The 57,895-nt window shown below is 42.3% G+C and overlaps 2 protein-coding genes across 4 annotated transcripts; both read left to right on the top strand.

The window, feature by feature from the left end:
• Positions 1–10,332: 10,332 nt before the first annotated feature.
• carmil1 (capping protein regulator and myosin 1 linker 1) lies at positions 10,333–46,255 on the top strand. 3 transcript variants are annotated; one of them, XM_029731818.1, is made up of 39 exons: positions 10,333–10,378; positions 10,538–10,760; positions 15,465–15,562; positions 18,832–18,882; positions 26,418–26,477; positions 26,573–26,694; positions 27,784–27,881; positions 27,991–28,061; positions 28,325–28,398; positions 28,511–28,586; positions 29,263–29,351; positions 30,194–30,288; positions 30,506–30,592; positions 30,677–30,780; positions 31,079–31,156; positions 31,579–31,655; positions 31,813–31,917; positions 33,678–33,747; positions 34,037–34,118; positions 34,210–34,309; positions 34,421–34,475; positions 34,579–34,751; positions 34,868–34,936; positions 35,047–35,140; positions 35,301–35,399; positions 37,024–37,152; positions 37,461–37,595; positions 37,966–38,141; positions 38,713–38,800; positions 39,002–39,154; positions 39,278–39,344; positions 39,492–39,682; positions 39,839–39,957; positions 43,529–43,919; positions 44,337–44,379; positions 44,682–44,849; positions 44,998–45,135; positions 45,468–45,620; positions 45,954–46,255. In XM_029731818.1, exons 2-39 carry the CDS (start codon positions 10,721–10,723, stop codon positions 46,142–46,144), a joined length of 4,209 nt encoding a protein of 1,402 aa, XP_029587678.1. In that variant the 5' UTR covers positions 10,333–10,378; positions 10,538–10,720; the 3' UTR covers positions 46,145–46,255. The 3 variants fall into 3 exon arrangements, with proteins under 3 accessions (XP_029587678.1, XP_029587679.1, XP_029587680.1); XM_029731819.1 differs by lacking the exon at positions 10,333–10,378 and having other exon boundaries at positions 10,425–10,760; positions 45,019–45,135; XM_029731820.1 differs by lacking the exons at positions 10,333–10,378; positions 10,538–10,760; positions 15,465–15,562; positions 18,832–18,882; positions 26,418–26,477 and having other exon boundaries at positions 26,601–26,694; positions 27,726–27,881.
• A 2,031-nt stretch (positions 46,256–48,286) lies between these two features.
• LOC115173587 (secretagogin-like) lies at positions 48,287–56,508 on the top strand. Its single transcript, XM_029731825.1, has 11 exons — positions 48,287–48,620; positions 48,824–48,894; positions 49,217–49,309; positions 49,881–49,970; positions 50,124–50,180; positions 51,910–51,987; positions 54,011–54,066; positions 54,168–54,213; positions 54,368–54,427; positions 55,479–55,547; positions 55,849–56,508. Exons 1-11 carry the CDS (start codon positions 48,551–48,553, stop codon positions 55,975–55,977), a joined length of 819 nt encoding a protein of 272 aa, XP_029587685.1. The 5' UTR covers positions 48,287–48,550; the 3' UTR covers positions 55,978–56,508.
• Positions 56,509–57,895: the final 1,387 nt, after the last annotated feature.

Genomic DNA, 57,895 nt, shown 5'->3' on the forward strand with positions numbered 1-57,895 from the left:
GCATTGAAGCTCGTCTGGAGGTTAGTTAACACAGTGTCCAAAGAAGGGCCAGAGGTATACAGAATGGTGTCGTCTGCGTAGCGGTGGATCAAAGAATCACCAGCAGCAAGAGCGACATCATTGATGTATACAGAGAAGAGAGTCGGCCCGAGAATTGAATCCTGTGGCACCCCCATAGAGACTGCCAGAGGTCCGGACAACAGGCCCTCCGATTTGACACACTGAACTCTATCAGAGAAGTAGTTGGTGAACCAGGCGAGGCAATCATTTGAGAAACCAAGGCTGTTGAGTCTGCCAATAACAATGTTGTGATTGACAGAGTCGAAAGCCTTAGCCAGGTCGATGAATACGGCTGCACAGTAATGTCTCTTATCGATGGCGGTTATGATATCGTTTAGGACCTTGAGAGTGGCTGAGGTGCACCCATGACCAGCTCTGAAGCCAGATTGCATAGCGGAGAAGGTACTGTGGGATTTGAAATAGTTGGTAATCTGTTTGTTAATTTGGCTTTCGAAGACCTTAGAAAGGCAGGGTAAGATAGATATAGGTCTGTAGCAGTTTGGGTCTAGAGTGTCTCCCCCTTTGAAGAGGGGGATGACCGCGGCAGGTTTCCAATCTATAGGAAGCTCAGATGATACGAAAGAGAGGTTGAATAGGCTAGTGATTGCAACAATTTTGGCAGATAATTTTATAAAGAGAGGGTCCAGATTGTCTAGCCCGGCTGATTTGTCGGGGTCCAGATTTTGCAGGTCTTTCAGAACATCAACTATCTGGATTTGGGTGAAGGAGAGATGGGGGAGGCTTGGGCGAGTTGCTGTGGGGGGTGGAGGGCTGTTGATCGGGGTAGGGGTATCCAGGTGGAAAGTATGGCCAGCCGTAGAAAAATGCTTATTGAAATTCTCAATTATAGTGGATTTATCGGTGGTGACAGTGTTTCCTAGCCTCAGTGCAGTGGGCAGCTGGGAGGAGGTGCTCTTATTCTCCATGGACTTTACAGTGTCCCAGAACTTTTTTGAGTTATGCCACATGGTCATCGCCCATCCATTTATGTATATGTACATATTCTTATACATCCCTTTATATTTGTGTGTATTAGGTAGTCATTGTGAATAGCTAGATTACTTGTTAGATATTACCGCACTGTCGGAACTAGATGCATTTCGCTAACCATGTGTATGTGACCAAAAAAATTGACTTGATGTATAATAGTAAAAATAAAGAAAAACTCTTGAATGAGTGGGTGTGTCCAAACTTTTGACTTGTATGTTGTCGTTCACTTCAGTAGTGACTATGTCAGTCATTTAAAGCCCTGGGTGCCATGTCTATGGCAATAACAGGTGCTGAACATTCATTTATTTCATAAAACGTTTTGTCTTAACAAAAAAACATGCTCTCTTCTAATCTTAGCAGAGTATTCAAATATTCGGCATGATAAAATGCTCAATAAAAATAATTATGATAATCAAAGAATGTCTGGCTATTTCATGTCTTTTACAATTATGCAAGTGTGTAATGATTGAGAGCATTCAGAAAGTATTCAGACCCCTTGACTTGTTCCACATTTTGTTACGTTACAGCCTTATTCTTAAATTGAAAACATTTTTCATCAATCTACGCACAATACCCCATAATGACAAAAAAAACAGGTTTTTATAAATTTTTGCAAATGTATTCAAAATAAAAAAATTAACTCTGCAGACCATTTACTCAGTACTTTTTTGAAGCACCTTCGGCAGCTTTTACAGCCTTGAGTCTTCTTGGGTATGACGCTGCAAGCTTGGCACACCTGTACTTGGGGAGTTTCTCCCATTCTTCTCTGCAGATCCTCTCAAGCAGTGGCGGTTCTAGCTTGTATGGCTCCTTGGGCGAACCCCCCCTTCAGCGACCCCCCCCCCCACCAAAAACTGTAATTTTTAAATTAACTGTAATTTTTATTCAGACATTTGGAACAACACAAATAAATAATCATAACATTTAAAACTATATAAATATATATATACAAAAATAAGACTTATATCAAAAAGAAGTTACAAAAGCAAATAGAAACAAATGTGTGTTGATTTGGCACTCAAACATCGAATCATTACCCATCCCCCAACACTGTCAACCAATTCACCTTGGTGGTGTGCAGACTGGTTTTATATTATTCTTAACAATTTCGCACAAACCAGAAAAAAATACAACAATATGTCTTTGAAACTATATATTCACAGTATTATGAATGAATTGTGGTTTATTTGGTAACATTTCATAATGTGACTGATTTTACATTTAAGTCATTTAGCAGACGCTCTTATCCAGAGCGACTTACAAAATGGTGCATTCACCTTATGATATCCAGTGGAACAACCACTTTACAATAGTGCATCTAAATCTTTTAGGGGGGGGGGGGGGGGTTAGAAGGATTACTTTATCCTATCCTAGGTACTCCTTAAAGAGGTGGGGTACTAATTGCATTAGTACAGTACAAAGTTAGAGGTGCGCTATTTGATAGATTCCCCCGTTCCCCCTACCTTGGGCTTCCAGGTGGGAGACCTGAGGTCAACCTACCCCCGCTCCCCTCCCCATCTCGTACTTCTGAGTGGGAGACCTTCCCATGCAGTAGCCTGCCTGGCTCACAAACTACAATCAGGGCGCCCACTCCGACAAGGTTAATTGACCTACAGTCCTACACGGTGACATGATATGATTGACGTGACGTGCAAAAGAGCGATAGAAAACCGACCGTGCAAATGCCACCATTCCCCCCAAAAATTGTGCAGGCACCCCGTGCTGCCCCCGGCAAGATGCCGCACTCGGCAGCTGCCCATGTCGCCTATACCTAAATCCGCCACTGCTCTCAAGCTCTGTCAGGTTGGATGGGGAACGTCGCCACTCAACCATAAAGGCCTGATTGGTGGAGTGCTGCAGAGATGGTTGTCCTTCTGGAAAGTTCTCCCATCTCCACAGAGGAGCTCTGTCAATCGGTTGTTGGTCACCTCCCTGACCAAGGCCCTTCTCCCCCGATTGCTCAGTTTGGCCGGGCGGCCAGCTCTAGGAAGAGTTATGGTGGTTCCAAACTTCTTCCATTTATGAATGATAGAGACCACTGTGTTCTTGGGGACCTTCAATGCTGCAGAATTTCTTTGGTACCCTTCCCCAGATCTGTGCCTCGAGACAATCGTGTCTCGGAGCTCTACGGACAATTCCTTCGACGTCATGGCTTGGTTTCTGCTCTAACATGCACTGTCAACTGTGGGACCTTATATAGACAGGTGTGTGCCTTTCCAAATCATATCCAATAAATTGAATTTAGCACAGGTGGACTCCAATCAAGTTGTAGAAATATCTCAAGGATGATCAATGGAAACAGGATGCACCGGAGCTGAATTTCGAGGCTCATAGCAGAGGGTCTGAATACTTATGTCAATAAGGTACTTCTGTTATTTATTATTAATACATTTGCAGACATCTCTAAAAATGTGCCTTCGCTTTGTCATTATGGGGTATAGTGTGTAGATTGACTAATCAATTTTAGAATAAGGCTGTAACGTAACAAAATGTGGAAAAGATCAAGGGGTCTGAATACTTCCCAAATGCACTCTCTCATCATGGTACTGAGCAATGTACTTGGGTCAAGGGCAAGGCCGACTTGGTCACTTTAGTTCAACACATAAACTTACCCATTGAAAAAGTTATAGAACATTGCATCTTAACCAGCAACTTATGCCAGATCAAATACCATTGCAATGACTGTTGATTTTGGTGGCCTACAAAGTACATTTTTGGGAAAAAAGCCCAGGGTACCTTCACTTCTACGCAGCTGAATCCAATCACTGTCTGCTCCAGAGTTTCTCATTAAATGCAAAGACCAGGAAAAGTAATGAGGCCAATGATCTTAATAACGAAGAGACTTCAAAGAATACTGCAAATTCACTGTAATTTGGAACCACATATGCCTTCTATCATCAATGTCATCACAACTGTAAATTATTGCACCAGAATTAGCCAGAATGTTGTAATGGGACCCACTGTGTCATATCCCTAAATGCCTTTTGGGAATGACCAGGATTGCCGTGCAATTTGATTCTCTTCAAACTTATAAGGATAAGTTGCTTTCTTGTGGCCACAAAATGAACAACAATCAAATGACCTGTTTGAGTGTGTTAATGTAAGACGGTCACAACAAGGGGTGAAAATAGTCAAAAGGGGTTCAAAGGCAGGAAGAGCTTGCGTGTCCCAACAAAGGTTGGGGTTTGTTCCAGAACAATTGCTTCCTCTCTCCCTCTGACCTTGTTCACTCCCCTTTAGTTGGTGGATGTCAAACTACAGTATGTTAAATTTCCAAGAAAGAAATGAATGGAATTATTTTTCTTTTATGAATAAAAGAACGAACGTGTACTAAACTATATATTGTTGGCATATCAGATTATTTTGGCAATTCTCACATAGTAACATCATTTGAAATGCCATTTACATTTGTATCACAAACCATTTAATATTAATTTATTTAACATTAAAAATATTCATATTAATATCTCAAAAGTACCCTTTTAGATTTGTGTTAATTTTAGACTTTCTGGTGCTTTTAACAATATAAGCCATTTTAGGTATAGGTAGGTTACTTTCTAAATGTAATCCATTACAGTTACTAGTTACCTGTTCAAAATTGTAATCAGTAACGTACCTTTTGGATTACCCAAACTCAGTAGCATAATCTGATTACATTCAGTTACTTTTAGATTACTTCCCCCTTAAGAGGCATTAGAAGAAGACAAAAATGTTACTAATTGAATTACATCTATTGCAAGATAAATCAATGTTAAAGTTTACATAGCTGGTCATATATTGATGTTAAATTTTACTTTATTAGTTGGTTATGTAGGCTTCTTCTAAGCCATCGGTTTCTACTACATATAATAATAATAATAATAATAATAATATGATTAAATTATATCTTTACATTAAAAACCAATGTCTATCAGAATTCCAGTCATTCCAGTAAATGTTATACCCCTTGATCTTCAAGAATAGGACTTGGAAATATGGAAGTATAGATTAGACAAATTGTTTTACCTGCTCATAACCCCAAAACGAAGGACTTTGTTAGCCAGCCCTACTCTGTTGTTTATGATTTTGTTGTCAAATGCTGCACTCATGGAATGTCATGCTTTGAGCACTACTGAAAAGTGCTATTTACATGTGAAACAAGAATGCCATATGCTGCATTCGCTTTAGGCCTATTGTTTACATTTTGTTGGTGACACTTTGATATCTTGATAACTGTTTAAAGAGCAAATCCACAGATGAAACAATAACAAAATGGTTGCCCCGCCGCTGTTTTGGTAAAAAGCTGAGGGATGGGCCTGGTCAGTCCTTGCATTGCTATGGATGCAAGGACTGGCCATCCAGAATTATTGTTTTAACCATGCTATGAGGCTATACCGAGTTCGTTTACATGTACAATGTTTACAAACACTGGACAAAAACAAGCTTATATTTTGGACTCTCATGTAGTGTGACAGTTGAACTAAAGCTCATCAGGCATATATATATACATATATATACACACACACACACACACACACACACACACACACACACACACACACACACACACACACACACACACACACATATATATACACACACTGCTCAAAAAAATAAAGGGAACACTTAAACAACACATCCTAGATCTGAATGAATGAAATAATCTTATTAAATACTTTTATCTTTACATAGTTGAATGTGCTGACAACAAAATCACACAAAAATAATCAATGGAAATCCAATTCATCAACCCATGGAGGTCTGGATTTGGAGTCACACTCAAAATTAAAGTGGAAAACCACATTACAGGCTGATCCAACTTTGATGTAATGTCCTTAAAACAAGTCAAAATGTGGCTCAGTAGTGTGTGTGGCCTCCACGTGCCTGTATGACCTCCCTACAATGCCTGGGCATGCTCCTGATGAGGTGGCGGATGGTCTCCTGAGGGATCTCCTCCCAGACCTGGACTAAAGCATCCGCCAACTCCTGGACAGTCTGTGGTGCAACGTGGCGTTGGTGGATGGAGCGAGACATGATGTCCCAGATGTGCTCAATTGGATTCAGGTCTGGGGAACGGGCGGGCCAGTCCATAGCATCAATGCCTTCCTCCTGCAGGAACTGCTGACACACTCCAGCCACATGAGGTCTAGCATTGTCTTGCATTAGGAGGAACCCAGGGCCAACCGCACCAGCATATGGTCTCACAAGGGGTCTGAGGAGCTCATCTTGGTACCTAATGGCAGTCAGGCTACCTCTGGCGAGCACATGGAGGGCTGTGCGGCCCCCCAAAGAAATGTCACCCCACACCATGACTGACCCAGCGCCAAACCGGTCATGCTGGAGGATGTTGCAGGCAGCAGAACGTTCTCCACGGCGTCTCCAGACTCTGTCACGTCTGTCGCGTGCTCAGTGTGAACCTGCTTTCATCTGTGAAGAGCACAGGGCACCAGTGGCGATTTTTCCAATCTTGTTGTTCTCTGGCAAATGCCAAACGTCCTGCACGGTGTTGGGCTGTAAGCACAACCCCCACCTGTGGACGTCGGGCCCTCATACCACCCTCATGGAGTCTGTTTCTGACCGTTTGAGCAGACACATGCACATTTGTGGCCTGCTGGAGGTCATTTTGCAGGGCTCTGGCAGTGCTTCTCCTGCTCCTCCTTACAAAGGCGGAGGTAGCGGTCCTGCTGCTGGGTTGTTGCCCTCCTACGACCTCCTCCACGTCTCCTGATGTACTGGCCTGTCTCCTGGTAGCGCCTCCATGCTCTGGACACTACGCTGACAGACACAGCAAACCTTCTTGCCACAGCTCGCATTGATGTGCCATCCTGGATGAGCTGCACTACCTGAGCCACTTGTGTGGGTTGTAGACTCCGTCTCATGCTACCACTAGAGTGAAAGCACCGCCAGCATTCAAAAGTGACCAAAACATCAGCCAGGAAGCATAGGAACTGAGAAGTGGTCTGTGGTCCCCACCTGCAGAACCACTCCTTTATTGGGGGTGTCTTGCTAATTGCCTATAATTTCCACCTGTTGTCTATTCCATTTGCACAACAGCATGTGAAATTTATTGTCAATCAGTGTTGCTTCCTAAGTGGGGTCTGCTAAATGACTTAAATGTAATGTAAATGTAAATGGACAGTTTGATTTCACAGAAGTGTGATTGACTTGGAGTTACATTGTGTTGTTTAAGTGTTCCCTTTATTTTTTTGAGCAGTGTATAATTTATAAGTACAAAAATGGATGTAGCAACTACAGATTGCCCCTTTAAGTCTATCAAAAGTGTGTGAGTTTGAACATGTGTCCATTAGGCCTATGGATTGATTTATTTTATCAGCATGAATTAGATTGAGCAATAAAAGCCCCACTTTTATTCCATAGGCTGGGATCCTCACTACGCAGCTGTTGCAAGAGCAATGATTGATAGGCGGTTTAAACTTCTTGAATTCAACCATTATTGGATTGAAATACACATTTAGATTTGTGAACTGCCATTCACAACAACCACAGTCTGTAAGGCGCAAATAGCAAAATGAGAGAGCAACAGTGTGATTCACATCAATGCGCTATACAGATATCAATAATAAATGATATCTGTATTGCTGTAGACTACACCACTGCTGTCATCCATACCTCCAAGAGTTTATTCAAGTTGGATAATATTTGGATGCCAACAGCAGTCGCCCCATTGGAAGACATAGCTTGGACTGTAACCTACAAAAGCCTATTCCTGCTCTTTTCCCGCGAATGATCAAACACATTTGGTGGGTCATTATAGTGGTCTCTGACTTGTGGTCAGACTCGCTCAGGTGGAACAAACTTAAACTTGCACCTTTTTTCAATGCTGATTTGAATGTCAATGATAAAACATAGACATGTCAGAGATTATTTTTCGCAAACCTACTGTCTGAATTTAAAAGTAATCAAGTTTTTCAAAAGTATCTGTAATCTGATTACAATATTTTTGCTGGTAACGTAACGGATTACAGTTACTGGTTTTTGTAATCCCTTACATGTAACGTATTACATGTAATCCATTACTTCTCAACCCTTGCCATTGTATTTACAGCCCTCCTTTAGGATTGCACATTCAGCAAATGACCAGCAGAGGTAGTTCCCTTTGAATCCATTTTCAGATTTACAGTGTTTGGTGGTGCTCATAAAACAAATCATACCTTCAGAATTAGCAGAGCGCCCAGTCTGGAAATGTGATGTACTTGTAGACTATATTGGTCCAAACAATATGTCTTAAAATTAACAATCAAAAAGGGTACTTTTGAGATATTCATATTTTTTGGTGAATGTGACATTTTTTATTTCAGAATCAAGACATACTCCATATTTTAGAGCACACTGTGACTATAAGGAGTAAAATGACATCAATATGTATTTATCACGTATGGTTCACAGATTATAGGGTTTTACAGGAAGCATGTATATGTCTAAAAAGGGTTTAAAATGGCCAATCCCCCAAAAAGTATGTTATTTGTCGCACGCTTCGTAAACAACAGTTGTAGACTAATAGTGACATTTTTACTTATGGGCCCTTCCCAACAATGCAGAGAGAAAAATAATATAAAAAAATAAAATAAAAAAAATAACATAAAGAATAAATACAGAATGAGTAATGGTAACTTGGTTATATACACAGGGTACCAGTACCGAGTCGATGTGTAGGGGTACGAGGTAATTGAGGTAGATGCTGTATGTACATATACTGTAGGTAGGGGTAAAGTGACTAGGCAACAGGATAGACAATAAACAGAAACAGCAGTGTATGTGATGAGTCAAAAGAGTTGTGCAAAAAGGGTCATTGCAGATAGTCTGGGAAGCTAGTTGGTTAACTGTTTAGCAGTATTATAGCTTGGGGGTAGAAGTTCTTCAGGGTCCTGTTGGTTCCAGACTTGGTGCATAGGTATCGCTTGCCGTGCAGTAGCAAAGAGAACAGTCTATGACTTGGGTGGCTGGAGCCTTCCTTTGACACTGCCTGGTGTAGAGGTCCTGGATAGCAGGGAGCTTGGCCCCAGTCATGCACTAGGCCGTTCGCACTACCCTCTGTAGGGCCTTGCGGTCGGATGCCAAGCAGTTACCATACCAAGCGCTGATGCAGCCAGTCAAGATGTTCTCAATGGTGCAATTCTAGAACTTTGAGGATCTGAGGGCCCATGACAAATCATTTCAGCCTCCTGAGGAGAAAGACGCATTGTCGTGCCTTCTTCATGACTGTGTTGGTGTGTGTGGAGTGGACCATGTTATTTCCTTAGTGATGTGGACACCGAGGAACTTGAATCTCTCGACCCGCTCCCCCTACAGCCCCGTCGATGTGGTTTGGGGCCTCCTCAGCCCTCGGTTTTCTTGCAGTCCACGATCAACTCCTTTGTCTTGCTGACGCTGAGGGAGAGGTTGTTGGCCTGGCACCACACTGCCAGGTCTCTGACCTCCTCCCTATGGGCTGTATCATCGCCGTCTGTGATCAGGCCTACCACTGTTGTGTCATCAGCAAACTTAATGATGGTGTTGGAGTCGTGCGCAGCCACACAGTCGTGAGTGAACAGGGAGTAAAGGAGGGGACTAAGCATGAAGCCCTGAGAGGCCCCTGTGTTGAGGGTCAGCGTTCATCATGATTTTCATTTAAAACATTGTGATACAAATGTAAAAAGCATGTCAAACTTCCTTCCTACCAATTAAGTTTCTATGTGAGAATTGTCAGAACAATCTGAGATATCAAACATATTTTCGGGCTACGGTGGCATGGAATCCCCCAAGAACTATGGAAGTGTAGTTACTAATTGTTTATGTAAAAATGTCACTTGAATGTCTGTTGTATGGTTCTATATAATATTCATATATTTTTTTATCTAATAAAAACACATAAATCCATAGGTAATAATATGCTTTTGCTCATGGGTGTGGGAAGGTGGGTCACTTTCTATTCAATGTCATTTCTGGACAATATTTCTGTCCATTTTGAACCCGTTTTGGCTCAAAAGCACTCCAAGAGGCAAACGTTGTGTATAGCCTGCAACTGTAGCCTACAACTTCGAAGTTGTATTTAAATGTCTGCTGCATATGACAGTGTGTCCTATATTGTGTTTTGAGCATTATTACCGACGCAATAACTAAACGTAATAAACCATTAATGGAAGTTGTTGAAGTAGTAATCCGCTGTTGTAATAACCTACTGTAACAATTTAACTGTACCTGTGGTTGCCTACTCTTTAGTGGTCCTTCACCTGCACAGTAACACAGATGTTGTATTAATGCCACCAGGTGTCACATTTTTCTTACTTGACTTCGTTGAGTAGCCTACCTTTTTTGAGGGAGAGAGGGATCATTCACGAGTTGGCTGAAGGTATGTGCTTCTTTCTGCAACAGACTCGCAGAGCAGGCTAGTCCTTTGCATTTTAAAAACTGTGTCTTTTTTCTGCAACAGCCTCGCATAGTAGGCTAGTTTTAGCATTTAAAAATGGTGTCTTCAATTTCCTCGTGTCGTTTTATTCGTTCATTTCAGAGCTTGAGCTCCAAGACTGTTGAGATGTGTCGATAAAGGTGCATTGCTCTGACGCACTCGAGGATGCATGGAGAAAGTAGAAACTGGACTAGGCTACTCGTCGCTGGATTACATTTAAATCCGTGTCTTTAGTCTTTGTTGTTGTGCCTTTTTAACTCTACACAACACTCCTAATTCTTAAACATGACTGAAGAAAATACGGATTTTCCTAACGAGTTGCTGGGTAAGAAACGTTTTAACAGTAATGTTATTAATTTTGGCTAAAATGACTACTCTTGCATTGAAAAACGTGTGTCAGCTGTTTCTCAAATTTGAGGTGCACCTGATAGAGCCCCACAGTCATAATACCCATAAAACCTAGCGGGCAAACAGGGAAATGGTTCCAATCGTTTTTCCACTATGAATTTTTCCCACAGGGGATTTTGAAGCACTTAAAATAAGGGCTGTGTAGGCTTACCCTGGTGTGACATTTTCATAACCATGTAAATCTCTCTCAGGCAAGGTGACTTTTATCAATATGTTCAGCTCGATTTACTCTGATTCGAAAATGCTATTAGCATCAAAGTAGACATCATGCAAAACTACAAATCTCTGCAAGCTCCCGCACATCATCTCTAACGGACACCTTTGATAACAGGTATTGTGTTAATTTAAAACTTGCACAAGACAGTTCATAGAATTATCAATTCAAATAAATGTAACCAATTTATATATTACTACACTGAACAAAAATATAAACGCAACATGTAAAGTGTTGGTTCCATGTTTCATGAGCTGAAAATAAAAGTTCCCAGAAATATTCCATATTCACAAAGCTTATTTCTCTCAAATATTGTGCACACATTTGTTTACGTCCCTGTTAGTGAGCATTTCTCCTTTGCCAGGATAATCTATCCACCTCAAAAATGTGATATATCAAGAAGCTTATTAAACAGCATGATCATTACACAGGTGCACCTCGTGCTGGGGACAATAAAAGGCCACTCTAAAATGTTCAGTTTTGTCACACAACACAGATGTCAAGTTTTGAGGGAGTGTGCAATTGGCATATTGACTGCAGGAATGTCCACCAGAGCTCTTATTGTTCAATTCTCTACCATAAGCTGCCTCCAACATCGTTTTAGAGAATTTGGCGGTACATCCAACCGGCCTCACAACCGCAGACCACATGTGTGGCGTCATGTGGGCAGGCAGTTTGCCGATGTCAACGTTTTGAACAGAGTGGGGTTATGGTATGGGCAGGAATAAGCTACGGACAACGAACACAATTGCATTTTATGTAGAGCAATTGGAATGCACAGAGTTACCATGACAAAATCCTGAGGCCTATTGTCACCAGACATTTTGGGATTTTGGGATGCTCTGCATCGACGTGTACGACAGCGTGTTCCAGTTCCCAGCAACTTTGCACAGCCATTGAAGAGGAGTGGGACAACATGTGTAACCTTTATTTACCTAGGCAAGTCAGTGAAGAACAAATTGTTATTTACAATGACGGCCTACCTCGGCCAAACCTGGACGACGCTGGGCCAATTGTGTGCCGTCCTATGGGACCCCCAATCACAGCCAGATGTGATGCAGCCTGGATTCGAACCAGGGACTACAGTGACACCTCTTGCACTGAGATGCAGCGCCTTATACTGCTGCGCCACTCGGGAACATTCCACAGGCCACAATCAACATCCTGATCTTCTCTACGCGAAGGAGGTATGTCGCGCTGCATGAGGCAAATGGTGGTCACACCAGATACTGACAGGTTTCCTGATCCACGCCCCTACCTTTTTTTCTTAAGGTATCGGTGACCAACTATGCATATCTGTAGTCCCTGTCATGTGAAATCCATTGATTAGGGTCTAAGGAATTTATTTAAATTGACTGATGTCCTTATATGAACTGTAACTCAGTAAAATCTTTGAAATTGTTGCATGTTGTGTTTATTTTTGTTCAGTATGCATTTAGCTGACATTAGATAGTTAATCCAGATATTCTTACCTTTGCCTCAATTCAGCAATCTCGTCCAGATCATCAGGGCATTTGTATTTCTTTCTGATAGCCACATTAGCAGCTAATTAGCATTTTTTTTAATGTGTGTGGGGGGGGGTAAATATAGGCGAATACAGTGCATTCGGAAAGTATTAAGACCCTTTGACTTTTTCCACATTTTGTTACGTTACAGCCTTATTCTAAAATTGATGAGGATTTCTTTTTTTAAATCCATCTACACGCAATGACAAAGCAAAAACGGGTGTTTTAGTATTTAAAAAAACTATTTATCACATCATATTTACACAAGTATTCAGACCAGAAGTATTTTGTTGAAGCATCTTTGGCAGCGATTACAGCCTTGAGTCTTCTTGGGTATGACACTACAAGCTTGACACACCTGTATTTGGAGAGTTTCTCCCATTCTTCTCTGCAAATCTTTTCAAGAACTGTCAGGTTGGATTGGAAGCTTCGCTGCACAGCTATTTTCAGGTCTCTCTAGAGATGTTAGATCGGGTTCAAGTCCGGGCTCTGGCTGGGCCACTCAAGGACATTCAGAGACTTGTCCCAAAGCCACTCCTGCGTTGTACTGCATTGTCTTTGCTATGTGCCTAGGGTCCTTGTCTTGTTGGAAGGTGAACCTTTGCCCCAGTCTGAGGTCCTGAGCACTCTGGAGCAGGTTTTCATCATATGTACTTTGCTCCGTTCATCTTTCCCTCAATCCTGACTAGTGTCCCAGTCCCTGCCGCTGAAAAACATCCCCACAGCATGATGCTGCCACCACCGTGCTTCACCGTAGGGATGGTGCCTGGTTTCCTCCAGACATGACGCTTGGCATTCAGGCCAAAGAGTTCAATCATGGTTTCATCAGACCAGAGAATCTTGTTTCTCATGTTCTGAGAGTCTTTAGTTGCCTTTTGGCAAACTCCAAGCTGGGCTGTCCTGCCTTTTACTGAAGAGTGGCTTCCGTCTGGCCACTCTACCATAAACACCTGATTGACAGAGCTCCAGCACTCCACCAGAGTGACCATTGGGTTCTTGGTCACCTCCCTGACCAAGGCCCTTCTCCCATGATTGCTCAGTTTGGCCGGGCGGCCAGCTCCAGGAAGAGTTTTGGTGGTTCCAAACTTCTTCCATTTAAGCATGATGGAGGCCACTGTGTTCTTGGGGACCTTCAATGCTGCAGAAATGTTTGGGTACCTTTTCCCCAGATGTGTTCCTCAACACAATCCTGTCTCTGAGCTCTATAGACAGTCCCTTCGACCTCATGGCTTGGCTTTTGCTCTGACATGCGCTGTCAACTGTGGGACCTCACAGTATATACTGTTACAGGTGTGTGCCTTTTCAAATGAAGTCCAATCTGTTGAATTTACCACAGGTGGACAATTTGCCAAAATGTATTTAAAAAACGGTTTTTACTTTGTCATTAGGGGGTATTGTGTGTTGATTGATGAGGACTTTTTTTAAAATTTAATCCATTTTAGAATAAGGCTGTAATGTAACAAAATGTGGGGAAAAGGAAGGCGTCTGAATACTTTCCAAATGATAAAAGTCACCTTGTCCTAGAGAAATTTAGACGGTTATCAAAACATCACACCAGGGTAAGCCTACACAAAACAAAATCCCCTATAGGAAAAACGAATGGTGGAATCACCGTTGAAACCATTTCTGTGTTTGACCGCTAGGGTTTATGGGTATAATGACTCGTACTCTATACCCACATACTTCTGTACACAAAGTTTGGGAGAAGAACTGGAAGCGTGTCTTGCTGAATTCCCTCAGAGTGGGATGACAACCAATGGGATTACCAATGCTGTGTTCAAACCAACTCGGAACTTTAGAAATTTCCAACTTCAGTGTGTTAATGACAACTGGGAAAAAACGAGCTCCGACTGGGGAAAAATTGTTTTGAACGGTCACCCAATTCGGAATTCTAACTTGAGCCTCTTTCTTGAGCCCTGACTTTCCGAGCTGAAGATCACTGACGTCATGATTTGAGAGTTCCCAGTTGTCTTGAATGCACCAACTCAATGGGCCTCCTCTAGGATAAACCAGTGTGTGGATGGACCATTGTCATATTATGTAATACCCAGGACATGCAGTACAACGAGCTTAAACAGACATGTTCATTTTTTTAATCGCAGTTCTTTTTAAAATGAGGCATTTTTGTTTTGAGAATGTACACTGATAAAGTTATGGAACCACCCCAAAAACGCTAACTGCAACAAACTGTTTTCAGAAATAATTATTTCAGAGAACTGTGGATACATAAATACATGTTGTTCAAAGCAGTCTGGGCCACATTTGGAAATCTCCCTCTGTAAATGTTTTGATCTCAGTTGTCAAGAGAGTGGAGAGTTGCAGATTGATCTCAAGAGTTTCCCCCACTCTTGCCAGGATTCCATGAAAAACAAGACTACACAAATTAGAAGTGACCCACCAAAACAGACCGGCCTCCCTCTTAATACTGTCATGAAAGCTGTAAGAGGCCCGAAGCTGACAAAAGCTGTGTTTGGCATGAAATGAAGCAATAATATTACACTGACTGCTACTAGATGGGAGAAAAAGTGCACCAATGTTGAATTACTAACCACCCTGACACTGCCATATGGCCAGGGGGAAACCCACTGCCTATGGAATGTGTGGTATTTTGACTACTTATGAGGATTCTGAGTGTGGTGGTTACAAAGCTGACATTAGTTCCACACTTGATGCAACAACTGTTTGAAGAACACCCCAAAGCAGGCAAAATGTATCCCAAGTTGGGTTGTTTTCCTATCAAAAAGAATTTCAGCAAATGTTCTTATTCTGTTATTCATGATGTCCCAGGCCAGGCATACATGGGTTATGTTTTGAATTGTAAAGGCTTCCAATAATCCAAGCACTGCACATGCACTAGATAGCATACTCGTATCAGTGCTAATCTTCTAAATGTTCCTCCTAGAGAGTGTAAGAGATGCCGTGGGAGGGAAGATCAAGCTCACCCTGAAGAAGAGGGTGAAACTGGAGGTCAAAGGTGACAAACTGGAGAACCGAGTCCTGGTAAGACATCGTGCTTGCTTTCTTGGCACTCATATAATTGGTTTGTCATTGTGCAGTTCCCTAAATGTAGCCTTAAATGTGCAGACACAACACAACCTTTTTATTTAGGAGAAAATCAACTTGTCATTCCGAGCACCCCAGTGTTTGTCATTTTCCTCATTCTCTCAAGGTTCACATGCTTCTCAGCAAAACCTTGTTCCTGTGCCTCATTCGCATAACAGGAAGCCCGCAGTCGACTGGTTCACAATAGAACGTTTGAAACACAGCCTCACCACTTTCTGTGTACTTGACAGACTGAAATGTATTGACTTCCTGAAACCATTTGTTGTCTGCTGAGTAATATAGTTGTTGCTTTGTATGCAGAGTAATAGATTTTGATAGTTGAATGTTATATTGTAACATTTAAAATGTGACCCTCCGCAACTGTCTTAATTTTGTTAGCGGCCTCAGATCCCCTTCAAAAGGTAGCCGAAATGTATTGGGTTTCAATTGGAATATCAGTTGCCTCCATCAAACCTTATTTTGGAGGATCAAGGAAGACCAGAGACATTTTCCAAACAAACGTCTTTATACGCTGTTGCTTCTTCTTTAGCCCTGAGCTGTGTTTATTAGGCATTGAATGGAAAAAAAACAGACTGAAACGAGGTGGGACTAACTGGACTTGTCCAATAATAATAATAATAAAACATTTTGGTGTGTGCCTTTCAAGATACCCAAGGACACTTACATAATAAGAAACACTCTTTTTCATTTTCCATTGTAAAACATTGTCCATTGCATGGCCTAATGACCACAGCCCTGTTTACAGAGGATATTCAGTCTTACCTTATACTCAACAACGTCATCATCCGCTACACTTTCCTCTAAGCCTTGGGCCAGCAAAGACATGAAAAGCCTCAGACCCAACTTTCAAAAGACATTTGAGCCCTCAGTCTCAGTGTATTATTGTGTAAGAGGAAGAACAATGGATAAGGTGGTGTAGGAGTAGGCCTACTATTGGATATGGGCCGATCTTGTTTCATGTAACTGCATGTCTCTAAACCCCCTGTGTGTGTGTGTGTGTGTGTGGAGCTGACTAGCTTAGGAAGATACTCTGAATTACCTACAGTATGTATTTCCTAGTTCATAAAAAGATAAAGGTTGACACATAATTTAATGAAGATCTAATTGACCCGTTACTTTAAATACCCGTCCTTAACTCATGAAATTGTACACATTTTTCCACATCACATTTGAAAGCATGTTATTTTCAGGAAAGTTGTCCTTCCTTAGAGTTCAGCGTGAAATGGACACGCTAGGTTCTGGGGCCCTATTGGACACACTGTAGATTCTGGGCCCCTGTTGGACACACTGTAGGTTCTGGGGCCCTATTGGACACACTGTAGGTTCTGGGGCCCTATTGGACACACTGTAGATTCTGGGGCCCTTTTGGACACACTGTAGATTCTGGGCCCCTATTTTCTTTGTAAAGTTCCACAATTGTCTCCTTTCTTGACTTGACAGAACACTTCCCCACAGAGCACTGACTGAGAGCATCAGACACTGATAAATATAGCCCACCACATTGGCACATTCCTAGGCCTTGCTAGAGTAGAGATGTAATCCGTCTATATCATCGACCAAACTCAGTAGTCAAAATTTGGTTAAGCAGTCTTTATCCGTAAGACACAATGTATAAGTGGGCTTTACCTGTAGGAATTATTATGGGATTGTGAAATGTCTGTCTGTTTCTGTGTGTGTACGCGTGTGTGAACATACAATACCCGTTCCCCTCTTTTTACACCGGAGATACTATAAAATAAAATGCAGGAACAGATTGTCCAGAGCAGAGAGGGGCGGGGTCTCCTGTCTCACCCAGCCATTGGTTGACTTAGCCATTGGTTGATGCTCATATTTGGCCTTGAAGAGTGACCTCACTCCAAAAAACCCACATACCACAGCTATCTGATCCACAGTCAGTTTTCTCTCTTTGTCCTTCCAGCTATAACTGTATTCATCTGTACTCACCATGGTATTATTACGTCTCTTTTTAAATAGAAATGAGTTAGCTACTACTGTGCGATTACAATTGAGTTTTCACCTGTGTCTTTGAGAATAGAAAGGTTTAAAACACATAAATGAAAGCAAAGACGTTAAACAATGTTCATAACACAATTTCACTGCAAACCTCTAAACATTTGCCCCACACGTTGTATATTTTTTATTTAACTAGGCAAGTCAGTTAAGAACAAATACCTATTTATAATGACGGCCTACCCCGGCCAATTGTGCGCCGCCCTATGGGACTCCCAATCATGGCCAGATGTGATACAGCCTGGATTCAAACCAGGGACTGTAGTGACGTGTCTTGCACTGAGATGCAGTGCCTTGCCTTAGACCGCTGCGCCACTCGGGAGCATATTCATGTTCCTTCCATACCAATAACAGCTGCAAACCGCTGGTGGAACGGATTAGTAACTTTGTCATGTTTGATTTGGGCCCAAATCAACCTACACTGAACAAAAATATAAACGCAACATGTAAAGTTTTGGTCCCATATTTCATGAGCTGAAAAAGAAGATCCCAGAAATGTTCCATATGCACAAATTTCTCAAGTGTTCTGCACAAATTTGTTTACATCCCTGTTAGTGAGCATTTCTCCTTTGCCAAGATAATCCATCAACCTGACAGGTGTGGCATATCAAGAAGTTGATTAAACAGCATGATCATTACACAGGTGCACCTTGTGCTGAGGACAATAAAAGGCCACTCTAAATTGTGCCATATTTTATCTCACAACACAATGCCACAATTTACTCAAGTTTGAAGGGAGCGGGCAATTGGCATGATGACTTCAGGAATGTCCAACAGAGCTGTTGCCACAAGCTGCCTCCAACGTTGTTTTAGAGAATTTGGCAGTACATGCAAACGGCCTAACAACCGCACACCACGTGTATCCACGCCAGCCCAGGACTTCCACTTCACCTGCGGGATCGTCTGAGGGGTGCAGAGGACTATTTCTGTCTGTAATAAAGCCCTTTTGTGGGGAAAAGCAAATTCTGATTGGCTGGGCCTGGCTCCCCTACGCATGGCTGCGCCCTGGCCCAGTCGTGAAATTCATAGATTAGACCCTAATTAATTTTATTTAAATTGACTGCTTTCCTTCTATGAACTGTAACTCAGTAAAATCTTTGAAATTGTTGCATGTTGGGTTTATATTTTTGTTCAGTATACATAGTACAGTTGTTGACTTCCGTTATGTCTCTCTGATCTGTCTCTCTCCTCTACAGGCTTTGGCATCCCATCGGGGCTTTCTGCTTACTGCGAGGGTCCCCACCAAGGTAAGAAGTGTGAGTGAGAGCGAGTACATGCACATGAGACACTGTCTGCGTTTGATTGTGTGTACATGTTTGTGTGTGCTATTGTATATCTTGATCTTCCTATGAATCAAATGCACTATATATACAAAAGTATGTGGAAAACCTTTCAAATTAGTGGATTCGGCTATTTCAACCACACCCGTTGCTGACGGGTGTATAAAATCGAGCACACAGCCATGCAATCTCCATAGACAAACATTGGCAGTAGAATGGCCTCACTGAAGAGCTCAGTGACTTTCAACGTGGCACCGTCATAGGATGTCACCTTTCCAACAAGTCAGTTTGTCAAATGTCTGCCCTGCTAAAGCTGCCCCGGTCAACTGTAAGTGCTGTTATTGTGAGGTGGAAACGTCTAGGAGCAACAACGGCTAAGCCGTGAAGTGGTAGGCCACACAAGCTCACAGAATGTGACCACCGAGTGCTGAAGCGAGTAGTCCTTAAAAATCGTCTGTCCTTAGTTGCAACACTCGCTACCAAGCTCCAAACTGCTTCTGGAAGCAATGTCAGCACAATAACTGTTCGTCGGGAGCTTCATGAAATGGGTTTCCATGGCTGAGCAGCCGCAAACAAGCCTAAGATCACAATGCGCAATGCCAAGCGTCGGCTGAATCTGGGTTTAGCGGATGCAAGGAGAACGCTACGTGCCTCTGCATAGTGCCAACTGTACTTGGTGGAGAAGGAATAGTTGTCTGGGGCTGTTTTTTATGGTTCGGGCTAGGCCCCTTAGTTCAAGTGAAGGGAAATCTTAACTCTACACAGTGGGGCCTCCCGAGTGGCGCAGTGGACTAAGGCAGTGCTAGCTGTGCCGCTAGAGATTCTGAGTTCGAGTCCAGGCTCTGTCGCAGCTGGCTGTAACTGGAGACCCATGGGGCGGCGCACAATTGGCCCAGCGTCGTCCGGGTTAGCGGAGGGTTTGGCCGGCAGGGATGTCCTTGTCCCATCGCGCACTAGCAACTCCTGTGACGGGCAGGGCGCAGTGCACGCTGGCACGGTCACCAGGTGCACGGTGTTTCCTCCGACACATTGGTGCGGCTGGCTTCCGGGTTAAGTGGGTATTGTGTCAAGAAGCAGCGTGGCTTGGTTGGGTTGTGTTTCGGAGGACGCACTGCTATCGACCTTCGCCTCTCCTGAGTCCGTACCGGAGTTGCAGCGATGAGACAAGACTGTAACTACCAATTGGATACCACGAAATTGGGGAGAAAAGTAACAAAAATGTATAATAAACTCTACAGTGTACAATGACATTCTAGATGATTCAGTGCTTCCAACTTTGTGGCAACAGTTTGGGGAAGGGCCTTTCCTGTTTCAGCATGACAATGCCCCTGTGCACAAAGCAAGGTCCATACAGAAATGGTTTGTCAAGATCGGTGTGGAAGAACCCTAACCTCAACCCCATCAAACACCTTTGGGATAAATTGGAAAGTCAACTGCGAGCCAGGCCTAATTGCCCAACATCAATACCCGACCTCACTAATGCTCTTGTGGCTGAATGGAAGCAAGTCCCCGCAGAAGATTGGAGGCTGTTATAGAAGCAAAGGGGGACCAACTCCATATTAATGGCCAATATTTTGGAATGGGATGTTTGACTTTTGGTCATGTAGTGTATCTTCGTACTACAGTAGCTTGAAGATTAGTTTACTAGTGTTCTGCATGGTGCTACATTTGTTAATACAGTGGGGGAAAAAAGTATTTGATCCCCTGCTGATTTTGTACGTTTGCCCACTTACAAAGAAATTATCAGTCTATAATTTTAATAGTAGGTTTATTTGAACAGTGAGAGACAGAATAACAACAAAAATATCCAGAAAAACGCATGTCAAAAATGTTATAAAATGATTTGCATTTTAATGAGGGAAATAAGTATTTGACCCCTCTGCAAAACATGACTTAGTACTTGGTGGCAAAACCCTTGTTGGCAATCACAGAGGTCAGACGTTTCTTGTAGTTGGCCACCAGGTTTGCACACATCTCAGGAGGGATTTTGTCCCACTCCTCTTTGCAGATCTTCTCCAAGTCATTAAGGTTTCGAGGCTGACCTTTAGCAACTCGAACCTTCAGCTCCCTCCACAGATTTTCTATGGGATTAAGGTCTGGAGACTGGCTAGGCCACTCCAGGACCTTAATGTGGTTCTTCTTGAGCCACTCCTTTGTTGCCTTGGCCGTGTGTTTTGGGTCATTGTCATGCTGGAATACCCATCCACGACCCATTTTCAATGCCCTGGCTGAGGGAAGGAGGTTCTCACCCAAGATTTGACAGTACATGGCCCCGTCCATCGTCCCTTTGATGCGGTGAAGTTGTCCTGTCCCCTTAGCAGAAAACACCCCCAAAGCATAATGTTTCCACCTCCATGTTTGACGGTGGAGATGGTGTTCTTGGGGTCATAGGCAGCATTCCTCCTCCTCCAAACACGGCGAGTTGAGTTGATGTCAAAGAGCTCCATTTTGGTCTCATCTGACCACAACACTTTCACCAGTTGTCCTCTGAGTCATTCAGATGTTCATTGGCAAACTTCAGACGGACATGTATATGTATTCTTGAGCAGGGTGACTATGGTCCCAACTGCCTTGAGATCATTGACAAGATCCTCCCGTGTAGTTCTGGACTGATTCCTCACCATTCTCATGATCATTGCAACTCCACGAGGTGAAATCTTGCATGGAGCCCCAGGCCGAGGGAGATTGACAGTTCTTTTGTGTTTCTTCCATTTGCGAATAATCGCACCAAATGTTGTCACCTTCTCACCAAGCTGCTTGGCGATGGTCTTGTAGCCCATTCCAGCCTTGTGTAGGTCTACAATCTTGTCCCTGACATCCTTGGAGAGCTCTTTGGTCTTGGCCATGGTGGAGAGTTTGGAATCTGATTGATTGATTGCTTCTGTGGACAGGTCTTTTATACAGGTAACAAGGTGAGATTAGGAGCACTCCCTTTAAGAGTGTGCTCCTAATCTCAGCTCGTTACCTGTATAAAAGACACCTGGGAGCCAGAAATCTTTCTGATTGAGAGGGGGTCAAATACTTATTTCCCTCATTAAAATGCAAATCAATTTATAACATTTTTGACATGCGTTTTTCTGGATATTTTTGTTGTTATTCTGTCTCTCACTGTTCAAATAAACCTACCATTAAAATTATAGACTGATCCTTTCTTTGTCAGTGGGCAAACGTACAAAATCAGCAGGGGATCAAATACTTTTTCCCCCCACTGTATCAGTATTACCAAAGGACAATTAAGTTATTGTGAAGTTGAAATCACTGCATACACTGTTACTCCCTTTTATGGGCGGTCTAATAATGTAATGATGACGGACAGGGAATTCACTCTATTACAACACATAGTAAGAGGTTTGAGTGAGTGGGATGACTCTGTCTGGATCTATTGAGAAAACTTAATTAGACTGTCTGTCTTCCTACTGCCCCCAGTCATCCCAGATGGTCCTCCTTGGAAATGTTTGGTTAGTCAATCTCCGGGTGTGCCCCAGCTTGTTTTTGAGGACCGCTTCTGGAATTCTTTCTGGTTGAGTGGCTGGCCAAAGGAGCAAGTCCCTGCAGATCTTTCTCTCTCCTATTTCTGTTTTACTTTTTTGACTCTCCCACTCTCTCCCTTAAGGTTTAGATTTTTCAGAAAGTATTGACGGTTTTTCTTTCCTTCAGGCTGTGTGTTCACAGCTGCATTGTGGGTTGAAATATCAAACGTCATGGCATATGGTGGGACCTGCTCACTTGTTCCGGGCGATAATGTACTGGTTAATGAATACCAGTAACTGCAACTATTTCACTGCAGTCTTTGGACTGTGCATTTTATGAATGGGGTGATTTACAAATATAGTGACTTCAGAAAGTATTCACACCCCTTGACTTTTTCCCACATTTTGTGGGATTAAAATGGATAGAATTGTCATTGTTTTGTCAACGATCTACACAAAATGCTCAGTAATGTCAAAGTGGAAGAAAAATTTGAACATTTGTAAAACATTTAGGAAAAATAAAACACTAATAGGGCTCCCAAGTGGCGCAGCAGTATAAGGCACTGCATCTCAGTGCAAGAGGTGTCACTACAGTCCCTGGTTCGAATCCAGGCTGTATCACATCCGGCCGTCCCATAAGGTGGCGGACAATTGGCCCAGCGTCGTCCAGGTTTGGCCGGGGTAGGCTGTCATTGTAAATAAGAATTTGTTCTTAACTGACTTGCCAAGTTAAAAAAATAAAAATATATATGTATATACACTATTGTTCAAATGTTTGGGGTCACTTAGAAATGTCCTTCTTTTTGAAAGAAAAGCACATTTTTTTTGCCCATTTTAAAATAACAATATCCAATTGATCAGAAAAACAGTTTGATGTTTTGATATTATTTTAATGGACAAAAATGTGCTTTCTTTCAAAAACAAGGACATTTTAAGTGACCCCAAACTTTTGAATGGTTGTGTGTGTGTGTGTGTATGAAAGTATGTATATATATGTGTGTGTGTGTGTGTGTGTGTGTGTGTGTGTGTAAAATGTATGCACTCTACTGTAAGTCGCTCTGGATAAGAGCGTCTGCTAAATGACTAAAATGTAAAAATGTGTATTTTATATATATATATGTGTGTGTGTGTGTGTGTGTGTGTGTGTGTGTGTGTGTGTGTGTGTGTGTGTACAGTTGAAGTCGTAAGTTTACATACACCTTAGCCAAATACATTTAAACTCAGTTTTTCACAATTCCTGACATTTAATCCGAGTAAAAATTCCTTGTCTTAGGTTAGTTAGGATCACCACTTGATTTTAAGAATGTGAAATGTCAGAATAATAGTTGAGAGAATGATTTATGTCAGCTTTCATTTCTTTCATCACATTCCCAGTGGGTCAGAAGTTTACATACACTCAATTAGTATTTGGTCAAACGTTTCAGGTAGCCTTCCACAAGCTTCTCACAATAAGTTGGGTGAATTTTGGCCCATTCCTCCTGCCAGAGCTGGTGTAACCAAGTCAGGTTTGTAGGCCTCCTTGCTGCCACACACTTTTTCAGTTATGCCTACAAATGTTCTGTAGGGTTGTCCTTAAGCTATAGTGCCACAACTTTGGAAGTATGCTTGGGGTCATTGTCCATTTGGAAGAACCATTTGCGACCAAGCTTTAACTTCCTGACTGATGTCTTGAGATGTTGCTTCAATATATCCACATAATTTTCCTGCCTCATGATGCCATCTATTTTGTGAAGTGCACCAGTCCCTCCTGCAGCATAGCACCCCCACAACATGATGCTGCCACCCCAGTGCTTCACGGTTGGGATGGTGTTCTTCGGCTTGCAAGCGTCCCCCTTTTTCCTCCAAACATAACAATGGTCATTATGGCCAAAGAGTTCTATTTTTGTTATGTCTATATAGGACTCGTTTTACTGTGGATATAGATACTTTTGTACCTGTTTCCTCCAGCATCTTCACAAGGTCCTTTGCTGTTGTTCTGGGATTGATTTGCACTTTTCGCACCAATGTACGTTAATCTCTAGGAGACAGAACGCGTCTCCTTCCTGAGCGGTATGACGGCTGCGTGGTCCCATGGTGTTTATACTTGCATACTATTGTTTGTACAGATGAACATGGTACCTTCAGGCGTTTTGGAAATTGCTCCCAAGGATGAACCAGACTTGTGGAGGTCTACAATTTTTTTTTCTGAGGTCTTGGCTGATTTCTATTGATTTTCCCATGATGTGTGTGTGTGTGTGTGTGTACAGAGGGGGAAAAAAGTATTTGATCCCCAATTTTTTGGGGGGGATGCCTCTCGGTCTCCTCTAGCTCCCTTAGTTTGTCCTCCCAGAATCGTCGTTCATCCTCCCACGTCCATCCTTTTTTTCGGTGCTCCAATCCCCGCTGCTTGGTCCTGGTTTGGTGGATAGTTCTGTCAGGTGCGTCGTAGAAAGTGGACCAAGGCGCAGCGGGTATCGTGTTCATCTTTTATTTATATAGTGAACACTTAAACAAAATAAATCGACGTCAACTAACAGTTCCGTAAGGACACAAGGACTATACGAAAAATACAACTACCCACAAACACAAGAGAAAATAAACCCACTTAAATATGGCCTCCAATTAGAAGCAACGACAACCTGCTGCTTATAATTGGAGGTCGTTCCCAAAACTAACATAAGAATAGAAAAACTAGAAAACCCACATAGAAATAGAGAACATACACCAAAAACCCCGAAACACACAAAGCAAACACCCCCTGCCACACCCTGACCAAACTACAATAACAAATAACCCTTTTTACTCGTCAGGACGTGACAGGACGCCTGTATCTTTTTAGTACCTGGGTGTATGAATGCACCATCCAAATTGTAATTAATAACTTCACCATGCTCAAAGGGATATTCAATGCCTGCTTTTTAAAATGTTTACCCATCTACCAATAGGTGCCCTTCTTTGCGAGGCTTTGGAAAATCTCCCAGGTCTTTGTGGTTGAATCTGTGTTTTGAAATTCACTGCTCGACTAATGGACCTTACAGATAATTATACGTGTGGGGTACAGAGATGAGGCAGTCATACAAAAATCATGTTAAACACGCAGTCCATGCAACTTATGTGACTTCTTATGCAAATGTTTACTCCTGAACGTATTTAGGCTTGCCATAACAATTCCACTTTGACATTATGAGGTATTGTGTGTAGGCCAGAGACAAAACATCGAAATGTAATATATTTTAAATTCAGGCTGTAACACAACAAAATGTGGATAATTGAAGGGGTGTGAATACTTTCTGAAGGCACTGTACTTCTTCAATTGCTAGTCATTAAAACCGATACACTTAAAGAGAAGTTACAGTATTTTCAGAGCCCTAAAACTATTTATGTTATTTCCTCTTTCTGCTGGATTTTAGTGTTACACTTGTAACCTCTGGAAAGGTAAAACGCTGAGGTGATTACACTAAGCTACATGCTTATTTCAAGTTATACACTTAATCACAAAGCATTCCTTCAGGCTAAAGTGTTACCATTATTGTTCCTGTATCCTGTAGTCAATGCAAGATAAAGTGTTTTTAGATTATTATACGCTCCGGTCTGTGTAAGACAGAGGCTCAGTCTTTCCTGGGAGTAAATTTTGCCCGTGGAGTTCTGGGTGCCGAGTGAAGACAATGGAGGGATTCAACAGCTGGAGGGGGAGGTTTTCTCTTTAACCCTGGGCCTTTGGCGTCGGGAAGGTAGCAGCTCTGGATTAGTTTTACCTCCTTACCCTCTCTCCCCTGTCATCCTGCCAGCTGTGTATGTGCTTTTGTGTGGGGTTATTTTGGGGGTTTGTCCATCTATTGCAGGGCTTGTTTGTGATGTTGTGTTTGTCTGTGTTCATGTTATAGCTGTGAAAGACAAAGTGTCCTTGTGTGTCTCACATTTTTTTGTTTTTATCAGTATGTTTTCCAACATGTTCAAATTTGGATTAGAAAATGTCCACCGTTTTATGATTCAATACCTTTTCTATTTCTGATGGAGTATAGTGCAGATATTTTTTTGTGTGTGTGGTTTCAGATTGAACAGACCTTCAATTACCTGGATATACAAGGGATCACTAGTAACAAGCCCACTCAGGTAAGATAGTCCTGGCTTTAAACATGAAACAACCTCTGTTCAAGCCAAACATGTTACAGACCGTGTCAGTTGACACTGTGTTGCGCCCCCTACAGTTGTTATTGGAGTATGACCGAGGCCAGCTGTCCCTGAAGCTTGGCTCTGTGGAGGATGTGGATGAGGTGGTGGCCCACATTGGGACCTGTCTACACAGGATCTGTCCAGGCCTGTCCCCAGTGTAGGTCCCCTCTGTCCTTCTCTCTTTGTTAATGGTAGCTAGCGAACTTCCGTACACCGCAGTGTTCTGTACACTTGACCTTATTTTAGCGCCCATAAAATGTAATATACCAGGTATTTTAAAAATGGCGGAGGGGGAAGCGAAAGCTACTGAGTGATAGTGAAAGGGGGAGATATGTTGTGTGGGGAAAAGGATTTTTCACACGATTTGTCCAACTTATCACCTCTAAAATGTAAATAAAACACTTTAAAGAGGTTATATAATGTCTCATTACATCCCTCTTTGAAGGTTTGTGTCAAATTTGAATAGGGGTTTTAGGGGGGCGCTAAAGTTGTCTTCACAAGTAAACTGCTGCTGTCACGGCTTTGGAGAGTCCTGACGGCTCGCAATGATGACGCGAAAAATGGAACCATTGATTGAATGAACTATCGATGAACTCCCGAGTAATTAACTTTACTCTCACCGTTACACTCACCGCTGACCATTTCTTGTTTTTAATCTGCGGGAGAAACACTGCCCCAGGTGGAAAGAGGCTGTACGGGCACACGATGAGTTGCATAATGCTTGTGTACGTTACGTTGTGATGCGTCACGATGTAGCGTACTGCATCAGAGGGGTCAAGTTTTTTTTCATGTTTTCTCAAATACTATTAGTCCATTACCATGTCAATCAACGCTTGAATAGAAACGTAGTTCACACACCGGATTTTGATGCCAACGCGGTCGCTGCAGTCCCATTTTAGTTTTCGTTGCAGCCTCATTTGAACGCCGCGGTTACGTAAAATGTGTACGGAACAGTATTAGTTACCAGTGCTTCCTTTATTGTCAGTTCTTTATTCTTTCACTCATCCACGCACATGTATTAGCGACTGACTCGTTCCCTCACTTGTGTACTCGTTCACTCACTTGTATACTCATTCACTTACTTGTGTAGCCATTCACTTGTTCTTGTCGGTCCCTCCCTCTCACTTTACTCATGTCCGACATGATAAAGTGACAGTGTGTGCTTTGTGCTCTGGGCTGACACGATAGTGACCGACGATGACCTGGTAAAGTGACAGTTTGTGGTGTGTCCCCTGCACTGTGAAAGGAAGGCGATGAAGAAGTTGACCCTGATGCCTCCTGAGAGGACGGCCGTCCTACAGTCTCTCTGGGAGGACCAGGCCACCACAGACCTAGGGCCATGTGGTAACGTTATAATAAAGAACATATTACACACAACAACAAAAAAACACAACAGAAATCCCATCTATAACATAGTAGACTTTCTGTCTTCATCTCCCTCGTTCTCTCGTAGGTGGTTTCTCCCACATGTACTGGTGTCTCTGCGACCAGCTGGGTCTGCCGTTCAGAGAGGAGGTGCAGTGGGTTAGTATATACAAGTGTAGTCTCCTTCCATTTCAGTTAATATTGCTAATTTGATTATAGTGTAGCAGGGGTAGTTCATAGAGCTACAGTAGCTTGAATTTCCTTTCGTGTAGACCGGAAACTTTAGCTCAGATGCCTAACATGGTCTTTCTTGAAATATGTTGACCCGGATTTACATCGTGTCGGTTACTTTAGCTATATCAGCTCTACTTTTGCCATTGTTTGAATCATTCCAACCTTGGGTTCTCCATCTTGCCCAACAGGATGTGGACACAATCTATCAAACCCAGGACACCAGAGAACTGAACCTGCAGGATTTCGTACATCTTGAGAACAGGTACCTTCACTTTTCCTTTTTTCACAGCTGCCATATTTCCAAATTGTGTGAACAATAGCGTCTTTATACCATTGTATTTTTGATAATCCAATGCTATTTCCTTCTTCTCCAGAGATTTGGTGGCCATCATTCTGGTCTTGGAGTATAACCAATGGTTTACCAAGCTCTCCACAAAGGACTACAAACTGGTACATTTCATTCTGAACAATACTGGTCACAAAATGTTCCATTTTATGTTACACTTGTGAAGGGAAGAAATATTTGTAATCTTACAGTTCAACTGAGATGAATGAATTGGAGAAGCGTGCATGTCACTCGTGGAGAAAGGTGGATGAGTTAGATGAAAAGTGTAGGAACTTAAAACCTGTACTGTGGGTATAATGCATTGAAACAATTCTTTATTAAATAACTTCCACTGTGCTCCAGGAGTGACCGAACACTCTTTGTAAAGGGCACCCTGGCCGCAGCAGGAAGAGGACAGCTGTGTGTGTGTATAAAGGAGTGTGTGTTCTGGTGGTGGCGGGAAGAGGGGAGGATGAGATGTCAACAAGCGCTTTATTAGTCAGGGGTGATGTATTATAATAACAGGGAGGGGGTGACTGCTGCTGATACTTAGTCATAGGAGGTGTGTGTGTGTTTGCTCACGCACTGTGCGTGTGTTTGTGTTTGGACGTATTGTGTGTGTGTGTGTGTGTGTGTGTGTGTATATTTTTGAGTGAATGTGTACATGTGGTTTGTGTGTGTGTGTGTGTGTGTGTGTGTTTATGCATTTACAGGTTAGACTTTTTTTGCACAGTAAGTTATGCATCTGTGTTTACACAAGCCTGAGCTTGCTGCTTTTCACACTAAAGTGTTTGCTTGCAGTCCACAGATGTGTGTGAACAAATCCTGCGAGTTGTGGCCCGCTCTAGTCGCTTAGAGGAGATGGTTTTAGAGAATGCAGGTCTCAGAAGGTGAGCACTAAGCACTGGTAATAGGTTAGACTGGCTTTCTTATCCACCACACACACCCAGATGAGGGTGCAAACACACACACACACACACACAGTTTCATAATGAATTATGCTCTCGATCGCAGCTACATTCCATACATGCTGTCCAGTGTGAAATTAAGGGAGCAAGCTCGCGTGGTAGTTAAACACATGACTCTGACTATTATCAGAAATGCACTTCCTGTTGAAAATTCTGAGGTAACTTGAGTAGAGCTGTGGAAAAAATGTATACCAAAACACGCTTCAGCCCAGCCCAATTGAAAAAGGGTGTATCAGGTGCTCAACTGAGGGACCCCAAAACATTCCTTACCCCAGGATACTACTGGTGACTATCTGGCAGAATAAAGAAAAAGGAGTACTCTGTTGCTGCGTAAATCTGATCGATTTATTGACGGGACAAACAAGGCTTTCAATAGGCTCTGAGGTAGGGGATTCATGCCGAAATGTAAACCTATTTGTTTGTCCTGTCAATAAATCAATCACATTTATTTAGAAAGCCCTTCTTACATCAGCCGATGTCACAAAGTGCTGTACAGAAACCCAGCCTGAAACCCCAAACAGCAAGCAATGCAGGTGTAGAAGCACGGTGGCTAGGAAAAACTCCCTAGAAAGGCCAGAGCCTAGGAAGAAACCTAGAGAGGAACCAGGCTATACTGGCCACCCCAAATCGATCAGATTTACGCAGCAACAAAGTGCTCCTTTTTCTTTATTCTGCCGAATAGTTACCAGTTGAAGTATCCTGCGGTAAGGAAGGAATGTTTTTGGGATTATTGAGAGCTGTGTCTTTTCTTGATATTTTCACAGTGATTTCGCACAGAAGTTAGCCAACGCTCTGACCTGCAACCCTGCCTCTGTACTTCACACCCTCAACCTCACAAACAATTCCCTGGAGGACAAGGGTACAACAAACTCCCTGCTTTGAAAAAAAAATATTTCAAGATTTTCAGTGATATTCAATGATACAGGATATTGCACTAATCTAGAATTCTAGCTTCTAGTATTCTGTCCTACATTGGCATGGATCGTATCAATGGCAAAATGTGTGTCTCAAAGCTTCAAGTTCATGAGAGGTTATGCGTTTGTTCATAAGTTTGTGATGCATTTTTTTTCTTCTAGGTGTATATGCTCTCAGTGCACAGCTGGCCAAACTCCCAATGGGTCTCAAGCATTTGAACCTCTCAAAGACCTCCATATCACAAAAGGGTATTGTAAATTCATGACCAACTTACGTGCCAACTGTCATGTGTGATGTCACTTCCTCTGAACTTCCTGTGTTTGTGTGGTTAGGGGTTAACAGTCTTGCCCAGGCGCTGAGTGCCAACCCTGCTGTCCCCACTACCCTCACACACCTGGACCTCTGTGGGAACTCACTCCGAGGAGACGACCTCCCAGTATGTACCTCTCCTGGTAGAAGTTGCTAGGCACAGATCTAGGATCAGCTAACCCTCCACAAAGCCTAACCTTAATCAAGGGAGGGAGTGCAAAACTGATCTTAGATTGGTGTTGTATTGGCAGCAACATCAAACTCTTAAACGTTCTGTCCTGGCTTTCATATATGTTTCACACAGGCCACAGAAATAGTGTGAAATAAGATTTGAAATATTAACTGAAATCCATAGACCTAATTCCCCCTTCATTGTACTCCGTGTTTTCTGTTGTTCTCCATAATTTTTCTGACTCTTTTCACAGAATCTGTACAATTTCCTGGGTCAACCTAACAGTCTAGCAACTCTGGACCTGTCCAACAGCGACTGCTGTCTGGACCAAGTGAGTGAACCCTCATCCAATGCTAAGACAAATTCACACTGCTATCGCTAGGCAATGATTGGACTTTAACCCTCTTTATGGGCACATTATACAGCTATTCTTAACCTAACCAATCATCTACATTAACTAGATTAGTATAATTGTAATAATATGCAATGAAAGTGAACATATCATGTCTGGACATCAATGTGAGCACTGTTTTATAAGTAGCATACCGTCTTCTTTTGATATCACTATTATTAAATCGGGAAATAACATAATTTGAATTAGCTTTTTATACAGTTATATTTGTGGAGCTTGTCGTTATAGTTGTTGCTACGCAAATGGCCAGTCCCTTTCATAAGATATTGTCTGTAGCTCTCTAGACTGAGATGTCACTTTGCTGACCTATGTTATTCAAATGCTCAACTCCTGTCTTCAAGGTCTGCACTTCACTTCTACGAGGCTCTCTCAAGCACCTCTCAGTGCTCAACATGTCTAAGAGCGTTTTCTCTAGCAGGTGATCCATACAACAACAAAATCACTTGCTTATGCTCAATAGTCGCTGTTGATTCCTATGTCTATGTGTCCAAGTACTGCTCAAAGTATCCGAGCGAGAACTCCTGATAACTCCAGAAGGCATAACCAAAGTGCTGGTATTCTTTGAAAACCCACAGGAGAAGTAAAGATGTGCCGCATTCCTTCAAGCAGTTCTTTGGCACTGCCCTGGCTCTGAGCAGTGTCAACCTGTCTGGAACCAAACTCCCCCTGGAGGCGCTCAAGTGAGCTTGCCGTCTACTCCATTCATGGCATTTCCTCCAATTAACTGTATTAAACCTAGAATGAAAATATGATATAGAAGACTGGAGAATATTCCTGTCAAATGTACAGTACCAGTCAAAAGTTTGCACACACCTACTAGTTCTTTATTTGTACTATGTTCTACATTGTAGAATAAGAGTAAAGACATCAAAACTATTAAATAAAACATATGGAATCATGTAGCAACCAAAGAAATGTTAAACAAATCAAAATATATTTCATATGAGATTCTTCAAAGTAGCCACCCTTTGCCTTGACGACAGCTTTGCACACTCTTGGCATTCTCTTAACCAGCTTTATGAGGTAGTCACCTGGAATGCATTTCAATTAACAGGTGTGCCTTGTTAGGGGTGGTATACAGAAGATAGCCCTATTTGGTAAATGTCCATATTCTGGCAAGAACAGCTCAAATAAGAAAGGAAAAACGACAGTCCATCATTACTTTAAGACATGAAGGTCAGTCAATACGGAACATTTCAAGAACTTTGAAAGTTTCTTCAAGTGCAGCCGCAAAAACCATCAAGCGCTATGATGAAACTGGCTTTCATGAGGACCGCTACAGGATAGGAAGACCCAGAGTTACCTCTGCTGCAGAGGATAGGTTTATTAGAGTTACCAGCCTCAGAAATTGTAGCCCAAATTAATGCTTCACAGAGATCAAGTAACAGACAAATCTCAACATCAACTGTTCAGAGGAGACTGCAGAAATTCGACCATAAAGGCCTGATTCACACAAAGAAACCACAAATAAAGGACACCAATAAGAAGAAGAGGGTCAAGAAACTGGACGTTAAGCTGGTGGAAATCTGTCCTTTGGTTTGATGGGTCCAAATTTGAGATTTTTGGTTACAACCGCCGTGTCTTTGTGAGACTCAGAGTAGGTGAACGGATGATCTCCGCATGTGTGGTTCCCACCGTGAAGCATGGAGGAGGCGTGGGGGTGCTTTGCTGGTGACACTGTCTGTAATTTATTTAGAATTCAAGGCACACTTAACCAGCATGGCTACCACAGCATTCTGAAGAGATACGCCATCCCATCTGGTTTGCGCTTAGTGGGACTATTATTTGTTTTCAACAGGACAATGACCCAACACACCTCCAGGCTGTGTAAGGGCTATTTGACCAAGAAGGAGAGTGACGGAGTGCCGTATCAGATGACCTGGCCTCCACAATCACCCAATCTCAACCCAATTGAGATAGTTTGGGATGAGTTGGACCGCAGAGTTAAGGAAAAGCAGCCAACAAGTGCTCAGCAACTTCTTCAAGACCGTTGGAAAGGCATTCCAGGTGAAGCTGGTTGAGAGAATGCCAGGAGTGTGCAAAGCTGTCATCAAGGCAAAGGGTGCCTTATATTTTGATTTGTTAAACACTTTTTTTGGTTATTTCATTGTTTTGATGTCTTCACTATTCTACAATGTAGAAAATAGTACAAATAAAGAAAACCCTTGAATGAGTAAGTGTGTCTAAACTTCAGACTGGTACTGTACATATCTATAAATGGTGATGTATATTTTAGACAGGATGTCATAGTTGTTCAGTAATTTTTTTGTTTGTTGCTTAATAAAAACAAAAATTAAGTAGTTATAGAAACATTACTTAAAGATGCTGTGAACAAGAAAGCAATATAACCACACCAACTCTGTACTTCCTGCATACTTCAGTCTGCTTTGTTCATTTAACTGAATAGAAAATAATCTTTAATGACTGTCTTTCGCCTCAGGGCACTTTTACTAGGTCTTGGCTGCAACCCTAATCTATGTGAAGTGTCACTGGATCTCAGCAGCTGTGAGGTAAGAGGCTGAACTACTGCCTAGATCCTGGCACACTTACCTGAATCTCTGAGGGAGAAATTAAAAGGGAAGTCTACTCTGAAATAAAATTATAAAATATGTCTTGACACCCCTTTATTATTTAGGCTGATGTTCTGAATATACTGATTTTAATTACTTAGCTTGACTTATGTACCCTGAATGGCAATCAAGTAAATCACCAAAATACATAGGATATTATCCTGGATTGCAATTGCTATCCTTTCTCTAAATGTTTTGTTTTTGGTTTTATTTCTCTCTTTTACTTCAGCTAAGATCTGGAGGTGCTCAGATTCTGGAGGGCTGCATAGCTGAGATTCCCAACATCTCCAGCCTGGACATCTCAGACAACGGTGAGGCCCGAGTAGACACTGTTTTTACAGTGATTTTGAACATTGTATACCTTGATTTTGACTTGATGTTGTGTTTATATTTGATGCTCAGGTTTGGATTCAGACCTGACCACTCTCTTGGTGTGGCTGGCCAAAAATCGCTCCATCCGCCACCTCTCACTGGGCAAGAACTTCAATAACATCAAGTCCAAGTACGGAACTTACTTACCTTGGAATTAGAAAAAATGTAAATGAACCATATCCTCCTGTTTGTATCCTCCTCTCTGTCTGGAATGTAATGAAGTGTGCATGTCTTTCCACAGAAATGTGTCTCAAGTCTTGGACAACCTGGTGCACATGATACAGGAGGAGGAATCGGTGAGTCAGCTGTTATGGTGACACTTAGCCATAACAGCTTAGCATAAACACAATGTGTTTAACCATTCATTACCATTGTTCAACTAACCTGTTTGTCACGTAGCCCCTGACGTCCCTCTCCCTGGCCGACTCCAAGCTCAAGGGGGATCTGTCCATCGTACTGAATGCGCTGGGCAGCAACACCAGCCTGACCCGGGTGGACATCAGCGGCAATGGCATGGGAGACATGGGGGCCAAGATGCTGGCCAAGGCCCTGCAGATCAACACCAAGCTCAGGTAAGAGGTCAAGGCTCAAGAAGAGGCCCACTAAGGTCAACTGTTCATGTTTCAATATTGTTCTAATATTGATTCTACTGTGTTCTATTGCTCTTTATTGTCATGCGGTTGTACAGGACGGTTATGTGGGACAAAAACAATGTCAGCCTACAAGGCCTCCAGGATGTGGCATCTGCTTTAGAGAAGTATGTATCTGTGTGTGTCACAATGCATTCTATTCATACTCTTCTTCACATGGATGTTTTGGTTAGGATATGCGAGTAGGCATACACTTAGCTTCATGTGTCTCTTTCAGGAACCAGACCATCCGCTTCATGCCTATCCCCATCATCGATGCTGCCCAGGCCCTCAAGGCCAGCCCTGAGAAAACAGAGGAGGCCCTACTAAAGGTCAAAGTTCACATTTGGCTGCATGGTAGATATTACCTGGTGACAGAATTTGAGATCAATTCTCACTGATAACAATGCATCGATAGCAGGGTTGAATGCAAAAAACGTCACATTTCCTGTATAAACTTCAAAAACAGTTTTTTTTTATCAATCTCTACAGATGGAGCGGTATCTACTAAGGAACCACGAGACTCGAAAATACCTCCAAGAGCAAGCTTACCGTCTCCAGCAAGGCATTGTCACGACCACCACACAACAGGTGACCCGTCTGTTTAAATGTTTGACCTGTAACTTTAATTTTCATGTATCGGCACTTGTTTGGATAAATGTTTCCACTGGAGAAATGAAAGTTACATACAGTGTCTTCGGAAAGTATTCAGACCCCTTGACTTTTTACACATTGTGTTACGTGACAGCCTTATTCTAAAATTTATGAAATTGTTTTTTTCCTCTCGTCAATCTACACACAATACCCCATAATGACAAAGCAAAAACAGAAATATAACATTTGCATAAGTATTCTGACCCTTTACTCAGTACCTTGTTGAAGCAGCTTTGGCAGTGATTACAGCATTGAGTCTTCTTGGGTATGATGCTACAAGCTTGGCACACCTGTATTTGGGGAGTTTCTCCCATTCTTCTCTGCAGATCCTCTCAAGCTCTGTCACGTTGGATGGGGAGCTTTGCTGCACAGCTATTTTCAGGTCTCTCTAGATATGTTCGATCGGGTTCAAGTCCGGGCTCTGGCTGGGTCGCTCAAGGACATTCAGAGACTTGTCCCAAAGCCACTCCTGTGTTGTCTTGGCTGTGTGCTTAGGGTCGTTGTCCTGTTGGAAGGTGAACCTTCGCCTCAGTCTGAGGTCTTGAGTGCTCTGGAGCAGGTTTTCATCAAGGATCTCTCTGTTCATCTTTGCCGTGGTCCTGACTAGTGTCCCAGTCCCTGCCGCTGATAAACATCCCCACAGCATGATGCTGCCACCACCATGCTTCACAATAGGGATGGTGCCAGGTTTCCTCCAGACATGACGCTTGGCATTCAGGCCAAATAGTTCAATCTTAGTTTCATCAGACCAAAGAATCTTGTTTCTCATGATTTGAGAGTCTTAAGGTGCCTTTTGGCAAACTCCAGGCGGGCTGTCATCTGCCTTTTTTCTGAGGATTGGCTTCCGTCTGGCAATCTACCATAAAGGCCTGATTGGTGGAGTGTGCAGAGATGGTTGTCCATGTGGAAGGTTCTCCCATCTCCATAGAGGAATTCTAGAGCTCTGTCAGAGTGACCATCACGTTCTTGATCACCTCCCCGACCAAAGTAACCTTCCTCAGATCTGCGCTTCGATGCAATCCTGTCTCGGAACACTACGGACAATTCCTTCGATATCATGGCTTGGTTTTTGTTCAGACATGCAATGTCAGCTGTTGGACCTTATATAGACGTGTGTGCCTTTCCAAATTATGTTCAATCAATTGAATTTACCACAGGTGGACTCATCCTTGATCATCTCAAGGATGATCAATGGAAGCAGGATGCACATGAGCTCAATTTCGAGTCTCTCAGCAAAGGGGCTGAATACTTATGTAAAGAAGGTATTTCAGTATTTTAAATAAATGTGAAAAAATTCTAAACCTGTTTCTGAGTTGTCATTAATGGGTATTATGTGTAGATTTCGGATCTTTTTTATTTAATTGAATCCATTTTAGAATAAGGCTGTAATGTAACAAAATGTCAAAAAAGTCAAGGGCTCTGAATACTTTCCAGAGGCACTGTACCACATCTTTTATGTGTTGAATGACCATATCCATTACATGACCTCTCCCATTGAATGGTGAATGACCTCTCAATGTCTTCTGATGACCTCTGACCCCTCCTGCCTTCTGCTTCTCAGATGATGGACAGGATCTGTGTAAAGGTGCAGGACCACCTAAACTCCCTGAGGTATACTGAGACCGATGTCGTCCAGGAGGACATGAAGGTGGCCAAGAACCTCATGAAGGACGCCAGGAACTCCAAAAGAGTGAGCTGAGAACCAGACATATTGTTCTCATAGAACCGCTGGAACAAATGAACTTAGAAAAGATAGACTGTGGATGTCAAACTCTGCGCTAGTGAGACAAAAAGTGATCAACATTAACCTCAAATTGTACATGGGACTTCCTGGTTAAACAACATTTCAAAAAACATGAATACAGAAAGGGAGAAACTCCAACTCAAATGGTTAGATGAGAAAAGAGCACAGTCTAATTTTTTCTCCAATTTTTTTCCTCTTCCCTTTTTTCTCTTTCTCTGTCTGTCCCTCCTTCCATACCCTGCTCATCTATCTAGCTACTGCCCAACCTGTACCACCTGAGGGGATTTCTTGGTGGAATGGGCGGCCCCCCTGACATGGGCGGCCCCATTCAGGACAAGCTGGAGTCCATGGCTGGAGAGATAGCCAGGGTCATGGAGGAACAGCTACAGGTACACAACAATCAACACAGCAGTAAATGCATGATGTATTTACTGTATTTTAACAGTATTTTTCTAACCAGATATGTTTAATGTTGATTTATCTCTGTGAATAACATAGTCTAGTGTTTCTCAACTCCAGTCCTCGAAGTTGGATGTTTTTGTTTTCGTCCCGCACAAGCACACCTGATTAAACTGATCATGTGCTTGATGATTATTCATTGAGTAGTTGAATCCGGTGTGCTTGAACAAAACTATGCAAGTTGAAAAAACTGCCCTAGTCCTTTCTGCAACTGTGAATTTGAATAACAACAAGACAACATAAGAAGCTAGTGCAATGCTCTTGCCTACCCCTCTTTCTCTCTCTCTCTCTTTGGTCCAGACGTTGTTACAATCTATGGTTGACACCGCTGAGGGCCTCTGTCCCCACGTGATGAAGAGGAGCAACCTGCACCAGGAGCTGATGAAGGCCAGCGCAGGCAGGATGACCATCCCCCATAGCTTCATCATCACCACGCTACTGGAGCAGTCAGGAGTTGACATCATCAACAAGATCAGGTAATCACCGCATGGGCCTGGTCAAGACGGGCCTGGTCAAGATAGCTAGCTGACGTTCTCATCCAGAGTGACTTACAACAAGTGCATTCAACTAAGGAAAGGAAAACAACGACAAAACAAAAGTATCTCCAAAAACAAAGTTCAAAGATTCATGCTGGGGTCTGGTCCAATGGGAGTCCTGCTGATCCCGGACTACGCAATGCCTGCTTTGTGCCTGTCACAAGTGACCTTCAACAGTCGGGCTGGGGGGGGCTGGATTGGAGGAGCACTTTTGAGACCTAATCAGTAAATTCTTTCAAATGTAGATGTTATGAGTTGATCATGTGAATTCAAACTGAATCGTTCATTGGGATCTGCTCTGTGTATGATGTCCTAGACCTAGTGAAATAATTGATTATGATTAGGTCACATAGCCTCAGCTGCTAACCGTGCAGTGTACGTAAACTTCACTTTCAGAAAACTACTGTAACATATATATATATATATATATATATATATGCAGCCCGGTCTTGATACAGTTCAGATAGTAGAGAGGTAGTCTCTGGCTCATGTTCTCCTCTCTGTCACACAGTGAAGTGAAGCTCAGTGTGGCGTCCTTCCTCTCAGACCGTATCGTGGATGAGATCTTGGAATCTCTGTCCCGTTGCCAAAACACTCTGGTCAGTACTGTATACTACAACAGACTCTTTCACTCTATATTTCTCTTTCTCACACACACACACACACACACACACACACAATAATGCATTTCTGCTTCAATTGCTTGTAATGCTGATTTAGAGCACTTCTGCACCACATAAAAACAAATACTGGTGAAGGAACACTGCCACTATATGCCTTTTCCTCCCTTCCCACACCAGGCAGAACACCTGACCAGGAAAGCGCAGCCTCTTCTCCACCAGGAGCCCAAAGAGACGGAGGTGCTGGATGAGACGGTCCTCCAGCCTGAGGCCCAGACCCAGGAGCAGAGGCAGCAGCCTGCTGAGAGTCTGGAGGAGATGGACACCTGTGTGGTAACTAAGACTAGTCCCTTCTGCTATGAGGGTTAGGGTTTGGGTTTGTGGTCCCGATCTGCTGTACTGAAGCATAACTCACTGGCTGACTGTTTTTTTCTTGACTGTGTTTGTGACCTCCAGATGACACCCAAGTCCAAGAGGAAGAGCATTCTCTGCAGGATGCTGCGGCCTGTATCTGTGGCCTTTGGTGAGTTGATGTTCTACATCCCGGGTACAGTAGATCTGGTCAAATAGATTTCAACTACAATGCAGTAGTAATGTAGTATTTCAGCCTCATGGAATGAGAGCGGTTTTGGTTTTACCTCGTCTATTGATGGTTGTTCTTGTCCATCAGAAATGGAGTTTGACTTGGACAAGGCCCTGGAAGAAGTGCCTATACACGAGGAAGACTCGCCCCCTCCTCCCCTATCGGACAAGATGCCGACATACTTTGGCGAGCTGCCCACTATGGAGGTCCGGAAGCTAGAGCACCACACCAAGCTCCGTCCCAAACCAAAAAAGAGGACCAAACCTAGCCGCGCACCAGTAAGGCCTTCCACCTGCCCCCTCTCTCTTATTCCCCATTTCTTTCTCCCTCTTCCACTCTTTCTGCCCTCTTTCTCTATTTCTACGTCTAGCTACTATACTCTATGATATTGAGTATGTCTTGACGTAGGCCTACATATTTTTTGGTGTTTTCAGCGGGATTCAATCTGCACCTCTCCACCACCAGAAGAAGTGGAGCAGAACGGCCTCCTGGGAAAAGTGGATGAGGGTGTTGATGAATTCTTTTACAAGAAAATCACCCAACTTAGTTTTAAGTGAGTCCTAATTCCTTTTATGGTGAACTCTTTCCAAAAAGTAAATGGAATTATTTGACGTTTAGAATATATTACTCTAGTTTCCAGAAGATTTAAATCCCAAGCATGCAGCAGTAAGCAATATCTAACTACCTACAATGTCTAAATACCTACAGGTAAATGCCAAGATAAAGGAAACACCAACATAAAGTGTCTTAATAGGGCGTTGGGCCACCACGAACCACCAGAAGAGCTTCAGTGCGCGTTGGCATAGATTCTACAAGTATTTCAAATCAAATAAAATTGTATTTGTCACATGTGCAGAATACAACAAATGTAGACTGTGAAATGCTTACTACAAGCCCTTAATCAACAGTGCAGTTCAAGAAGAAGAAAATATTTACCAAGTAGACTAAAATAAAAAGTAATAATAAAAGTAACACAATAACGAGGCTATATACAGGGGGTACCGGTACCGAGTCAGTGTGCGGGGGTACAGGCTAGTTGAGGTAATCTGTACATGTAGGTGGGGGTGAAGTGACAATGCATAGATAATAAACAGCGAGTGTACAAAATTGTCCGGTGGCGATTTTATAAATTGTTAAGCAGTCTTATGGCTTAGGGGTAGAAGCTGTTGAGGAGCCTTTTGGTCCTAGACTTGGCGCTCCGGTACCGCTTGCCGTGCGGTAGCAGAGAAAACAGTCTATAACTTGGGTGACTGGAGTCTCTGACAATTTTATGGGCTTTTCTCTGTCACCGCCTATTATATAGGTCCTGGATGGCAGGAAGCTTGGCCCCAGTGATGTATTGGGCCGTACGCACTACCCTCTGTAGCGCCTTATGGTCAGATGCCGAGCAGTTGCCATACCAGGCGGTGATGCAACCGGTCAGGATACTCTCGATGGTGCAGCTGTAGAACCTTTTGAGGATTTGGGGACCCATGCCAAATCTTTTACAATCTCCTGAGGGGGAAAAGGTTTTGTCATGCCCTCTTCACGACTGTCTTGGTATGTTTGGACCATGATAGTTCGTTAGTGATGTGGACACCAAGAAACTTAACTCTGGACCCGCTCCACTACAGCCCCATCGATGTTAATGGGGGGCCTGTTCAGCCCGCCATTTCCTGTAGTCCACAATCAGCTCCTTAGTCTTGCTCACATTCAGAGAGAGGTTGTTGTCCTGGCACCACACTGCCAGTTCTCTGACCTCCTCCCTATAGGCCGTCTCATCGTTGTCGGTGATCAGGCCTACCACTGTTGTGTGGTTTCAGCAAACTTAATGATGGCGTTGGAGTCGTGTTTGGCCACGCAGTCGTGAGTGAACAGGGAATACAGAAGGGGACAAAGTACAAACCCCTGAGGGGCCCCAGTGTTAAGGATCAGCGTGGCAGACATGTTGTTGCCTACACTTACCACCTGGGGGCGGCCCGTCAGGAAGTCCAGGATCCAGTTGCAGAGGGAGGTGTTTAGTCCCAGAGCCCTTAGCTTAGTGATGAGCTTCATGGGCACTATGGTGTTGAACACTGAGCTGTAGTCAATGAACAGCATTCTCACATAGGTGTTCCTTTTGTTCAGGTGAGAAAGGGCAGTGTGGAGTGCGATTGAGATTGCGTCATCTGTGGATCTGTTGGGGCGGTATGCGAATTGGAGTGGGTCTAGGGTGTCCAGAAGGATGCTGTTGAAATGAGCCATGACCAGCCTTTCAAAGCACTTCATGGCTACCGACGTGAGTGCCTCGGGTGGTAATCATTTAGGCAGGTTCCCTTCGCTTCCTTGGGTACAGAGACTATGCTGGTCTGCTTGAAATATGTAGGTATTACAGACTCATTCAGGGAGCGGTTGAAAATGTCAGTGAAGACACTTGACAGTTGGTCTGCGTATGCTTTGAGTACGCTTCCTGGTAATCAGTCTGGCCCAGCGGCTTTGTGAATGTTGACCTGTTTTAAAGGTTTTGTTCACATCAGCTACCGAGAGCGTTATCACACAGTCATCCAGAACAGCTGGTGCTCTCGTGCATGCTTCAGTGTTGCTTGCCTCGAAGCAAGCATAAAAGGCATTAAGTTCGTCTGGTAGGCTCACGTCACTGGGCAGCTCCCATCTGGGTTTCCCTTTGTAGTCCGTAATAGTTTTCAAGCCCTGCCACATCTGACGAGCGTCAGAGCCGGTGTAGTAGGATTCAATCTTAATCCTGTATTGATGCTTTGTTTGTTTGATGGTTCATGTGAGGGCATAGCGGGATTTCTTATAAGCATCTGGATTAGTCTCCCACTCCTTGAAAGCGGCAGCTCCAGCCTTTAGCTCAATGCGGATGTTGCCTGTAATCCATGGCTTCTGGTTGGGATATGTACGTACAGTCACTCTGGGGACGACGTCATTAATGCACTTATTGATGAAGCCGATGACTGAGGTGGTGTATTCATCAATGCCATTGGATGAATCCCAGAACATATTCCAGTCTGTGCTAGCAAAACAGTCCTGTAGTGTAGCATCCGCATCATCTGACCACTTCCGTATTGAGCGAGTCACTGGTACTTCCTGCTTTAGTTTTTGCTTGTAAGCAGGAATCAGGAGGATATAATTATGGTCAGATTCGCCAAATGGAGGGCGGGGGAGAGCTTTGTATGCATCTCTGTGTGTGGAGTAAAGGTGGTCTAGGATTTGTTTTGACATGCTGGTAAAAATTTGGTAAAACTGATTTAAGTTTGCCTGCATTAAAGTCCCCGGCCACTAGGAGCGCCGCTTCTGGGTGAGCATTTTCTTCTTTGCTTATGGCCTTATAGAGTTGCTTGAGAGCGGTCTTAGTGCCAGCTTCGTTTTGTGGTGGTAAATAGACGGCTATGAATAATACAGATGAGAACTCTCTTGGTAGATAGTGTGGTCTACAGCTTATCATAAGGTACTCTACCTCAGGCGAGCAATACCTCGAGACTTCTTTAATATTAGACATCGCACACCAGCTGTTATTGACAAAAAGACACACACCCCCACCCCTCGTCTTACCAGAGGTAGCGTCTCTGTTCTGCCGTGGCATGGAAAATCCCACTAGCTCTATGTTGTCCAACCACGTCTCGGTGAAACACAAGATGTGACAGTTTTGATTAGAATAATCTTGATCATAGGTTTGTAACTCTATTGGAGGGAGGCGACACCATTCTTACGAGAAATTCCCTAAGTTGGTGTTTTGTTGATGGTGGTGCAAAACCCGGTCTCAGGCACCGCTCCAGAATCTCCCATAAGTGTTTAATTGGGTTGAAATCTGGTGACTCAGACACACACACATACAGACACCCTTTAAATTCCCTATGCTCCTTTGAGACCCCTCTTTCAAAGTCACTGGGAGCTCTTCTAGCCATGGTAGCCAAAATAATGGGCAATTGGGCCCTAAGCATGATGGGATAATAATTGCTTAATTAACTCAGGGACCACACCTGTATGGAAGCATCTGCTTTTAATATACTTTGTATCCCTAATTTACTCAAGTGTTCCCTTTATTTTGGCAGTTACGTGTACCTTTATTTACGTATTTAGAAGTTGTTAATTATAGAAGTTGTGAGTCTGTACTGTACCTCAAAATCATTCTCTAACATTTCCAGACGACCCACCCTGAGGGGCTCCTCCAACATCCAGGAGGGTTCGGAGAAGAAACGGGAATCCCGGAAAAGCGGCTTCTTTAACCTCATCAAGTCTCGCACCTCCAAGTCTGAGAAGAGCCATGGAACAGCCGCCATCACCACCCCGGCTTCTGCGACCGTCAGCACTGTGACAGAGGAGCCCTTGTCCCCCAAGGCTCCGTTGCGGGACCATTCAGAAATCTCCCCTGACCGCTCAGAAAAGCCACCAACCCATGAACCCACTGCTGAACAGCACTCGGAGAGTGACAGTAAGGGGGGTCCTCACGGTGGCTGGCACTTTGGGGTCCCCGTAATGGGCATGGACTTCCTGGCGGAGATGAGAAAAATGCATGAGAAAATGGCCGCCCATAAGGTGGGTAAACTGACCAGTTTTTGCTGCTTTTGACTGCTAAATCTATGAGCCAGTAGAACACCTTAGCATCACTGAACTACTGAATAATTACTTTCTTACAGAGTAACACACAACCTCCTCTGAAAAAGTTTATTTTAAAGATGCATGTGCACTTTATTTGCTGTCTTAAACCTTCGATCTTCCAATCATTTGGAAGGCTATAGATCATTGTGAGTGGATAACTGTGTGAAGGTGTTGCCCTATAGTGGCTCTGTAAAGAAAATCCATGTCTCTGCATGGTTCAGACTGTTGAATACGGTCATGCACGAGTGCTCTCGTAGAGCCATGCAGCGGAAAACACAATGGTGCCTATAAAAGCAGGTTTAGGACAAACTGAAGACATTGTCCATACTGAAAAGATGTTTGTTCTTTTTACAGTCTGACTCATCTTCCTCTTCAGACAAGGCAGATGGTAAACAAGGTGAGTTGGTCTCTATATCCCAATCAGATAATTAATGTTTTATTCCATTTTGTGATATTTAATCTTTATGTACACAAAGATGGCTCAACTCAATTATGCCACAACATCTGTCTCGCCATTCATCTTGCCAGCTGCCATGTACAATAAAATTAACAAAATGTTGAATTACATTAGTGCTAGGTAACACTTTGTTTAGACAGTCCCTTGTAAAAGCTCAATGAACCATCCACACGTTTGCTGTGCATTCTGTTTCTAAGAAGTGTCCGACATGGGTCTTCTTTGTTATGTCTCTCTTTCTGTAGGAAAGCCAGAGAGTCAAACATCGTCGATAGACTTGTCGTCGATATCGCCCAGGTCTAAGCCCACCAGTGTTACACCCAGACCCCCAGCACCCCCGGGCACCAAGCCCCACCTGGGACCACACACCTTGGGACCTCTGAGCCCTCGCACCAGCAGCAGCCACAGCCCAGGTAGGCATATGAATAAGTATACTTTACTGATAGTGATATGGATATGGGAACTAAAGCCATCAGATGCAAAAATAGATCAAGAAGAAGATTACTTTGTTTATTGTGATTTTTGTCTTAATTTGTCCTGTTGTCTGTAACCACTCCTTAGTTGTGGATTTTTCACCCTCAGATGACACCCCTGACTCCCCCCTTGGAAACGTATTCCCAAAAGGACCACTGGCCGCCCCTCGCCTGAAGAGGGCGCCGTCAGACTGTGAGAGGGAGGGGGAGACTAGCCCCATTAATGGTAGGTTTATGTATCTATTACCCATGTATCCTCCACCCAGAAGAACTGTCTTAGGTACAGCTCACGACAATCCAAAATGTTGATATTGAGAGTAGAGGAATAATCAAAGCTATTTTGCTTCACGTAAAGACAAAGGCATTCATTTCAATTAACTGAGAACATAGTATGCTATACAAATTGTCACTGTGTGAGTTTGGTAAAATTGAAGCATAAAAGCATCTTTCACTCTCAGTTCGAAAATGTATCTGCTGACTACTGTAAGTCCCTCTGATAAAAGTGTCTGCTAAATTACTAAAATGTGAAATGTAATGTAATCTCTCTCTCTCCGTCAGTTGAACTTACAGGAGACTCTAGCCCATTTGACTTAGACCATGAGATGGACAGGTCTGTTATTGGCGGGAGACAGTGGTCCTCCCTGAAGAGTTCCACTTCTGGGGTACAGGAAGTAGAGGGTCGAGAGCGCACCAAGTCCCTCCCTGCATCTGGTTAGACCAATTACCTTCTCTCCTTCAGATCTTTTTTTTTACTTAAGACATGTACGGTGTTGTAGTGTAGTTTTGCATCTAGCAACAACTAATGGCAGTAATGTAAGTTTTGGCAGATCCAAAGTACCTTTTGAATAACATGCAATGCTATTGGGCATTCTCAGTAATAGTAGTTGTAGGGGTTTCTCCAGGAGCTCTTGTTGTTGGCTTATTAGTACTCACACAACTGTGTGAGTACTAGTGGTTATGGTTGTAGGCTACCAGTTGTAGCTTCCTCATTGTTTAGTACCATATCAGCTCACACGCCGCTGTCTTGCGTCACTGTCCTTGCAGAGAGACCTTCGTCCATGGTGGACGCTGCCCACTGCCAAAGCCCTGGGGTGTTTGATAAAGACAACAACACGGAGGAAGACTTCCCTCCTCCCCCTGACACGGACCAAAGACAGGACCTTATGCCTGACAACATGGAGGAGGAAGAGGAGGAGGAGGAAGAGGACACCATCAATGACATCGTCCCAGTGTAGAGAGAAAAGATACATCTAGTTTCTCCATACTTTCCTCAAAGTGTTCCATGGAGTGTCCAAGTGCACACTTCGTGAGAATTGTGGAGAATCGTAATGCAGACAAATAGCAAAGAACAAAAAAAGCTTATGGACAAAACCTTGCCAATATCTTATTCTTAACAAAGACCGTTGATTGGCTTATTCAATCAACCAATAAGCAGTGTTGTGTTCCTATGTCTAATATGCATGTGTAACCGATGTGAAATGGCTAGTTAGTTAGCAGTGGTGCGCGCTAATAGCATTTCAATCAGTGACGTCACTCGCTCTGAGACTTGAAGTAGGGTTTCCCCTTGCGTTGCAAGGGCCACGGCTTTTGTGGCGCGATGGTTCGAGCCCAGGGTTGGGGCGAAGAGAGGGACGGAACCTACACTGTTACACATGTAATGTATATTTGTCAATATCTATTAACACACTGAAAGAGATATATGGATGTGTTGAAAAATATGTATGGGATTTACATTGTACCATGGGCAAATTGATCAAGTAAACCTTATTAATGACAGGCATAATAACTTTGCTATATCATGATTTATATGAAATACATTTATTGACGGGCTTGGTGATGGTTTCCAGTATTTAGGTTTATTGGCTAAATTGATTTATGCTGAAAATACACAAACTCATTTTTCTTTTTTTTTTTACAATGCATTGTAACAAAATCCTTTACGTGTAACATCAATTGTCAATAATCCTGTATTTGTATATTTGTAACAATAAAAAATATTTCTACTGGTATACTGCCATGTATGATCTATTTTGCCTTCATATGGACCTACTTCATAAAAGGTCTGTGTTTTGCGTAGGCTTACCCTTGCGTGACGTTTTGTTAACCGTGCAAATCTCTCTCGGTCAAGATAACATTTTATCAATATATTCGCCTGTAATTACCCCCCCCAAAAACGAAATGCTACCTAGCTAGCTACCTTAGCATTTTACATTATTATATTACTTTTTTTTATACCCTCCCCCTGGCCTTTGTACTAGCAAACTAGCTAACCTTAAGTCTCTGTCGATCTGAAGCAAGGATGGTTTTGTGCTATGTACCGGATTGTAACTACTACTCCGATAAACATTTATAGATTTGGGCTACTACATGATTCTCAAATTTTCCCTATAATGAGTTTGCTACAACCTAGCCTATGGATGAAAGTTTACAATGTAGGTGCACACAGGTCGATAGAAATATTTGAGGTGACAGACCGTGACACATGGATAGACAGTGACACATTCAATACCGCCTTGCACACTCTTGCCTGATCTAGGGTGTAATCATTAGTCCAACAGTTGCAAACCAGAGTTTCTATTGGGCAAATCCAGGTATGTTATCCCCGTTTTGTTCCATTTACTTCCGCTTAAGAAACTTTTTCAACAGAATTGGCGGAATGAATACACCCGTGATCACACACAAACAGTTCACTTTCCAAGCCACATACAAACAGCTTGTTGTATTCCTTCTCATATCTACGCGCTCTCCTCCTCTCACCTTTTCCCTTCGATTGTGGACTTCAATGCAAAACCCATCAGCTGTATGTGACCAGGTGAAAAAACCTTTCCAATCCAAACCATATCATAACCGCTACACACAGCCTACACCATTGTCACCATATTAACTAAAGTAACATCATAGCTAATAGAACTAGTTAGTTTAGTTAGTAAACCATCTACAATCATGCAGTACAGTGTACAGACAGCAAGCAGTTTAGCGTCTACACCTGCAGGCCCCGGTGGCAATAAATTAGTAAAACTAAAAGCTTACCTTGACTTGGAAGAGTTCCAGTGTTGGATAGTCATAGCCAGCTCCTAACATAGAATCCCTCTATTTGACCCGGGTGTTTGAGCAGGGTAAACTAGCTAGCTGCATTTGCTAGCTAAGTAAGTGAAAGTTTTTAAAAAATGAGGAAATATACTGTAGGTCGCCCTTTGTCTCTCTTTCCCTCTCTCTCTCTCGCTCCTATTTCATTTTTTAAAGTTATTAATTTGTTTAAAACTGTTCAACTATTGTCTTTCTCTCTCTTTGCATCGCCCACTCACCACATTTTATATTTTGTATAGTTTTATCTAAAAATGATAACTTTTTAAATGTTTATCTATTTTTATTTGTTATGAAATTCACTGAGGAGGATGGTCCTCCCCTTCCTCTGAGAAGCCTTCACTGTTGCACACCTCCTTGAGCATTGTAGTCAAGTTGGTCTCACTCGTTTGCGTTTGGTGGAGTTTAAACTGAACTACAGGGAAGGAAACATCATCAATAAACGTCTAGAAACCTCATCAGTCTCTGCGAGAAATAGACTTATACATACGGATAAAACTCTATCTTTTCACAACTAACATTTTGGATTCACGCTGGTGTATTGGGCACGCATTACCATGGACAGCGCTTTTGACAACCTGGATGCTGCAGGCTTCCTACACATATGGCAACATTTCGATGTTGACAGTAAGATCTTACTCTTGAATAGTTATAACTATGTTGCCTTTTGATTACTATTCATATTAATCTGTGTTAGTTTATCAGGCAATGCTTTCATCGAAATTCAGACTGATTTCATCGAAATCCAGAACTTTGCACCATGTCTTGAAGATAAAACAATATGTCCATTTTTTTATTTCATTTTATGTTATGCATTTATTTGTTTTTAGATAATGGTTATATTGAAGGAAAGGAGTTGGACAACTTTTTCAGACACTTGATGAAAAAACTCGGGATGAGTGTAAGTAGGCTACTGTTCCTTTACCTTGTCATGGCTAATGCATAATGTGTACCTTCAGATCCCCCCCCAAAAAAATACTACAGTAGGCTTAGGCTAGTAACATCCTAGAATATTCTAATCAGACCTACTTTGCTGAGCTTTGTGGACGGCATTCAACCGGTGTCAAAATTAGATAACCTCTCGGAATCCAATCATTAGTCACATTTTGTCTTTCATTGAAACGGAATGAATTCCCGAAAGGGATTTTGCACAGGTAACACTGAATGAAATACACAAATAAGTGTAACGGACATGTTTAAAAGGCACTGTGTTGTTCCTAAAGGATGAAATAACGAATGACAAAGTTAGAAGAATGAAAGAAAGGTTCATGTCAGTTTATGACACCACAGCTGATGGTCGCCTGCAAATCCAAGAGGTGTGTTTACTTGTATTTCCTCAAACCTAACTACCTCCTTCCTCCTTTATTTGTCTATATAGTGCATTTAGTATTAAGTATACTTAGAACCCTGCAGGTGTGTTTGTGTCAGAGAGAGAGAACGAGCGAGAGAGAGAGAGAGAGAGAGAAACTGATCAAACAACAAGTGGTAATTGGATTGTAATCAAAATGCCCTAACAACACCTTCTGTGTGTGAAGCAGCCTTGAAACGATATAATTGCTCTGTCATTTGCATCATGTTATTGCCTTGCTTCATCTAACAACATGCAATGAATTAGAATGAGTTTATGTCAAAAATGTAATTGAATTGCATCTCATTTCATCTTTCACGTTTAGTTGTCTTTGTCCATAGACTGTATTTCCTCAAATGTTATGTTGACAGAGGAGTAAATGCCTGTTGAAGCTGAATGGACACGTACCACCTTAATTCTATCAATTTGTAGGGAAGAAAATACACAAGATTTAGTTCGACAAAACATTTCCCATCAGTGACCGAATAATGTCTGCCTGTGAATGTTGATAACTTATTTGATTGAACAAAACGTTCCAGTTGGCCACCATGATGCTACCGGAGGAGGAGAACTTCCTACTACTGTTCCACAGAGAGACGCCATTGGACAACAGTGTGGAGTTCATGAGGGTAAGGTCAAAGATCACATATGAAATGTTGCGGTCCAAAAACTTTCAACATAAATGCACAAAAAATACAATCCTATTATTGGTTGGGTACTGTGTCCTGTATTCTCTAGAACACTTTCATCAAAACTAAATCTGCCTCTCACACCCCCCACAGATCTGGAGAAACTATGACACTGACAGCAGTGGATACATATCAGCTATAGAACTCAAGGTACAGATGAAGAATGCCCTTCTACTAATGTCCATGCGTTCAGTGAGACCACTGCCATGGCCCTCTCAGAGACATTGTCTTAGCTAGTTGTTGTCCACTTTCTAAGTAAACATCAATGAGTGGCCAGAGTTGTTCATGTTTACACAGTTGCTCTAGGCCTATGTTGACACGTGTTGCTTTAAGGGTCTTTCAGGATGCCCCCTGTCCTCTTATGTGGACAAGGCAATAGGGTTGGGCCAATATATGATTCAATCGAATATCGTGATATTTGACATTGACAATATATTGTGATGTGCAAGACTATAATCTATTTTAACTTTTCTAATCAAAACAGTGCAGTTTTATCAGTTAGTTTATATCAATATGGTGAAAATAAAGTCTAAATGAATGAACTATGTCTTATTGTTTGCCACACTAAGGTTATTTAATTAGAATGTGACTATAATATCGTAAATAAGCACAAATATTGCAGTCTGGAATAATCTAGCAATTATCGACGCGAAACCATTATATTGGATATTGCGATATTTGGAGTAGCATATCGCGATATTTGGAGTAGCATATCGTAGAAGAGCTCTCCCCAAATATTGCACCAACCCCACAAGGCAAGGCACAAGTACTTTTCGTAGAATTTCCAAACACTTGATGGTTTATAATCCACAGTACATTTACTGAAGAGTAAATGGACAGGATGCACATGCAGTACATTATACTATTTGTGAACATTTTGATTCAGAATAACAGACAAGTGTTATGGCACACATTTCTCCCCTTTTTTTATTCCGAGTGGCTGCGGATCCGACTTCTCTGGACCCCTCTTCCCGACAGCTAAACAAGCTTCTACCATTGCAGGATTCTCTACTTTACGCATAGTCTCCACTCTGCTCGTTTAATAAAGTTAAATCAAAGCTGAATCAATGTCTGCAAAATCATGTAATGACAGTATTCTACATACTGTTTAATGAAAGTATTCTACATAACAGAACTGAATATAATAGCATAGTATAACGTTACTGTAAGTAAAAAAAACACCTAATTTCTTATGAGATTTGTGTGAACCGTCACATTTTTCTTTCATGTGGCCAAAACTCAACAGTGTAAGACACTAGCCAAACATGGGTTTTGATTTAAATTAAACACAGGTATGCTACATTTGTATGTGAAGTAGAGGTAAAGAAACACTTGAGCAGAATGTAATTCAGATCTTCAGCTCTGGGGACAAGGGTTCCAGGGGGCGGGACGGGGGCAGGACGGGGGCAGGACGAGGGCAGGACGGGGCGGTTACCTACGGATTCGCAACTTCTGACTTTTTTATTTTGTATCTATTTATCCTTTATTTGACCGGGGGACGTCACGTTGAGAAACCACCATTTTTCACTCGAGACCAAAGCCATGTTTATCAAGCGTCTCAGAGTAGTAGGACTACTTACAGTATCCAGGATCGGTTTTGTCATTTAGATTATAATGAATGGATCCTAGATCAGGATAATATACCTATCCAAGATCAGGATAATATACCTATCCTAGATCAGGATAATATACCTATCCTAGATCAGGATAATACACCTATCCTAGATCAGGATACTATACCTATCCTAGATCAGGATAATACACCTATCCTAGATCAGGATACTATACCTATCCTAGATCAGCACTCCTACTCCGAGACGCTTGATAATATGGGCCCAGGTCATCTCATCGGCTGTCTTCCTCTGTGTCCTCCTAACAGGGTTTCCTGCAGGACCTGTTCCTCCAGCACAAAAAGACCATATCCCCCAACAAACTGGAGGAGTACACCAACACCATGGTAACAACAAGCCCCAGCTCCTTCACTCTGTGCCTCCATCTGAGGACTCTTGAACTGTTGTCTCTCAAATGAGTATATGCTACCTTGTTCAATGGGCAATTCAATTTGGATGTAAAACTGATTTGTAATTTAAGTTTATTTTCTCTAAAAGGATGATTGGCAGAGAGCTATACACTGAGTGCACAAAACATTAGGAACATAGACTGACCGGGTGAATGCAGCTGAAAGCAATGATCCCTTATTGATGTCACCTGTTAAATCCACTTCAATCGGTGTAGAGAAAGGGGAGGAGACAGGTTAAAGAAGGATTTTTATGCCTTGAGACAGTTTGAGACGTTGTGTATGTGTACCATTTAAAGGGTGAATGGGCAAGGCAAAATATTTAAGTGCCTTTGAACAGGGTATGGCAGTAGCTGCCAGGTGAACCGGTTTGTGTCAAGAACTGCAACGCTGCTGTGTTTTTCACGCTCAGTGGTTTCCTGTGTGTATCAAGAATGGTCCACCACCCAAAGGACATCTAGCCAACTTGATGCAACTGTGTGAAGCAGTGGAATCAACATGGGCCAGCTTTCCGCAGTCTTGTAGAGTCCATGCCCCAACGAATTGAGGCTGTTCTGAGGGCAAAAGGGGATGCAACTCAATATTAGCAAGGTGTTCGTAATATTTTGTACACTCAGGGTATATTGTAATGCTACTATGCCATTCAGTGTAGATAAGGAGTGCACCAAATTAGTTATTTCTCATTGAAGTATGTCATTGGCTGTAACTGTCTTGCCTATGAATCCCCTCAATAGTATTAGTAATTGGATGGTACTAGACTGTGATGGAGGGTGATCAGCTCTTTAAAGATATTCAGATAAAGTGATGTGATTTTCACTGTCTAACCATTGTCATTAATTGTGGACCATTAATTCATTACCTGAGACTGAGAGAACGTTTGTGTGTGTCTATGAGCTCTTTTATATGTCAATGTCCTGTTGAGTTTGGTGTGTACAACATGGGAAATACACTGGAATCATTTGATTTACCGTAATTTCCGGACTATTAAGCGCACCTGAATATAAGCCGCACCCACTGAATTTAAAACAAAATATTATTTTGAACATAAATAAGCCGCACATGTCTATAAGCCGCAGGTGCCTACCGGTACATTGAAACAAATGAACTTTACACAGGCTTTAACGAAACACGGCTTGTAACAAAAATAAATAGGCTTTAACGAAACACGGCTTGTAACAAAAATAAATAGGCTTTAACGAAACACGGCTTGTAACAAAAATAAATAGGCTTTAACGAAACACGGCTTGTAACAAAAATAAATAGGCTTTAACGAAACACGGCTTGTAACAAAAAATAAAAAATTTGCAGTAAGCTTTAGTTGTCTTTTTGCACTGAGTCAATTCCTCACGCTGCTGTTTCCAACGTCTTATCATCGACTCATTAAGACCAAGCTCCCATGCAGAAGCTCTATTTCCTTTTCCAACAGCCAGATCAATCGCCTTCAACTTGAAAGCTGCATCATAAGCATTTCTCCATGTCTTTGCCACGATGAGGGTGACAAAATGACTACCGTAATCAGAATGATGGGAAGTTTGAGAGCGCTCGATTTAATCTAAACAGTAAACAAAAAAGTTGTTTGACCTTAACCCGTTCGGCATTTTCGTTGGTCTAATGAAAGCTTCATGCCGCCAAAAAAATGAGCACGTCACAGAATGTTTTTTTGTAGAATTTTTTTTTTAAAGCGTGAAAAATCCATATATAAGCCGCGTCATTGTTTAAGCCGCGAGGTTCAAAGCGTGGGAAACAAGTTGCGGCTTATATTCCGGAATTTACGGTAGATTATCTTCAGTACTGTTATACAGTGTTACACATGACAGGTCACCAAGTAAAATGATCACCAAGTAAAATTCTGAGTATGTGTAAATGTACTTGGCGAAGAAAGGTAATTCTGATTCTAATGTGTATGTGCTTTGGCAAAATTTCTAATGATTCTGATGCTTTATTCTGTTTATTTTCCCAACAGATGGAGGTGTTTGACAAAAACAACGATGGCAGGCTGGATTTGAATGACCTAGCCAGGTACTAATTATCAAGCAATTGTATTCCCCACATTGCTAGGTGGCTCTTACTGTGTTTCTAATTGTTTGAGTCACAGAGCCTAACTGTTTTCCTTCTCCCAGAATCCTGGCTCTAAAAGAGAACTTCTTGCTGAAGTTTGACATGAATGTAAGTATAAAAATGTTTGATGAATTTCACTGATAACTTTCAGTCAGATAAGATGTTGTCAATTCACACTCCATCTTCAATTAGTTACTGCAGTCCTCATTGGCTTGAATTAGAGGAACTAAATTGTGGGTGTTGTGGTACCACTCTGTTTCAGGCTTGCAGTCAAGAGGACCGGAAGAGGGATTTTGAGAAGATATTTGCTCACTATGATGTGGTAAGTCATTATCCAGTACGTTTAGCCACAACATAATTGCCTTCAACTTCAATTAGAATTGTACGGTTTATTGTGATAAGCATATTTCATGAAATTACAATGCTGCTTATAATGACTTGTTGTGATTTTACTGATGCTTCATTGGCCTTAATTATAAAATATAATATCAGTAGAAATGAGATAGAATACACAGCTGGATTGAAAGTGGATCAGTACAGGGGCATAGGCACGGGTGGGCCTGGGTGCCCACCCACTCAGATTGAACAACATTTTTTTTTAAATCTTATCTTTCTACCTAAACATGCAAACACCATCAGATAGAATTCATAGCAAGCAGTGCACTGGGTTAGTCAGATTTGATTTAAATATAACAGAATAGATGACCTGGAATGACATTCACGCTCACGGGAGGGGTTGCCAAAAAGAACTAACTGAAAGCCACACCCCCAATAAGCCATGAATATTACTGCATTGAGGCATAATATGTCACTATGCTTGTGTGGATACATGCACCATGGCACTGCCTGTTTCATTTGTTCATTTGGCAAACAAGACAGCTCATCTAGTGCATTTATCACAGTCAACACATGATAGATTTTCTCTCAGCCTTTTGGCAAAATATGTAGAATAGCATGAGATGAGCTATAAAATGGCAACTTTTCCTCTCTGCCCCATGGCAAAATGTGTATAATTGCAGGAAATTACTTTTAAAACAGCAAAAAAAAAATCTCAGCCTCATGGCAAAATGTGTAGAATGGCATGACATTAGCTATACATTTCTGCAGGTCCACCCACCAGCGAATTCCTGGCTACACCACTGGATCAGTACTAAGATGTATTCACAGTACTTGTGGTGGTGGTCCTGTTGTGGTGCCATGCTCCTCTGTGCTTCGTGATTGTGGATGTGTGATGTAGTACATTGTGCCATTGTAAAAAAAATCTGAATTCTAAACAGAATTTATATGCTGTCCTCTTTATAATCTCCCAAGGCACACCAGGTGGTAGTTTTCATTGCTTTTACTGAAGTCAGCCATTATGTTGTTGTTTACAGAGTAGGACGGGTGCTTTGGAGGGTCCGGAGGTGGACGGCTTTGTCAAAGACATGATGGAACTGGTCAAAGTAAAAAAAAAAAGTTTTGCTATACCCTATTCTACAAATGTAGTTATGTTATATAAACGTATTAACTAAGATATCTGATGCTGTTATATTGATTCTGCATTATTGTAACTTATGGTCTCTGAATTGAGGCGTTGGTTCAGATCCCACTTCGGACACCTTGTAACTTTATATTTATATGGGTGAAGCAAAGAGAATTGAGTCAAGTTAACAGTAGGTCCAACTGTATTAGACTGTGACGGGTTTGAACTGTGATTGGTCTTGAACTGATGGTTTGAATATGCTTTCTTTATACCCAACATAGCCTACCATTAGTGGAACGGACCTGGACAAGTTCCGCAAACTGCTCCTGGGTCACTGTGACATGAACGGTGATGGAAAGATCCAGAAGAATGAACTGGCCCTGTGCCTCGGCCTGAAATACTCCCTTTAATAGTACTCCACAGGAAGAATGACAGACATTTTCATTACCCTAGTTAGCACCACAGGCTAACCGCTAACTCACTGATAGCACGCCGCAATGCCATAGCTCGTACCTTTTGGACAGCCCAAGAGCATTGCATGACGGTTGGTTGAAAGGAAGTTGTTGCATAGAGTAGACCCATTGGGGAATTCGTTTTGTGATCATTCATTTTGTTTGACTGTATCTGTTTTGATGACAATTATGATTAGCTTTGAGAGTGTTGTGTGTGTGTGATCCATGCACGTTGCATATGCCTATAACTTGCAGAAATGTAGTGGTGATGTAAGTGTTTTGCGACGGAAGTTGTATCGGGATATTTGTGGGATATATGTTGACTTTATTACCATGATGGCTGCATTTACTTTTCAGAACTGTGTTGTTTTTGATGTGCAAAAAATATGATGAAAATAACTGTCATTATGGTTTGACATTTCACCTCCTAGTTTGAATGGTATTGGTAGACAATATGTAATGCAATACAGTGTATGATATGAACCACAATCTCTGTGTCCCTGGGCATCTGCATGTTTCCCATTCTGTAAGAACAGTCTGCAACCGTAAGCACATACAGCTCTGTTAATGAACTAACTCTTTTTATTACAATAACTGAATTAGTAGTACATGCCTGGTGTGTACCCATTGTATCAGAGCAGACAATGCTGTGAGCCTTGGGCACAAAGGAAATATTGACCCGCAGCCATGATGATGCCCGGGCTTCCATTCTCCATGAGCTCAGTCCTTTCATGCAATAATGGATTTTCACAGTGTTTCATTGCTTTAATGCTTGGTAACCAGAGCATTTCAAAAGCACAACACACAAAATGCTATGGAAACTGATTGAACAGCAACTCAAACCACCCACGAAAGAGAGATACAAAGCAAACATGGTCGGTAGTAAGTAGACCCAGTATGGCTTTAAAAGCTTTTCATGAGTTCATTGGGCACTGTGTTATTCTGTGAAACCATAGTGCACTGTTATTTGTGTCTAGTTGTAGGCTGATGTCATTGCTAAAAGCCCCACCAGATGCCTGCCTGATTACGGCAAGTGAAGTGTCTCTAACTTAACAGCCGCTCACCAGCAGGACAATTACAGAGGACTGCGGTCAAGAGAATAATTATTGTGCCACTTGCTGTGCCCTCTTTGAAACTTGCTGTGCCCTCTAAAATTCCCAGCCACAGTATGTATTTTTTCACTCTTAATTCAGTAGGAGTACATTAGTCATGGTCCTCAACAATACATGTATTTTGTCTCTTCTCTTAAATCAGGGCTTGTCCTGAGTGAAGTTGCGGCTTTCGAAGCACTTTAAAAGAAAAATGTCAACAAATAGATATTGGTGATAGAGATACTTTCTCCTAAAATATATAAATCAAGGTACATAGACTGCTATTTAACTAGTCAGTTACCTGGCCTTGCCATTGTTAGAGAAGAGGCCATCAATTTAGAAACAAAATCCAGTTCAGATATTTGAGATGTATTCATTCATTACCTCCTGGTTAATCACATTGTGGTTATGCCCTGTTCTTAAGGTGACCCATAGCGGTTTGGCATGTGCGACCGAAGATGTAAACCTGAAAATATCATGTCACAACCCATTCCTTGGATGGATCTTCCACCATGTTGCTAGACACGATTTTAATAGATTGGAATGGGTGGAATGTAATCAATGGAATGGAGCAAACACATACTGTACAGCCAAAAGTTGTGTTCATAATTGTTTTTCCACACTAGGAAAATGAACACACAACTTTAATTTGCATGCGCTTGATACTGTTCTATTCATTCCATTCTAGCCATTACAATGAGCCCGTCCTCCCCATTGCGCCCTTCAGCCTCAGTCAGTCCATTCTCTCTCCCCCGTTGACATTACAGGTGATTTCCCCCATACAG

This window comes from Salmo trutta, chromosome 34 (assembly GCF_901001165.1).
Source record: "Salmo trutta chromosome 34, fSalTru1.1, whole genome shotgun sequence".
NCBI classification, from domain to species: domain Eukaryota; kingdom Metazoa; phylum Chordata; class Actinopteri; order Salmoniformes; family Salmonidae; genus Salmo; species Salmo trutta.

Bases quoted from the DNA above. Each gene is read 5' to 3' on its own strand.
- carmil1 (XM_029731818.1), top strand. From the start codon at position 10,721: ATGACTGAAGAAAATACGGATTTTCCTAACGAGTTGCTGG. The intron at 34,310-34,420 runs GTACGGAACTTA...GTCTTTCCACAG, and splicing joins TTCAATAACATCAAGTCCAA to AAATGTGTCTCAAGTCTTGG. The intron at 37,596-37,965 runs GTACACAACAAT...TCTTTGGTCCAG, and splicing joins TCATGGAGGAACAGCTACAG to ACGTTGTTACAATCTATGGT.
- LOC115173587 (XM_029731825.1), top strand. From the start codon at position 48,551: ATGGACAGCGCTTTTGACAACCTGGATGCTGCAGGCTTCCTACACATA. The intron at 51,988-54,010 runs GTAACAACAAGC...TTTTCCCAACAG, and splicing joins AGGAGTACACCAACACCATG to ATGGAGGTGTTTGACAAAAA. The intron at 55,548-55,848 runs GTAAAAAAAAAA...TACCCAACATAG, and splicing joins ACATGATGGAACTGGTCAAA to CCTACCATTAGTGGAACGGA.